A 61,951-nucleotide genomic window follows, 5' to 3' on the forward strand; every position below is an offset into this window, starting at 1 on the left:
ATGGCGCACCACACCTAGGTGCGCCACTGCTATGTAGCATAGCAGTGGCGCACCTAGGTGTGGTGCGCCATTGCTATGTCTGGTGGGGGGAGGATGGACCAAAAAATAGCAATGGCGCACTGCTCATGTGGTGCGCCATTAGTAAAGACATAGCAATGGCGCACCTGATTCTGGTGTGCCACTGCTATATAGCAGTGGCGCACCATCATCATGATGCGCCACTAGTAGAGATATTGGGGATAAGCCTTTTTCTAGTAGTGATCTCCTTCGAGCGGCGCGGGGAGCTCTTCTTGCAGCATGGGCGCACGGCAGCTACCTCGGGGCTCTCGGAGGCAGGCGGATCTGGAATGGCAAGCGTGGTAGGTGGCCTGGTGGCCAATGGGTGGAGGCTCCAGCAGGCGAAGCTCTGGTGGGGCTCCTGGGACATGGGACGACGGGCCTTGAGGGTCTCCCTTAGCCGGATCCGGAGTTGCTAACTCTGGCCCATGGAGTCCTGCTCACTACTAGGGAAAACCTACAGTAGAACCTTAGTAGCAGCGAGGGGTAGAGAGCCGGTGCTACTGGTATTTAGCAGCAATGCTGGTCAGAAACCGATGCTACAGGTAAACGGATAGCAGTAGTGCGGGATTTCTATCAAGCGCTGCTGCTAGTTGGGCCCCACCATGTCCCCAGGCCAGGCTACAGTAGCAGCGCGAGCCTACTAATGCGCACTACTACTATGGTCGTAGAGTAGCGGTGTCTTCTATACACGCGCTACTACTGTTTATACATGGGCCCGACTCCCAGGCACCGCCTAGCAGTAGCGCCAGATCTCGGCATGCGCTATAGATAGCGTGCGTAGTAGCAGCTCTGTTTCCTTACCCGCGCTACTACTATGGGACCTTATCCACCCCGTCGTTTCCTCTCCCTCACTCCCCCCCTCACACTCTTGCTCACTCTCTCTCTACCACCACCGCCCGCCGTTGCCCGCCATAGTCGTCGCCACCGAGGTATCTGCCTCCCTCCCTCCTCCTCCGGCCACCTTCCTCCCTCCTCCCTCGTCCTCCAACCACCCTCTCCTCCCTCCTCGCACTGCCCTCCTCACTCCTCCCTCCTCATCCGGCTTTCCTCCTCCCTCCTCCCACTGCCCTCCTCCATCCTCATCCGACCTCCTTCCTCCTCTCTCCTCTCTCCTCCCTCCTCCCATTGCCCTCCTCACTCCTCCCTCCTCCCACCTCTTTTGTGTAGAATTTTTTAGTAAAAAAATAGGTATAGAAATTTTTAGTAATAAAAATTAGTTTAATTTGATTGTAGAATGTAGGTTTTTGAATTAAATAGAACATCTAGCTTATATGAATATAATGTGGGTATTTTGAATAGAATAAAAAACAAAATATAGGTAGAATGGAGGTTTTTTTAATAGAATAGGTAGGTAGAATTTTGTTTTAGAATATAGATAGAAAATTTTAGTAATAGAAAATTTTATTAAAAAAATTAGTAATAGAAAATTTTACGTGTAGAAAACTTCAATTCTAGAAATGTATTAGAATGCTATATGGCAAATTTTGAGGTATCAAACTTAGTAATAGGAATTTTTAGTAAAAAATTTAGGTATAGATTTTTTTAGTAATTTTCTTTTTCAATATAGAAATGTATTGAAAATTTAGGTATTTGAAATATTTGTGAGGGAGAGTCCACCATATAGTGTCAAAATATGAGAGAGGAAGAATCCCGACTATTGTTGTGGGAGTCGCTTCTTCTTCATTCGAATGTGCTAGACATTTTGATGTAATGCACTTTCCAATGAACGGAGGAGCGACCATCACCGACAGTCGCAAATGTCAGAGAGGAAGAATCTCGATTGTCGTCGCCGGGGTTGCTTCTCCTTCGTTTCCATGTACTAGACATCTTTGTGTAAGCACTCGAGTACGAAGGGAGGAGCAACCATCACTGACGGTCGAATATATCAGAGAGGGAGTGCCCACCATATACACCACGTGAGATGAGAGTTTTCAAGGAAAGACTCGACATAACGACAGTCAACCCGTGATGAATAATAATGATTTGTGTGTTGAGTTCCTATTATTTGTCATCGTTTTGTAATCTTTGACTTATAAACACAGGAAATGTCTGACGACAATAGGATCTCTGAGTACAACTATTGCAAAGACGACCGGGGTATGTGAGACAGGATGCACCATCTGCAAAATGGTACATAATTCACTATCGTGCTGAAGGAGACTTTCGACGTTTTTACGGTACGTAATGATAACAAGTATTTTTTCCATAATTAAGCATGATTTGTGATCATTGGCTTCAACATGTAATTTCCATTTTTTTAATTGGAATAGTTCATCCCCTGTCATGCAAGACCGTATGTCTTGGAAAAGCTCGGTTTTGAAGATAGGGAGGGAACAAAGACGAAGAGAGCTAAACTTAGGACGAAGCATGGTTTCACTTTATACACCAAATAGCTCACATTTTAGTTGCTCAACTTGGCGAGGACTTTTTCAGGCCTATGAATTTAAGGAAGATATGAAAATAAACTTCAATCTTGGGCCTGAATGTGAAATTGATGATGATTGGAATAAGTATTGACAAATCAATCTTGCCCTCGGAAAAATTATACAACAATTGGAATAAGTCTTGACAAATCAAATTCCAAAAATCTTGGAAGAACTCAGTGGGCATGCCTTCATGACAGTAGCCCTTTTATGTTTCATAGGAAAAAACAGCAAGCTGAATAGCATAGTCTGGTCTTCTACACTTCTCTCGCCTTCTCGCCCCGTACCTTTTCATCACCAACAATGGATACAGTAAGGTCGCCGATGCCCACCCATTGTAAATTACTAAATTTTGATTGCATTGACGCATAATGGAGGAGGATAGCAATGGATTCGTTCAGTCCCTACAAATCTCTCTGTAATTTGGAATGGTTCATATATAAGTCACAGGTTCATCCCGTTTTTTTATCTGATCCATCCAGGTTGTTCTCATCATTTCATGTTCTGGCTCTTAACTACTTCCTGATCCTTCCGTAATTACACATAGGTTTGACCACTTAATAAGAGAACAAAAGGGGTTTGGTATCAGAATAAGAGAACAAAAGGGGTTTGGTATCAGAATGGATAGACCGCGTGAAGCAACGAGGACAGAACCATGAGGGGATTGCCCGCGGGCCCTGATTGTTGGATCCTTCAGGTGATTTTCTTTCAAATTTATGCTTTAGTTTTGTTACTTCTTCTGCTCTATATCTCATTTACAAAGTATTTGTCTAGGAGTAAAAAATGGAATAGAAGGAAACTAGCAAATGAGATTACAGACATAGCTTAAGTGACCAGTGCATTGTTTCTACTGTGTCTCTCCTTTTGTCCTTGCTAAGCTGCTACGTGAAGGCCAAGGTGCAGCAATGACTCAAGGGTATCTTCCCTATTCTCCATCCAAATATGTAAATTTAGTGCCAACAATCAAAGAGTTATTTGGGTATCCCCATTTTCGTTTACCTCCTTTAGAATTGGGACGGCATCATAGCAGCTACTAGCCCTTGCTTGCCGTTTTACACGGCTTAGAGCCATCGTCTCTCTCTCCTCCTTATTCCCAAGGTCTCCTATTCTCATCTCTCTCTCTCTCTCTCTCTCTCTCTCTCTCTCTCTCTCTCTCTCTCTCTCTCCTGTCCCTGTGCGTTCATTACCATTAGTAGAGCCAGTTCTACTTGAGACAACGTTGAGCAGCATATATAGATGGTTTTTTACTATTTCACAACTACTTGATGCAAAGCATTACGACTGGTTTCGTCAAGAAAGTGACATGGGCATCCATCATCACTGTTCTAAGCTTGTTAATATAAAAATCTTGGCCCGGTTGCACTATGGGAATAACAATCTGATCTCGTAATAACTAGACAAAAGATTCCATGTACTTCATTTCACTCCTATACCGACCAACAGCGTACAAACAGATAAAAATTAAGTGGCAAGGCCAATCTAGTAGTACCTAGTAGCATGCCATACATGAGTTGATGAGAGTACGTATATTGCTATTGTTTTGACATGTTTGCCATAGTACTGTAAAACAATGTGGGGTTGGTGGAGACTAGTTTGGGTATATCTTGTACCAAAGATTTCAATGCATGTTTGTTGCATCGGATGAACTTCCCAAGGTACATTACTTTCCTGCAGAGCTCAAGATGGCATGTCTTGTACATTAACAACAATTCAATTAATTTCACACCAAAAATACAAACCACCACATGACACTAGGTGTTCTACGAAAAGGTCCTGGCAGCCGGGACGACTTTGAAATGGAGCTTCAGTGTACCATTGGGATCAATTACAAAGACAAAACTAATATTCATAATCATAAAAGAGTTTCAATATTCATTTTACAACTGGATATGATTGAGATTGTTGAAATTGCTTCATTGACCAATGCACTTGTCTGTACCACGTACCACTAGTAGAAAAAGGGCCATTTGTCCCGGTTCATAAGGCCCATCTGTCCCGGTTGGGGAACAGGGACTAAAAGGTCGTTACTAATGTCCTAGGCCTTTAGTCCCGGTTCTTATACGAACCGGGACAGATGGGCCTCCACGTGGCCTGTGCTGCGAGCCCAGGCAGGAGGCCCTTTAGTCCCGGTTGGTGGCACCAACCGGGACCAATAGGCATCCACACGTCAGCTGTTCAGGGGCTAGGGTTTTTTTTCTGAGGGGGGAGGCATTTGGGGGTTTTGTATGATTAATTAAGGTGTTTCATATATTGTGTTAGGTAGCTAATTAATTAATAGAGAGAAGTGTCCTCTCTTATCTCCGTGCTTGGTCGATGCTACGTACTATACGTATAGAGAGGCCCTCGACACGCTAGCTAGTAAGAAAATGAAGGAAATCATTAAGTACAGAAGTTCTTCATGCATACCGAGAGAAGTGATCGACCTCCTTCTCCGAGAGATTGGTTGAACAACAAGTTTTTGTATATCTATCCGACGCTACTGGCTACATATATACAATATAAGATCTCTTACAATATAATCCCCTAATTATATATGAACTCAGGTTCCACATGGTATTCTCCGACTTTATTGATGACGTAGTCAAGAAAGAATCCCGCTAATTTCTCTTGAATTGCTTTCATGCGATCATCTGGTAGGAGTTCATTCCGCTTCTCCCACGTCTAATTTGAAGAAGGGGGTTAATACATATATGTGAATGAAACTCAACAGAAATGATGGTGTAATAAAATGAAATTATGAATATTATTGCTTATGCACATCAAATTGTCTTTTAGAGTAGCTCCGCCTATCTTTGCAAGTCGCGTTGTAGATGAACTCGCACACGTAGTATCCACAGTAATTATTCCCTTGTTCCTGCCACAAGCACTTTACGAGAAATAGAGGTCAATCAAACTGATAATGAAGCATTATAAATGGCATTGATGAAAGTAGCTAGAATCAACGAGAGATGCGCGGAACTAGCTAGCTAGTAGTACTTACTTTCGGGTATGTATATCGCAGCTCCTTTGGCAGTCCTGGAGCTTCTTCGGTGAACTTTTTCCAAACCCTGCAAGACAAAGAAAATAATTATTACTTGAGATATCAGGAAGTGAACAAGAAGTTGCCGATATGGTGCGATAATGATCGATTGAACTTACTTGTTGAGAATTTTAGTCATGTCCGCATAGGTCTCGGGATCTTTTCGTCTCGAGTCTAAGACAGTTACTAGTCCCTGCTCAAGCTTAATCTCCAGGAGAATATAGTGGAAGCTGCGCAGCATGCATAACTCATCAATTACATTACTATAACCTCGCTCGAGTAATAAGGGAAACCGAATATGCACAAGACAGTAACACTCGCTCGAAGTTGTAAGGAAAGAGTATTTTATCTTTGTTTTGATTTATTATCAACAATTTGAGCAAGTTGGCCTCAGCATCATCGGCGTTCTTTTTAACCTGAAATGCATCTAGGAGATTTGTGTTAATGAACCCGATACCATACATTTCTGCTTTTCTGCACTCGACGATATTCAATCTGCATAATATAGTGAGGATAATCATATATACATGCAATGAAAGAGCTGAACTATATATAGAGACTTAATGACAGAAGTAGTACTTACAGACAGTAGCAAGTGACTGTTAATTTATCGAGGGCCTTTTGATTGAACCACTAGAAGAACTCCTCAAATGGAACAGTCAACAAATCAATTCCAACGAGGTCGTGCTCCTCTTTAACTCTTAGATACAAAGTATCCGTCCCCCCAGACTCTCTGCAGGTTTTTATGTACCAATCATGGAATCTTCGCATCATCGTTGTTAGAGATTTTTCATCTTTGACAAGAGGCTTCCCGTAATGGTATTGGTGTTCTTCCACCTCCAAGAAATCATAATGTACATCGTCGGGCAGGTAATCTTCAAGATTGCTATAACCGAGCACCATCCTCGCATCATTAGCGACGATATCGCTAGACACCTTGAGCGGGGGGCATGATTGGTCCGCTTGTTCGCCGAGCTGGGCAATTTTTTCCCAACTTGTCATTCTGCTAACCTTCGATCACTGATAGTATTTCCCAACCGCTCTGCTTCGATATATACCTTTGTAGTAATGCGCTCATAGTTGTTTTTCAGCGGAGACTTTGGTGGTTTCCTCAGGGCATCGATAGTGTACTTTGCTTTCACCCGGTCTACCTTCTCCTCCGGAGGTGGATGTCTCTTTGCTTTCACCCCTTCAAAGAAGTCCTTCACTTCTTCTTCCACGATCTCCGCGTTTTCTTCCATGGTCCTCTCGTATGGTAACTTCTCTAGAGGCTTGAGAGGTGGACCGAATTTGTATTGCCTCCCGCCTCTGACTGTACTCCTAGACGCCGGAGCAGATGGAGCGGTTGCGGCTGTCTTCTTTCGTGCTTGCTTACGAGGCGGAGGAGAAGGACTACGACACGTCGGAGCAGCCGGGGCGGCGGCGGGTCTCTTCCGCCCTTGCTGGCGAGGCGGAGAAGGAGGAAGCTGGTGGCTGCTCGGGCGCGTCGGCGCAGGCGGAGAAGGAGGCGGAGTGCCGCCACGCGCCGGAGAAGGAGGATGAGTGCCCTGATCACTCGCTGGAGGAGGAGCAGAGTGCCCTGACTCGACGGAGGAGGAGGAGGAGGAGGCGTCCAGTTCAGAAGTTTGATGAGCTCCTTCCGCCATAGGCATGGAGTCTTCAGACAAGAACCCAGCCGAGTCTCCCCGTCACCCGTAGGGTGGTGAAGCTGGATGTCCTCAAATCGTTCTGTGATTTCATCCACCATCACCCTAGCATATCCTTCTGGAATCGGCCGGCAGTGAAAAGTTGCGCCAGGTTCAGGAGGTGCAACAGAGCCAACAGCCGCATTGACTTTAAATTCCATCCACTACGTCATAACGTGGCAATTCTGAGACTGCGTGATAGCATCCACGGGGTAGCTAGCAGGAGCCGTGAAGACAGGCTCCTGAAGCAGCTCTGTGGAAGCCACGCTGCTTCTCCGCTGAGATGGCGGGGTAGCTTCGGGTGTAGCAGCTTCGGCAGGTCGCGTACTGCGGGCCTCGTCTCGTTCATCTAGCGCTTGTACCCTTGCATGCAGCGCCTGTAGTTGGGTCAACTCCTTTTTCTTCTTCCTCTCTCGGCGTTTGTAACCGCCTGCGTCGGGAAATCCAGCCTTCCACGAAAGGGAGCATGGCGTGCCTCGGGTCTGTCCGGGGTGCTCAGGATTCCCGAGGGCCTCTATGAGCTCGTCGTTCTCTCTGTCTGAAACGAACGTCCCTTGCTGCGCCTTTTCGATATACTCCTGAAGCTTCTCGATGGGTGTGTTCAGCTACTCGTTGGTCCAAACGCACTTCCCTGTTATAGGGTCCAATTTTGCCCCAACCCCGAAAAACCAAGTCCTGCAACGGTCTGGCCAGCGTCGCGTCTCTGGTTCGATCCCTTTATCAATGAGGTCATTCTCAGCCTTGTCCCACAACGGCCGGGCTTTCAGGTAGCCACCTGACCCCTTGCGATGGTGATGCTTCTTCTTTGCAGCATTTTTCTTGTTTGTCGCTGACATCTTCGCTGCTCTCTCATATTTCTTTTTGGTGACAAATGTGGGCCACTGATCTTTGATCTTCTCAAATCGGCCGATGAATTCTGGAGTCTTGTCTTGGTCGACAAACAATGATTTCAGCTCAGTCTTCCACCTCCTGAATAGCTCAGCCATCTTCTTAAGAGCATAAGCCTTGATCATTGGCTTTTTAACTGGATTCTCCGGATCCTCCTCTGGCGGGAAGGAGAAATTTTCTTGCAACGCGGTCCAAAGATCAGCTTTCTGCCTATCGCTGACATAAGACACCTGAGAGTCTTTGTCCTTAGGCTTCAACCATTGCTCGATGCTGATTGGGATCATGTCCCTAACTAGAACCCTGCACTGAGCTTTAAATTTTTGCTTGGTCCGGAGGGGTTCAATCGGTTGGCCGGCGCGATCAATTTCGATGATCGTGTACCTTTCATCCACACGCAACTTTCTCTTTGGGCCTCGTCCGGTTACCGAAGTGTTGCTCGATCCGGAGGGCTAGAAAAGAAGTGTTCAAAATGCACCATTCATTGCCACATCATCAATTTTGAACCCTTTCTGACTTCATTTGTTATTTTTCATGCATTTACTGATTTTTTTAGCTGAATGACCTTGAAATTGAAAAGCACTACAAATGAACTCTAAAAAGGTTGAAAGTTGGCATGGTATCATGATTTCACCCACATAGCATGTGCTAAAAAGTTGAGAGGGTTATAGCAAAAACTGGATGCACTTCGTGTACAAAATGGACAATCCCTTTCGAAGTATCAGGGTTTTGGATGAAAACTCATCTGTTATAAAGGGATTTCATTTTTTAAACTTATTTCAACTCCAGACTTTTTGTGTGTTCAAAATGCACCATTCAAAGCCACATCATCAATTTTCAACCCTTTCTGACTTTATTTGTTATTTTTTATGCATTTACTGATTTTTTTCAGCTATAAGACCCTGAAATTGAAAAGCATTTCAAATGAACTCTGAAAAGGTTAAAGGTTGGCATGGTATCATAATTTCACCCACATAGCATGTGCAAGAAAGTAGAGAGGCTTACGACAAAAACTGTATGCACTTCGTGTACAAAAAGGACAATCTCTTTCGAAGTATCAGGGTTTCATACAAAAACTCGTCTGTTACAAAAGGGATTTCATATTTTTGAACTTATTTGAACTCCATACTTTTTCTGTGTTCAAAATGCACCATTCAAAGCCACATCATCAATTTTCAACCCTTTCTGACTTCATTTGTTATTTTTTATGCATTTACTGATTTGTTTTTGAGCTGAATGACCTTGAAATTAAAAAGAGCTACAAATGAACTCTAAAAAGGTTGAAAGTTGGCATGGTATCATCATTTCACCCACATAGCATGTGCTAAAAATTTGAGAGGGTTACGACAAAACCTGATGCACTTCGTGTACAAAATGGACAATCTCCTTCGAAGTATCAGGGTTTCGGACGAAAACTCATCTGTTACAAAGGGATTTCATTTTTTTGAACTTATTTCAACTCCAGACTTTTTGTGTGTTCAAAATGCACCATTCAAAGCCACATGGATAGATAAGTGACCAAAATAATAGAAGTTCATCATCACATATTGTGTGTCAAAAACCATTACAGATTCACATGGATAGATAAGTGACCAAATTAATAGAAGTTCATCATCACATTAAAAACAAAGTACATACATAGTTCTCATTGAACAACATATAGCTCTCCAGAGCATCTAGTTAAACCACACATTGAAACTATGTGAAACCTCTCAATGCAACAATAAATGTGATCATAATCAGAACCAAGGTAAAAATTGATCCAACGGCATAATGATATCAAGCCTCGGTATGAATGGCATATTTTCTAATATTTCTCATCTTCAGCCGCATTGCATCCATCTTGGTCTTGTGATCATCGACGACATCCGCAACATGCAACTCCAATATCATCTTCTCCTCCTCAATTTTTTTTATTTTTTCCTTCAAGTAATTGTTTTCTTCTTCAACTAAATTTAACCTCTCAACAATAGGATCGGTTGGAATTTCCGGTTCAACTACCTCCTACATAAATAAAATCTATGTCAACTTGATGGGCATAATTGTCATTAACAATAAATAAACCAAATAGTTATAAAAGATAATATATACCACATCCGAATCATAGCCAGGACGAGGGCCGACGGGGGCGGATACCAAAACCATCGCACTATATAATAACAAGCAATAATAAAAGTAAGAAAATTAGACAAGTATATATCTATCTAAAGTAATAATTTTTTTCCTTCAGAAGAAGATAAGAGGCTCACCACAGTGGTGCAGGCGACGAGATCGGCGCGGGCGATCGACGGCGGTGAAGACGGGGACGGGACGTGACGGACCGCTAAACCAAGAAAAATCTCGGCGAAAATGGAGCTTGGAGGTTGAGCTTCGAGAGGAGAAAGCTTAACTAGCGTGGCTCGGGCATTTCATCGAACACCTCATATGCATAGGAGGTGAGCTAGAGCACCCAAATGCCCTCTCCTCGCCAGCCAGAAAAAACAGAGCACTGTGGAGTGCTCTGCTCATGGGCGAGGGGTATATATAGGCACTCATTTGTCCCGGTTCGTGCCTGGAACCGGGACTAAAGCCCAGCCTTCTGTCCCGGTTCGAGCCAAGAACCGGGACCAATGATTGTGGGCCAGGAGCGAGGCTCATTGGTCCCAGTTCGTGCCTAGAACCGGGACAAATGGGTCCATGCGAACCGGGACCAATGCCCAGAAGGCCCTGGCCGGCCCCCTGGGCTCACGAACCGGGACAAATGCATTCATTGGTCCCGGTTCGTGGAAGAACCGAGACTAATGGGCTGGCCAGGCCCGAACGAAAGCCCCTTTTTTACTAGTGTACAAGGGCTCCACTCTACTATCTTACACCATGTTCCAGCCTCTCTAAAAGGGCTAACTCCTCAAAATATTTCATTTTGAGGAGTTAAGCCGCATCTAGTCAAAATCTCAAATGGCTAACTCCTAAAAAAATTTAGGTGTTAAGAGAAAAATTGGAGGCTCTCCTTGGTCGCCGTCTCTTCTCTCTCCTCCCACTTCTTCCCCTGGTTTCGAATAACCATCTTGGATGGAGCAATCCCATATTGTGTTGGAACGGTTGGATCACCACCTTCGTCTTCATTGACAAACGTAGTCTTTGCAGAATTAGCAATCAAGGCATTCCACTTAGTTTGTACATTTAACTTTAACAAACAATACATATAGATGAAGTGGCCTTGAGGGCGGCCATCACCATCAGGTCCTTGGGCGAAGGCGGACGGATAGGAATACCTAATGTGCGGGCTCTATGCAGGCTTTTGGCGTGGGTCATGCATGTTGTAGTCCAACGTGGCGGAGGTATGTACACCCGCAAAACTCCTTTATATTTGCTTCCAGTTTCTTGGATTTCGGACATCTGGACCGGTCAGAGCAAAAAAAAATATCACTGTGGGATGAAAAAAAATGTCTAGAATGTCCGTATATTTTGTGATCCGCGGTGGAGTTTTTTTTTTTTTTTTATGTTTTGGAAAATATAGTCTCAGGAAGTTTGCACAGTTTAATCATATGGAGAAGATTTAATGGGGGGCCGTTGGAGAGCATTTTTATCGGGATAGTGCATGGACGGTCTGATCCGACATATGAGCGTGGTTTGATGATGTTCCTCTAAGATGTCCCTATAAACCATGGTCGGAAAAAAGTACCAGAATATGCATCATTTTGGTCACCGGCCTGTGGTGTGCTTTCTGTTGGAATTTTGCTAGTAGGCCTTTGGCCCAAAGCCCAACTAAAATTCTAAAAAAAAATTGGCCCATTCATGCGCACATGTGAATGGAGTGAGTGAGGCTAAAGTTTAGTCCCATCCCGAAAGTTGAGAGAGAGTTGCACCTCTTTATAAGGTGAGCTCTACTACCACTTGTATGAGCATGAGAAGAGGAGATCTACACGTGCGCTCCTCCTCCTCGCTCGCCTCGCCACGCCTCGTCACGACGCGGGTTGCGGGATTGAGCTGAGAACAGAGCTATGCACATTGTCTATATTTTTGCTGCTCGGGAAAAATTAACGAGACATTAATTAATAATTAACGGACGCGTTAATTACTGAACCGTTTCCGGTTCTTTTGGATCGTGACGACTCAGACGTGGGGTTTACTCCCACGACCCACCCGGCCCGTACTATATAGTCGGGCAGACGTCTACCCTAGCCGCCGCCGCTTCGTATGGTTTCTCACCACCGTTCCAGATCATTGCGCCGCCGAGCAAGTCTTCTCCATCCCTCCTTTCGGCGTGCACCGAGAGAAGGGACAGCAGGCCTCCAGAACCCCGCCTCTCGTGATCATGTACGAGAGAGGGGCGATCAGGTTTTTGGGGCAGCGACGACTTCTTCCCCGACCTCGGCAACCTCATCCTGGACGACATGGGCGACAACGTCAACGCCGGCGGTGCTGCACCCGCTGCACGGTATGTTATTCTATCCTTCTTGTTCGAGATCGTGGTAAAATTCATGTTTCTAGTATGTGCCCTAGATGTGATCTGTTCATCTACTATGCTAGTTCGCATGATTAGTTTCATCTCTGCTATTGCTGTCATGATCTATTTCCTATTTATTCGGATTAAATCTCATAGTAATTTGCTCATTTTTCCAACAATCCAAAAACCTGATTATAGGCAATTTACTCCGAGTGGTTTTGCTGCGCATCTGAAGCCGCCCGCCTTTAAGGGGGCGCAATATAAGAGGTGGCGCACGAGAGCAGTCTACTGGTTTTAGACCATGGGCTGACGCCACCAAGGGCAAGCCTGAGGGCGATCTTAATCCAGCACAACTGGAAGCTTTTGAGAAGATCGATACTCTCTTTAAAGGCGCTCTTCTGAGTGTTCTGGATGATTCCATTTTGGATTCGTATGTGTCGTTTGAAAACGGCAAGGACACGTGGGCTGCGCTCAAGGCCAAGTTTGGTGCCTCAGACACCGGCAGCGAGTTGTACGTCATGAAGCAATTCTATGACTACAAGATGACTGATGAGCGCTCTGTTGTACAGCAGGCTCATGAGATACAGTCGCTCGCAAAAGAACTTGAGTACTTCAGGTGTGTGTTGCCGGACAAATTTGTTGCCGGAGGCATCATTGCCAAACTTCCACCTTCGTGGAACAATTTTGCTACTTCCCTGAAACACAAGAGACAGGAGTTTTCTGTTGCGGATCTCATTGGTACTCTTGATGTTGAAGAGAAGGCGAGAGCAAAGGACACACGTGCTCGAGTTGCTGAGGGGGCTTCTAGTGCCCACATGGTACAGAAGAAGAACTCCCAGCCCAATAAGTTCAAAAACAATAAGAACAAAACTCAGGGCAAAGGAAAGTTTGATACAAAGAACAAGCCATCACATTCTACCAACTTCAAGAAGAATTCTCATAAGAAGGGGAAGGGACTTTGCCATGTCTGCGGTGATCCTAATCACTGGGCTCTGAAGTGTCCTAACCGCTTTGAGGAGCGCGAACATGAGAAGAGCGGAAAGTCCGCTAATGTTGTCATTGGTGATATTGATATGAAGGAATCAGGGTACAGTATTTTACCTACCATCCTTTCAGTATTTCAATCCCCTGATTGGTTAATTGACACTGATGCCAATGTACATGTTTGTGCTGATGCCTCCATGTTTTCTTCTACCAGGCAACTAGGACTTCTCCCGTGCTGATGGGGAACGGGTCACATGCCATCGTTCGAGGTGTTGGTACGGTCGATCTAAAGTTTACTTCGAGACCGTGCGTCTGAAGAACGTTCATTATGTGCCGTCCATCAATAAAAATCTCGTTAGCGGTTCCCGTTTATGTCGAGATGGTTTTAAGTTGGTTTTCGAATCCAATAAAGTTGTAATTTCTAAGTATGGACAATTTGTTGGAAAAGGCTATGAGAGCGGAGGCTTGTTCCGCCTGTCTTTATCAGATATTTGCACTAAAGTTATTAATAATGTTTGCCACAAAAATGAGTCTGATATTTGGCATTCACGACTTTGCCACATTAACTTTGGTTGCATGACGCGGCTAGCCAATATGAATTTAATTCCGAAAATCTCTACTGTCAAAGGCTCTAAGTGCCAAGTATGTGTGCAAGCTAAGCAACCTCGCAAGTCCCATAAGACTGCAGAGGCAAGAGACTTGGCGCCACTTGAGCTTATACATTCTAATCTTTGTGAGATGAATGGCGTGTTGACAAAAGGTGGAAAGAGATACTTCATGACGTTGATTGATAACTCCACTAGATATTGTTATGTGTATCTTCTGAAATCAAAAGATGAGGTTTTGACTTTCTTCAAAAACTATAAAGCTGAGGCAGAGAACCAACTTGATCGAAAAATTAAATGGCTTAGGTCCGATCGTGGTGGAGAGTATTTTTCCAATGAATTTGATCTGTTTTGTGCGGAACATGGTATAATTCATGAGAGGACGCCTCCCTACTCACCCCAATCAAATGGGGTAGCCGAAAGAAAGAACCGAACTCTAACTGATATGGTTAACACCATGTTAGACACTTCGGGTCTATCCAAGGAATGGTGAGGGGAGGCGCTAATGACTGCTTGTCATGTCCTAAACCGAGTTCCCACAAAGCATAAGACCATGACTCCTTTTGAGGAATGGGAAAGGAAAAGGTTGAAACTCTCTTACCTACGTACTTGGGGTTGTTTGGCAAAAGTCAATACACCAATTCCCAAGAAGCGCAAGCTTGGACCAAAAACCGTGGATTGTGTTCTTCTGGCTATGCTTTTCATAGCATCGGCTATAGATTTTTGATAATAAAATCTGAGGTATTCGACATGCATGTTGGTACGATTATGCAGTCGAATGATGCAACTTTCTTTGAGGACATATATCCTATGAAGGATATGTTGAGTTCATCAAATCAGGAGATACCTACTCCATATAGTGAGGAATTCACTGTAATTCCTGAACCCACCATTGCGATGGAACACTTTGAGAATCCTGTTGAGGATGACAATGGAACTCCTGTGAGGAGTAAGAGACAGAGGACTGCAAAGTCCTTTGGTGATGATTTCATTGTGTACCTCGTGGATGACACACCCAGGACTATTTCAGAAGCCTATGCATCTCCTGATGCTGACTACTGGAAGGAAGCTGTACGTAGCGAGATGGATTCCATCTTAGCTAACGGTACCTGGGAGATCACTGACCGTCCTTATGGGTGCAAACCTGTAGGATGTAAGTGGGTGTTCAAGAAGAAGCTTAGACCTGATGGTACGATTGAAAAGTACAAGGCACGGCTTGTGGCCAAGCGTTATACCCAGAAAGAAGGTGAAGACTTCTTTGATACTTACTCACCCGTGGCTAGACTAACCACAATTCGGGTGCTACTATCACTGGCTGCCTCACATGGTCTTCTCGTTCATCAAATGGACGTTAAGACAGCTTTCCTCAATGGAGAGTTGAAGGAGGAAATTTACATGGATCAGACAGATGGTTTTGTAGTACCTGGTCAGGAAGGAAAGGTGTGCAAGTTATTAAAGTCTTTATATGGCCTTAAACAAGCTCCTAAGGAGTGGCATGAGAAGTTCGAAAGAACCTTAACTGCTGCCGGCTTTGTAGTAAACGATGGTGACAAGTGCGTGTACTATCGCTATGGTGGGGGCGAAGGAGTTATTCTTTGTCTCTATGTCGACGACATACTGATCTTTGAAACCAAACTTGATATAATCAAGGAGGTTAAGGATTTCTTATCTCGTTGTTTTGAGATGAAGGATCTAGGAGTAGCTGATGTTATTTTAAATATCAAGCTGTTGAGAGATGAGAATGGTGGGATCACACTGCTTCAGTCTCACTATGTGGAAAAGGTCTTGAGTCGTTTTGGGTATAGCGACTGCACACCTTGTCCAACTCCATATGATGCTAGTGTGTTGCTTCGAAAGAATCGACGGATTGCTAGAGATCAACTGAGGTATTCTCAGATTATTGGCTCGCTTATGTATTTGGCGAGTGCCACGAGGCCTGACATCTCGTTTGCTGTTAGCAAGCTGAGTCGGGTTGTGTCAAAACCAGGAGATGATCATTGGCATGCTCTTGAGAGAGTTATGCGCTATTTGAAAGGCATCGCGAGCTATGGGATTCACTACACTGGGTATTCAAGGGTACTGGAGGGTTATAGTGACTCAAACTGAATATCTGATGCTGACTGAGATTAAGGCCACAAGTGGTTATATTTTTACACTTGGTGGTGGCGCTGTTTCCTGTAAGTCTTGCAAGCAGACCATCTTAACGAGGTCAACTATGAAAGCAGAACTCACAGCTTTAGACACTGCCATGTTGAAGCAGAGTGGCTTCGTGAACTCTTGATGGACTTACCTATGGTTGAAAAACCAATACCCCCTATCCTGGATGAACTGTGATAATCAAACTGTGATCAACAAGATAAACAGTTCAAAGGACAATATGAAGTCCTCAAGACATGTGAAGAGGAGACTAAAATCTATCAGAAAATTGAGGAACTCCGGAGTTATTACGTTGGATTATATCCAAACGTCGAAAAACTTGGCAGATCCCTTCACAAAGGGTCTATCACGTAACGTGATAGATAATGCATCGATGGAGATGGGCTTGAGACCCACCGCATGAGTTGTCCATAGTGGTAACCCACTCTGTGTGATCGGAGATCCCGTGAAGTAAAAGTGGGAGACAAGCTGTTGGTCAGCTGAGAGGAGAGTATCCCTATATTAACTATCCCACTCCGTGAAGATGTAATACTCTCCTGATCTGCATGGCAGGTTAATACTTATCTTAATGTGTTTCAAGTGGCTTATTCGGGTAAGCAGAGATGTTATCCTGCAGAACATCTTCTGAGGAACACACCTATATGAATTTGACTGTTAACGTCGCAGTCTGTGAGAATTGGGTGTTCTCTAATAAATTCATGAAAAGGCCCTGGAGTATGACGTATACGCTCCACCCGCGGGGAAGCCTTGCGGCAGCCCAGTATCAGTCAAGAATTTGTGTTAAACTAGTCTCGCAGAAAACTTGTAGTTCAAGGCATAGTCCACTATTCAAGTTGTGATCTAGTGTAGCATAAAATCTCTAAGTGGAAGTTCAACTTCACAGTCTCCACTAAGCATCGGTATATAAACAATGTTTTGGAACTAAATGATGAGATGTGCCAACGAGACTTTGTGGGGGATTGTTGGAATTTTGCTAGTAGGCCTTTGGCCCAAAGCCCAACTAAAATTCTGAAATTCTCTTGGCCCATTCATGCACACATGTGAGTAGAGTGAGTGAGGCTAAATTTTAGTCCCACCCCGGAAATTGAGAGAGAGTTGCACCTCTTTATAAGATGAGCTCTTCTACCACTTGTATGAGCATGAGAAGAGGAGACCTACTCGCTCGCCGCGCCGCGCCGCGTGATTGAGCCGAGCCGAGGACAGAGCTATGCACGTTGTCTATATTTTTGCTGCTCGGGACCCTAGCCGCCGCCGCTTCGTATGGTTTCTCACCACCGTTCCAGATCATTGCGCCGCCGAGCAAGTCTTCTCCATCCCTCCTTTCGGCGTGCACCGAGAGAAGGTACAACAGGCCTCCGGAACCCCGCCTCTCGTGATCCTGTACGGGAGAGGGGCGATCAGGTTTTTGGGGAGCGCACTCGCGCGACTGCTGGCAGCGACGACTTCGCAAACGACGACTTCTTCCCCGACCTCGGCAACCTCATCCTCGACGACATGGATGACAACGTCAACGCCGGCGGTGCCGCTTCGTATGGTTTCTCACCATCGTTCCAGATCATTGCGCCGCCGAGCAAGTCTTCTCCATCCCTCCTTTCGGCATGCACCGAGAGAAGGGACAGCAAGCCTCCGGAACCCCGCCTTTCGTGATCCTGTACGGGAGAGGGGCGATCAGGTTTTTGGGGAGCGCACTCGCGCGACTGCTGGCAGCGACGACTTCGCAAACGACGACTTCTTCCCCGACCTCAGCAACCTCATCCTTGACGACATGGGCAACAACGTCAACACCGGCGGTGCTGCACCCGCTGCACCGTATGTTATTCTATCCTTCTTGTTCGAGATCGTGATAGAATTCATGTTTCTAGTATGTGCCCTAGATGTGATCTATTCATCTACTATGCTAGTTCGCATGATTAGTTTAATCTCTGCTATTGCTGTCATGATCTATTTCCTATTTATTCGGATTAAATCTCGTAGTAATTTGCTCATTTTTCCAACACTTTGCCCTTCCCCTCATCAAGGCCGCCATCTATGTGGTCGTCGTGGCTGTCAGGCGGCACACCGACCCTCATGTGGTCGCTCATGGTGTGACCCTTGAGGAATCAAGATCCTTGGGTGCTCCCTGATCTGGTGGTGTTGTGGTCAGTGATGTGGTCGTTTGTGACTGTATAGTCGTGCTCCTTTAGTGCTTCCAGATGTGAGTGGTTGTGGGTGGCAGGTGTGGTGCCATCGTCCCTGATGTGGCAGTTCAAGGCCGTGCTTCGTGGGGAATCCGACTCCTGTAATTGCAATCACGGGCGTAGGTTTTCTTCAGGTCGTTCCTAATGTGTTTGATGTGGTCATTCATGGTAGTGCTCCTTTGGGGCGCCCGTTCTAGGTTTTTCATGCCGCCCCCATTCTATCCACGATCCAGCTTGGTCGTCCTCGGCCAGATCTAGTGGTTGTTCACTCGTTTTACCAGATCTCTCGCGCATTCTCCTCCCGTCGGATCGTCTACGTCCAGTGGGAAACGTTGGTCGAAGTTTGCGTTCTGGTTGTTCGTCTCTTGGTCGTTGGTCGGTCATGATGGACTTCGTCCCTAATGCTTGCATGCACCCTCTTGCTGCCATCTCATTGATGCCCGTTCCCATATGGCCCCGCCCCTATGGCCTGGACGACGGCAGGTATGGTGGTGTTGGGTTGATGGTTTTGGTGTTTAGCGTTGTTGGTCCTAGGCTCATGCAAGTGGTGAGGTCTCAAGGATGGTGGCGGTCTCTTCCCTGCAGTATCGTGCTTTAGTCGTTGTCATAGTAGTTGTTTGTTGGGTCGTGTTGTACTGTTGTAGCTGGCTGTGTTTGGCTCTTGCAAAGGATTTTTCTAGCTTTCATGCCGTGTGTTGCTCTTGTCCTAGTCTATGTTGTTTGGTCATCTTCGAGTCGTCGATTGTTTCACTATCGGTTGATAATCCTTAGCTTGTTTAGGTCTAGTTTTGGTCAGTGTCATTTGTATGGTTTGTGCCTATCTTTGATGTTTTATCTTACTCTATCATAATGAATTCACATGCATCTCTTCACGATGGTTCCAAAAAAAGAGGAAACTACCAGAACCAGACGTCCCTTTTACTTGCTTTCATTTACCCCTTGCATATATGGTTATGAGAACAAATAAGTAGCCAGAGATACACTTGGGGATGACCTCCTACTCACGACCAGCATGATTTGTTCTCTGAGGCGTACATTTCCTGTTTTTGACGCTACGCAACAAGTTTTGCATAGTGAACATCTAGACGATGGAACACCGCTACGCCCAGGGAGCAGTTTTCATTGCTTTCATGACGCATCCTATTCCGCAAGTTAAGCTTCTAAGGCATTTTTCCTTCTTCGCTAATTAGGACCCTTCAAGCCAGTGAGTGGTAGCAGCAGAAGAATATGCATGTGGTTGGGCGTTCTCCTACTTTGTGTGGGAATGGATGGGGCGATACATATATAGGAAGGAAGACTTCGTAGATCCCCTACTCTGTCTATAAATGTCAGGCTGGCCACACGATGTATCGACCTCATGTGTACTTCTTCTGTCCATCTGAACTCCAAACTAACGTTTGCCCATTCAAATCTATATTAATCAGATGCTAGCACAATTAATGAACAAGACCACACTGAACAGCAAGCAGCAGCTGGATTATGTTTCACGCTTATACTGCATCATAATGCCTTTTTTCCCTTGTGCTGCATCGTACTGTTGAGCAAATCCACAAGTGTCACTCCCATGGGATGGCCCAAACCATACATGAAGGGAGCGTTCTTGTCGGTTAGCTGTTTTCTTCCGGGTTGTGGGCCGATTATCTTTCTGTACAAGATTTTTTTTTTCTTGCTTGGCGGTTATCTTCTGTTTTTTTTAATGTTTTTTCCTGGTTGATTCATTCCATTTTTCGTTTTTTTTATGTTTGCCTTTTTCATTGATTTACACGGATTTTTTATGTTCGCCTCATTCATCAGTTTCTTCAAGTTCTAGTTTTCCTTCTTTTTCTATTTTTCATTTTTCTTTCCTATTTCTTACTTTTTCCTACTCTAATTATATTTTCTAAAATAAATGAATAGTTTTTACAGTCGTGAACACATTTTTAAATTTGAGAAAAACATTAATAGGAGAAGATTTTTGAAATACAGGAACATATTGAACTTCGAGAACACTTTCCAACTTTAGATTTTTTTGTGAAATCACAGAAATTTTATAAATTCATGAATGATTTATAAATTTGAGAAGTTTTGTCAAATTTTGAAATTTCTACAATAATTTGTGAAATAAACAAATAGTTTTCAAATCTAGAACATTATATGAAAACATGAACATTTCCTTAAATTCGAAAAATTCATTAATATATTATATACTCGAAAATATTTTTAAATCCAGAATTTTTCTAAAATTTGCAAAAGAATATATATTCAGGAATATTTTTTGAAATTCAAAAAACTATGTTTCAAAATATTTGTGGAACTTTTTTGTTTCTAACTTTGACATCATAAAAAAATGCAGAAGAGAAAATTGCTTGGCAGGATCCAGCATCCAATGTGCCAGCCGAGGGGAGCACCCAATGAAATTGCTTGACTACTTGACGCGACGAGTGTCGACTACACTTCGCCAAGAGACATTCAAGTTGTCGCTCATTGTAACATATTGATGGTCAATCACATAGGGCGTCCTGACTAGGACTGTGCATGTAAGCGGTATATATTGTAGTGGTATTTTTATATACTATAGCGAGGCAAAGTTTGTGTTATCTTGGTTACCAGTTTTCTCAAAAAGAAAAGCATACATAGTAGAAAATGATAGAACATCATAAATTATGAAATGTGTATTTAAATAAATTGTGAACGTTGTTATGAAAAATAAACAACATGAATTGTGTGTGAACATTTTTATAAAAAATTGAAATTTGAGTTCTTTTAGATGCGATATTTTCTAAAATGCCTGTGACCATTTCAAAAAAATCAGTTAAGAAAATTAGATATTTTTAGAATTAACATTTTCCAATATTTGAACATGTTAAAAAAATTGAATTCCTTTTGATGTTTTGATTTTTTAAGGGAAGATATTTCACAAGATCTGCCTTTTTGAGATTACGAACGTGGTTTGAAAAGAAAATAATAATCTTAAAATAGAAAAGGAAGAAAGGAAATCAAAAACTGAAAATAAAACCGGTAAAGGAAAGAATAGATTTTTTTGGACCGGATCCTTCTAGAATGTTACTAAAACCTGGAAACCTAGATTTGGAACCATTGTGAAGCCGCCTTTCCTATACAACTATTGCAAGCTAATTGGGCTGACCCACCCGAGCGCTCAATTTGTGCGAAAGGTGGACATTACATCGCAGTGAAGGACAAATAGGATCTCAAGATCCACCAATCATGACGATACGTTCATAGTAGGCAAGTGCTCGCCCAGGGGCGAGTAAGGTGAGGCGGCACAGCTTCATCGATGTATATTGGACAATTTTTTGTGGTTTCTTAGCTTTCTTTCTTTACGTCTTTCCCCAATGTTTTCGATTTTATTTTCCCCATTCCTTTTGGGTTTCCCATTTTATTATTTTCAATTTCTTGAATGCATTTGAAACTATTTTTTAGGACACAACGAAAATTTCTCAAGAATTTGAGCATTTTTGTAAAATTAAAAATCCACATAGAGCGTTTTTTTAAATACACATTGAAAAATTTTCAAATACACAATGGGCATTTTCAAATACAAGTTGAATATATCTTAAATGCACGTCAAATAATTTTCAATCGCACGGGTAACATTTTGTAAATATGGTCAATATCTTCTTGCAAATAAAAGAGATACACATTTCAAAAAATATTATAAGGTAAATATTTTTGAAATACATGCTGATCATTTTTCAAATACAGAAATACACATCAAAGTTTCTCAAATACACATTGAATATTTGGTGAGTGCATGTCAAGGATTTTCCAAATATACGATAAATATCATTTAAATTTTTATAATATGTTTTCAAATACATGTTGGTTTGTTTAAATGTAGATTAGATTTTTTATATTTTTAAATACGCAATAAAAATTATATTCACACCAGTTGTATTTTAAAATATTGATTGGACTTTTCTTAAATACAAAATAGACGATTAAGTTTTTTAAAGAGACATTGAATATTTTTTAGATACATGATAAACCTTTTAAAATACTAAAAAGATAAATAGTTGACTCAGAGTGAGATTTTTTTAATGCAGATCAAACTTTATTTATAAATTATTGAAATAAAATGTTGTTTGCTAACTGGTACAAGATGTTCCAATAATGTATGTTTGGTACCTGGTACAAGACCAATTCAAACAGACTCATTCAACACCCACAAAATATGTGTTTCCCAAGACCTTGTGAATATCAGTTAAGAGCATGAAGTAATTTCTAAACCATTAAATTAAAAATCCAACCACATTAATTAATTATATGTGTACATCCAGACCATGTGCATTTCAAATATCAAAACTACATATGAAAATAGACAAATCGAATGTTACCAAACCATCCAAACCGTATTGGATATCAGATTTCGTCAATTCAATTTTGATCCATCAATTAAGATGGACAGATTGTCACAAATCAACTAAGCGTCACCCGCAAAAAAAAAACAGACCAACTAAGCGTTTGAAATTTGATTAGGAAAAAAATCACATTTTCTTGGGAGAAGTATGAATAATAAATCCATGCAGAAAAATATGCAGCATGCCGCTTTATTTGTAAATTCTTATCCTTTAGAAACAAAGATTTTGTCAACAAATACAAATAGACAAGTTGTTGCTATGTGTCTCCAGAAAAATAAATACATAAAAGATTGAACTATCAAATGATTCATAAAAACCAGATCAATTTCTGTCCCTACCTGCAGAGCATAGAGCTACTTTATTTTATATAAGGCACGCATGCATTTCAAGATTGAACTTTGGTCATAAGTTAGACAAACCAAATGTAAGTTATAGGTGACGAAAATTATACGATTGAATTTGTATTCGAAAGAAGTTTTTAATGGTATAGTCATGAAGTCATAAAACATATGGTATTGATGTAATTTATGGTTGAAATTAAATTTTAGAATGCGTGTGAGCCTTATTTTCGGGAATGGCAGGAGTCAAAGTCTTACCATAGTTGTTTACTCCATCCATCCTAAAATTGGTAGATGTCTGTCAATAGCACTGCAGTTAACGTTTTACAAGTTCTACTATGAGTGAGGATCTGGTAGCCATCGTGTGTGGTGCCTCATTGTTTCTGACTGGCGAATGCACATCGCCTGGCGCATGGTTAAGCACCCGATCTAGATGCAAGGATGTGCACATTAGTGTAATCAGCTGTCGCACACTCAAAATATACAGGTAACCGTATAGGGACGGATGGGCGATAGATAGCAGGAAGGTGTCAGAAGCCATGGCAGATATCATCATAGAGCACATAGCATTAATTTGCGTAGTACGGTTGCATGTTCTACAACCTTTCCCTTCCCTCCCTCCACCTGTTTGTAAGATGCAAGAGAAGATGCATTTTGCAAGAAAAAATGCAAGGGAATCTGCATTTTGCAGGAAAGTGGACCTGGTTTATTTTTACCCTTTTTTCCTCGCCCACATTTCCATGTTAAGATCCCTGTAAATTTCTTCAGAAAATCGTATAAAAATGAAGCAAGAAAACGGATGCGCTAACGCACAACGGCTTTCGCACTAGTTGCTCAATAAATCATATAAATTTTTGTGAGAAAAAAATTGCAAGAAAAAAACATATTATCGCGCCAACCATACCATATTATTGCATGAAAAAACTAATAATGTGATTTAGTACATGTCCCCTACTGTGTGTAGCTACCTTACTCCTAGCAAAAACATTGATGCTTCAGCTGCCGGTACATGACTAAGTGAGTTTAGCAGGAAGCAGTCTGATGGCGCAGTGTGCGATGGACGGTGGATGCCCGTGTGGCGCAGTATCACGGGAGCTACCCGATGTTTTGTGCAATCTTTTGTTAGGCAAAGTTCTACTATCAATCTGTAAAATTCGTACGTTTTATCACATACATAAATGTCAACAGATTTCTGTCACAAGTAGTCGACTTTACATCATCAATTAAATTTGGAATAATAGTATTAACTAGTAAGAGAGACTAGTTCAAAGATGCTAATTTCGAGGCCACCATGTGCATTTCGCAAGTCAAGAACTACAATGCTATCGAAGTGAATTGGAAGGAGAGCTACCATTAGATACAATATTTTTGATACTAAACCATTAAAGATCGGATCACGTCAACTAAGATGGCTTGCTAGTTAGATCTGGCAATTAATCTAAGTCAACACTCTCCTTCCTCCTTTAACCGAAGATTAACTCTACTCGCCTGGTAGCTAGATAGCTAGAACTAGAAGCATTTCTCAAACTGCATGCATCGAAGACCAAAACGAGTCAGAGTTCCATTTTCCGCATGCCAGGCTAGCTCATGTGCTTATAGGAACTACTACGTAGGAACACCAGTATTTAGTGTAAGAGGAGTGCTACACAGCCGACGATTTTTCGGCCAATGCATGCACGACACTAGCTAATCACTGTTAGATTAAATTCCTTCGTAAATAAGGAACTTAAGATCCTACCATCGTGCAGATGCCGTCCAGAAATGGAGCTATTCCGTTAATGTAATGCATCATGCACCTTACGGTTAGGCGAGTCACTGTCCATGTGTCGAAATCCTTATCTTTGTCATTAGTTAAGCAAGATCATACAGGATTTTCTTTTGGTAATTAGCAGTAACACATGTCTTACATACGGTATACTTACTGTTCTTTGTGTATCTTGTTTTCCCCTTTTTTGCTGTCCGGTGTTCTTCGTTATAATGGCTAAGTGACATTAAGTGCACAATGTCAAAGGATTCCCTGTGATCGCCTAGATCGATCAAATCACGTGAGGAAGTCGTAAGTCGTCGCCCGGCAGGCTCGAACTAAGCAAGATCCAAATTTTCGATGCGCTCGATTATAGAAGCTCCAGTTGCTGCATGAAAGTCCATGGATACGATCACATCTACTGTCCTAGTTGCAGCATCAAAGTCCACGGATCCGCAGATCTCCTCCGAGTACTAGTAGTAACGTGGAAGCCAATGCCATTAAGATAAAGGTATAGCTGCATGTGGCAGCTGCTTCGAGCCAGCCCTATAAATGCCCACGCGATGTCTTGTTTAGCACCATCCCACACACTCAGTACTGCACACACTGATTCATAATGTCTTGGACTAAGCTTATATCGCTTAGCCTGGTTGTCCTGTTTAGCGTTGGATTAGCCAGCGCTGGTAGGGTATCTAGATACTCTAGTTCCCAGGGAACAGGCACTGGAGGCGGAGAGGGTGGAGGAGCGGTGAACGGCGGCGGCGGAGGAAGCGGGAATGGCCAGGGAGCTGCTCAGAGTGGAAGCGGAGGAACCCATGCAAGTGCTGGAGGCGGCGGAAGCGGGGGTGGTTGGTCAGGGTATAATGGTACTGGGTATGGCGCTGGGTCCGGCAGCGGCTCAAGCTCTGGCCAGATGAGCCAAGGATCATCAAATTATGGTGGTGATGGTGGGAGTACAAGCGCAGGTGGTTCCGGTGGCGGCGGCGGTGGTGGAGAGGCCGCCGACGACGACGACGACTGCCCGGCTGACTCCGCTGGCTTTGGGACAGGTGGCGGCACCGGATCTGGATCCAGCGAGGCGAATAATGACGGTGATGCCTCCTATACAAATGCAAATGCTTCCGGTAATGGTGGCGGCGAGGGCGGTGGTAAAAATGGTGGAACCGGCGGTGGCACAGGCGGTGGAAGCGGTTACGGTGACGCAAACCCATGAAGCCTCTCCGTCCAATCAAAGCAGACCGAGAGCCCAAGCTATCGTCGTTCTCTTTTCTTTTATTTGCATTTGTTTTGTTCTTACGTTTCCATGTACTATTAGGGACAACTAATAAAGGGCTTCATTACACAAGTGTCTGTGAGTGACGCGGAGACTAGCTATTTCACTGTGAGATACCTTTGTGTATCACTCACAGCCGTGTGTCGCGCTTATTATGTCTCTTCCTTGTTCTGTGTACGACTGATCTTCCCAACATGAGTTTACTGTTCCTTGATCAGGCCAACGATTTCTGCAACTTGGTGCATGTTTCTAGACCGATCTACTGCCCCATCATTGATGAGAGCGACGATCTCCGCGCATTCAGTCTCTACCACCAATGGCGTTTGGGACCAGTGCAAGGCTAGTCAACCCTAAAGTATGAAAGATTGACTCATACTCATTTGTTGTAGGGTTTAGAAAGTTCCTTCAAGAATGAACGGGGAATAAATATTCTGAGAAATAATGCATGCACTGTTCCACTGCTAGGTTCACATATGTTTGACATAGTTAGTGGAGTTTTTAAATTTTTTGAGACCACATTGCTATCAAAGTTGAATTCCCTAATTTGCCACAAAAACAAAAAAACTTCCCAAGTTTCCCGCAACAAAAAAGGTAATCCCCCCAAGATAGAGTTACACTAAGAAAATTCACACATAGCACCAAAATTGAAAATGGAAAAACGAAATGCACTCAACATATTCATCCAATCTGAAACTACATGTTTAATCAGCGTGACTTTTAAGTCCCCGTTACACCAGATGTGTGTGCTTAGCTGTGGAATTTACATGAAAAAGGATCGTCACAATGACAAGAAGTGCCCAAACACATGTGAGCAATACCATATTACCGTGCATTCTGCTATTGATATCTACACTATTCTATACTGAATGGGAACAATGCAAAACCATCTCTCTTTCCCATACTTGTATAAGTACAGTTAAAAATAATTCAAAAGACAAACAGCAGGAACAAATACTGCACAATTTTGTTACATCCTTTCTGATTTCTTATTTTCTTTTTCCTTTATTTTTTTTATTTTTCCTTTTTCTTTGTTTTTTCTTTTTCCTTGGTTTTTCCTTTTTATTTTTCGAAAATACATGAACTTTTTTATCAAAATAAATGATTTTTTAAATCTGGTTAACATTTTTCGAATTTGTGAACTTTGTTTTTGAAAAAATCACTGAAACCTTTTTCAAATCCATGAACTATTTTAAAAAATATGGGGAACTTTTTTCAAATTCTTGAAAAAAAATTAAAAAAATTGATGAACTTTTTTCCTACCTTGTGAACTTTTTCGAAAATCTGTGAACTTTTCTCAAAATCCATGAACTTTTTTAAAAAATCATGAATTATTTTTTTGAAATTTACGTTTTCTTTTCTCAAGTAATACTGAACTCAAATAAGGGTCAAATAGCATTGTTTTCGTATAAAACAGATCAAAGTGACCGCGGTGAGATCCAAGGGACATATGTCCCCATAGACCATTGGGTGAAGATTTTTTTTCTTCGAGTTTGTTTTTTTAGCATATTGCTGGATGCAAGCGATGTTGGGCCGACCCAGTACCACTCACATTCGAACGCCAACTAGCCTACTGCTGCCTTGAAGCGCTTTCTGGCATCCTTATGTAAGCAGATGCTAAGAAATTTTGTTAACTCGGGAGATGTATTGTCTGATGGTGGCTGAGGCAGAACAGTATAACAGATACGCTCTGCGGTAGCTATCACTCCATGCCCTTCTAGTTGCTTCTTCTCGCCATAGGGATATATGCCCAAGTACAACTCTAAGACAGTTAATCCGAATGACCAAATACCCGATGCGTACACGTCCCATTCATGCCTTGTGGGTCGATCTTGCCCGAGCTAAGGTAGAAGAATGTTTGCTCTGAAGTATTGCAGGCCGTCGAGGTAAGCATGCAATCTTTACACTGTTAGCAACATCAACCAGAGTGTTGTGTGGTTTAATATCTTAATGAATAATTTTTTAGCTATGTAGATAGGCAATAACTGATAGCATCTGTTTAGCCACACAGACAAGCAAGACCTCGTCAATGATGTGTCGTCCTTTAAGAGATCCCGAGTCCATAAATTCAAGCGGAATCCTAATCTTCCATTCAGACTGATACGCATCATAATACCTCATTAGGTTTGGGTGCTTCATAGTCTGCAATATGGATATCTATTTTTATGTGATTTACCCAATGGTCTATGGGGACATATGTCCCCTGGATCTCACCATTCATTTTCGGCTTGATCTATTTCCTGCTATATGTGATATGCCTTTTCTGTTTTGTATAATTATATGTTCCTTCGTATAAGTTGCTTTCTACCCTATGTCGTAGGCGTGACCCCACAATCACGTTTAATGGTCGCTATTCCTAATGGAAGAGTTGGTAGTCTCGTCTTTCTCCGGTTAATCCTTTCCCACCATTTTTATCGCGCCAACACATTTAAACCAGATTTTACCCATGATCTATTTAAACCGATTTTATCTGTCAATAAGATCAATCAATTTTTGGTAGTATTTGGTAACTTTTATATGGAAAGGAATAAATAATGATCAATCTTTAATTAGGACTTGGTAGCCTCCTCTTCACGGTTTTGTTGGTCAAGGTTTTTTGTCTTCCGACCACCCCTCCTGCTGCAAAACCAAAAAAGACTTCCCTCGATCCACCCCCTCCGGATGGAACCCCCACACACCACGATCGCCAAACCCTACCCACCCCCTCCGGAGTGAGTTTCAAACAAGAATAACGCGCGTGTGTGTGTGAGTAACGGGGAGACTACCTATTTCACTGTGAGATGCCCTTCCGTGTATATCTCAATGTTGCTCTCACCTTTCATTCGATCCTTATTGTGTTGCTGAGATAACGCTCAACTATCTATATTTTTGTTTCCTCCATTGGACTAAATTCATTAGCAAATTCAACATTAATATATGAAGATTGACTCTGGCCAACTCATTTTTGGAGGATTTAGAAAGTTTCTTCAAATGAATAGGAAATTAGTATTGCGACAGAATGGTGATTGCACTGGTCCATTACTAGCTTCACACATGTCCTTGACACGGTTGGCGAAGTTGACTTACGAAATTCCCCACAAGAAAAGGTAACCTCCCAAGATGACGTACACAAAGAAAAATCATAGATAGCACCAAAAATGAAAAATTAAGTTATGATCACACCATCTCCAAGTATGCTAGATTGTCATAAACTAGTACCTCGACTATATAAAACAACTAATAGATTGGTCCCTGCTTAAGGATGTGGATGCCATCCACAACATCCACTCATACTACAATATTTGATCATATGACTGTCGGTTGTGTGTCTGGCCTGAAATAGGAAGTATGTTTCTGCATTACCAAATAATTCATGAGTAACCTATAAGAAAAGAGGTGGATATTTTAAATGCTTGGTCGTCTTTATGAAAATGTTGTTCCTCGGGGAAGCCTTAGGTTTTCATCACAGTGGTTAAAAAATATAAACAATTTCAGGAACCTTTTGGAACATTTATATTCTATTTTTATCGGTTTTAGAAACCCTTCACTTCCTTTCGTTGGGAGCTGGTTGTTCTCGAGGACAATGTTTTTAAGGTTGATTTCCCCACTGTGGATGATTTGCAGAGATTGCTGAGCTTTGGCTTGTGTAGAGTTCTTGGAACTAAGTGCATTCTGGAGTTTCACGAGTGGAAGAAGGTGGAGCCTAAGGGAAAGCCGCTTACGCAGGTCTGGTTGCGGTTTTCAGGGGCTCCATCTAAGCCTTTGCAGGATGTTCGAGTTGTGGCCAGTATGGGTATTATGGTTGGGAAGACGGAGAGAGTGGATATGGCTTTTACCCGTGCTCATGGGGTGGCCCGGATTTTGGTGAGTGTTCTGGATATTGAGTTCGTGCCTGATGTGGTCAACTGGACTTATAGGGGAGAGGTATTCCCGCTCGAGATCGAGTTTGAGGACACTGATCTGTTTGCTGATGCGGTTAATGGGAATGATGTTGATATGCACGAGGGTGGCGGCAGTGCGAGAGCCAAGGGGGCACCGACTGATGAGTTGACACGAGAGGGGTCTAACGGCTCTCGCCCAAATGCTCAGTTGCTCGGGGATGGGACCGGGGTTGAGCCGGCAGCCTCACCATCGGTGCCTATGACTTCGTTGTGTTTTAGGTCCCTTGAGCCAGCCTTAGCGCCTCCCAGACTTTGGAGTGGCCGGGTTTATTCTGAGGATATGTTTGAGCGCGCGCTCCCTTTGTTGGAGTTTGAGGGGGCTGGCGGATCATTGGCTGGACGCTTGGTGAGGGCCTCGTCGGCGAGGACTTTGGTTGGAGTTGGGGAGGGGTAGCCGGAGGTTGCCTCTATTTCCCTTGCTTCTCCTGTGGTCGAGGCTCCGGTGATGACGACTGCGTGTGAGCTGGGGCTTGGGGGAGGGGGTTCGGGGCAGGTGGCCTCGCCTTCTCCCCTCCCTATCCCGACGCCGGTGACGCTTGTCCTGAGGGGGTCGGCCAACGCTGGGAGAGGGAGCCCGAGGCAGGCGGCCTCGACTCTTTCTTCTCCGGTCGTGGCGACGGCGCCCGCGCCTCCAGTAGCGCTGGAGGGAGGGGGTCTGGGGCAGGTGGCCCTGGCTCCTCCTTCCTCTTCGGCGGTCAGGAGGACCGCATCTCCTACGACGACGGCGCTCCACTTTGCGACGGCGGGTGGGGCGGGAGGAGGGCTCGGGCAGGCGGCCCCCGCCATCCTCTCTCCTGACGTGCCCGTGGCCTTGGGCCTTGGTGTGGGGCACTTGTCTGAGGGGCATGGGAGCCCGCAGCCGCCGCCTCCGGTAACGTTGGTTGATCCTTTGAGGGATTTAGCGCGAGGCTTTACTAGGGAGGAGGTCGTTGCTTTTGGCGGGATACCTGACCCGGTCTCGACGGGGAGACGGATGAGTGCTCGCATTCAGGAGCTTCCGGAGGTTGATGACATGCAGCAGCGGTGCGCAATGAGGGCGGCCAAGCTTCATGATGCTGAGGTCTCTTCTGGTATGTCTGTCAACATTTCTAATTCTTTATTGCATTTTTCTAATGAGGAGATTATAAATAATGCAAACCAATTAGGAGTTTCACTAGGGGCTACTGATAGTGAGATTTCCAATTCGGTGAATGATCTGTTAGATTTGGAGGCGGAACGTGCCTTAGAGATTATTCATAATCTCGCAGTGGTTAAACCAATGAATGATGATGAGATTGATGCATTAGGGGTTAGAGTGCTCGATAATCTGTGTGCGGATCTAGCACCCTCCAATAATGAGTCTGAGGACGATGATATGCTCCTAGATAATGCCGTCGTTAGTACCGCTGAGCCCGGTTATGAGGACCGGGCGACAGAGCCTAGTAAACCAAAGCGCAAGTGAAAACGAAAGATTTATCCCGTTTCTGCAGTTCGTAGGAGTGCTAGGATTCGGACTACTAAAAAATTGCATGACGAATTATGAAAGGAATCTTTTGGAATAGCAGAGGTCTGAAAGACTTGGCTAAAAGAAGGTTTCTTGCTGAGGCATCTCTGGAGCATCGTTTAGATTTTATTGCTCTATCGGAAACTGGTAGAGATAACTTTGCGCCCCAGTTTCTTTCCTCTCTTGCGGGTGGTGTTGATTTCGATTGGCATTGCCTCCCTCCGCGAGGAAGATCGGGTGGTATCTTGCTGGGTGTGGGATGCGATTCGCTTGAAGTCCGAAGTGTAGTGATGGGCGACTTCGCAGTAAAGTTTCGAGTCAGGTCTAAAGTTGATGGTTTCAACTGGGCTTTGGTATAGGTTTATGGTGCCGCACAACCCGAGCTTAAATCGGAGTTTTTGGCGGACCTTGTTCGAATCTGTGGGTCAGAGCAGCTTCCAATTTTAGTTGGGGGTGATTTCAACATCATTAGGAGGAGAGAGGAGAAGAATAATGATAACTTTGACGGCAGGTGGTCGTTTATGTTCAATACCATTATCGAAAGCTTGGATCTGAGGGAGATTGAGCTTTCTGGTAGAAAGTTTACCTGGGCTAATGCTATGACAAACCCGACATACGAAAAACTCGATCGAGTCCTCGCGAGCGTGGAGTGGGAACAGAAGTTTCCTCTTGTTACGGTGCAAGCTCTTTCGCGGGGAATATCCGATCACACACCCTTGTTCGTGGACTCAGGGGAGCCAAACCAGTGGGAAATAAAAACACCTTTTCATTCGAGATGGCCTGGTTCGAACGCGAGGGGTTCTTGGACTTGATTGCCAGGGAATGGGCTAGGGGTGCAGGAGGTAGGACTGCGGTCGAGCGTTGGCAGAATAAGATTAGGAATTTGAGAAGTTTCTTACGGGGTTGGGATAAGCACCTCAGTGGGATGTATAAGATTGAAAAGGATAGGCTCCTTTCTCTTATACAGGCCCTGGACATAAAGGTCGAATCCACGATTTTGCTGCCAGCTGAGCTTCAGGTTAAAACTGAGGCGGAGAAGAGGTTGAAAGAACTTCTCCGCGAAGAAGAATTGAAGTGGGCTTTGCGGGCTAAGGTCCGCAAAGTGGTCCAAGGGGACGCGAATACTCAATTCTTTCATTTGATTGCTAATGGTAAGCACAGAAAGAAGCGAACCTTTCAACTTGAACAAAATGAGGGCACTATTTTAGGACAAGATAACCTAAAAACCTATATTACCGAGTATTATAGGCAGTTATTTGGACCTCCGCAGGATAATTGTGTGTCCCTCGATGAGTCCAGGACTGAGGATGTACCTCAACTATCGGCTGCCGATAATGATATTCTGGTCGCCCCGTTCTCGAGGTGTTTGATGCTATTGCACAGATGAAAAACAATAAGGCTCCCGGACCAGATGGATTCCCGGTCGAGTTCTATAAAAAGTGTTGGCACATTATTAAGGGGGATTTGTTACCTATGTTTCATGATCTGTTCTCTGGACAGCTTCACTTATTTCAGTTGAATTTTGGAACTATCACATTGCTTCCAAAGAAAACGGATGCTATGAGAATTGAGCAGTTCAGGCCGATCTGCCTCCTCAATGTTAGTTTCAAAATTTTCACCAAGGTCGGGACTAATAGGCTCACACAGATTGCGCATTCTGTGGTGCAACAATCCCAAACTGCTTTCATGCCGGACAGAAACATCCTTGAAGGGGTGGTCGTCCTTCATAAAACGCTCCATGAAATCCATTCCAAAAAATTAGATGGAGTAACTTTTAAGGTGGATTTCGAGAAAGCGTACGATAAGGTCAAATGGCCATTCCTCCAACAGGCATTGCGTATGAAAGGTTTTGATGAAGCCTGGCGCCGACGGGTTGAATCATTTACTCAAAAGGGAGTGTGGGAATTAAAGTGAATGACGATATAGGTCATTACTTCCAGACACATAAAGGCCTTAGACAAGGAGATTCGATGTCCCCTATCCTGTTTAACATTGTGGTGGATATGTTAGCAATTTTGATAGAAAGGGCTAAGGAGAATGGTCAAGTAGGTGGCTTGGTACCTCATCTCGTTGATGGAGGTGTATCCATCCTTCAGTACGCTGATGATACAATCATCTTTATGGAGTATGACTTGGCCAAGGCGAGAAATATGAAGCTGGTGTTATGCCTTTTTGAACAATTGACCGGGTTAAAGATTAACTTTCATAAGAGCGAGTTGTTCTGCTTTGGTAGAGCCAAAGAAGAACAGGAGGCTTATAGGCAATTGTTTGGGTGCGAGTTGGGGGATTTACCTTTCTCTAACCTAGGTATTCCAATCCACCATGGTAGGATGACAAACAGAGAATGGAAGTGCATCGAGGACCGATTTGAGAAGAAACTGAGTTGCTGGAAGGGTAAGCTCATGTCATACGGAGGCCGATTAATTCTGATAAATTCGGTGCTCACGAGTATGCCTATGTTTCTCTTATCGTTCTTTGAGGTCCCAGTTGGTGTTAGGAAAAGACTGGACTTCTATCGATCACGTTTCTTTTGGCAGGGTGATGAACTTAAAAGAAAATATCGGCTTGCTAAATGGGATATCATCTGTAGACCGAAAGACCAAGGGGGTCTTGGTATTGAGAATCTTGAGGTTAAGAACAGATGCCTTCTTAGTAAGTGGCTGTGGAAGCTCTCATCTGAGACTGATGCCACGTGGGTGCAAATCCTTCGCAGCAAGTACCTCCAGACAAAAACTTTGTCCCGGGTCACAGTCAGGCTGACTGACTCGCCTTTTTGGAAAGGACTGATGAAAGTCAAACAATCCTTGTTTAATAGAACAAAGTTTGTTATTGGAAACGGCGCTAGTACGCGCTTATGGGAGGATACTTGGCTCGGCGAGACACCCTTGGCCATTCAATATTCGTCTTTGTATCGTATTGTTCAACGACGTGAGGTGTTCGTTGCAACGGTATTTCAATCTATCCTCCTTAATATTCAGTTTAGACGGTCGCTAGCGGGTAATTGTTGGGAAGAATGGCTCCGTCTAGTTAGGAGACTGATGGAGGTTCAGCTTTCTCAACAACGCGATGAATTACGCTGGAAACTGACTAGGTTGAGAGTATTCACAGTTAAATCAATGTACATTGATGTTATTAATTCGAACTCCATTCCTACCTCCCAGAATGTTGGGGATGTCAAAGTTCCTTTGAAAATAAAAGTGTTTATGTGGTTTGTTCATAAACAAGTTATTTTAACCAAGGACAACTTGATAAAGCGTAATTAGACAGGACCTACTAGGTATAGTTTCTGTGATCGGGATGAGACGATCAAACACCTCTTTCTTGATTGCCCGTTGGCCAAAGTCCTTTGGCGGACGGTCCACATTGCTTTTAATATTACTCCACCGAATTCTGTCAACGCGTTATTTGGGACATGGCTTAATGGGATTGAGTCTGACTTAGCGAGACACATTCGGGTTGGAGTTTGCGCTTTGATGTGGACTATCTGGAATTGCAGAAATGATTTGGTTTTTAACAGAACATCACGTATTCATTTTTTGCAGGTTATTTTTCGAGCCACGGCACTGATCCGTTCGTGGTCGCTACTCACTCCGATGGGGGCCAGGGAGCATTTGGTTACAGGATCTATCCGCTGGGAGATGATAGCTCGGGATATCTTCAACCGGTTTGAATGGCGGTCATGTAATAGGATAGGCTATTAGTTCACATATCTATCTTTAGCCAGCCAGTTGTGGCGTCTTTTCTTGGCTAGTTTGTGTTTCTAGCCCTATTTGGCTCTGTGTGAGCTTGCTGTCCTTTTTTTTCTACAGTTCGAGGCTTCGAAACCTTGTTGGAACCTTTTTATTTGGTTAATAAAATGGCCGTATGCATCACTCTGATGCAGAGGCCGGGGAGCTCTCCCTTTTCGAAAAAAATACGAGCTCCCATTTCCAAGACGGAATCAAGACTAATGAAATCACAAATCCCTTGTAACGACGTGTTTGACACAATGGTCACGCAATCGTGGGAATTTGTGGCGACAATTCTATATAGCGCTCGCCCGGGGTAGTGACCCTCATGTTCCATATGCTACCATGTGATAGTATATATACTATTTTATCATTTTAAATATGTTCATATATCATTCTAAGTATATATACTATTTCATATACCATGGGATGGTAAAAGCGCTAAATAGGAGCTTCCGGTCTTATTTCAGCCGAAACACGTACAGAAAAATAAAGTAGGAATAAAATCCTGAAGGAGTGCCCAAAAATGACCAGAGGCTCCGGGAAGGGATACTCCTGAGTTAGTTGTTCTCTTCGGCCTTTAACATTCAGTGCAGTATAGACACTCTGCCAGTTGATCATGGGCTTGCACAGTAGCTCACCTGGTTCGTGTCCAGGCTCTACGACATTGTGCTTGTGGGAAGTTAAAGCACGTCGAATTAGTAATCACGCTCAACAACATTCAGCATAATAATCGATGATTCCCTACACTATGGCCAGCCTAAAAAAAATCGAGGAAGGACGACCAATCCATTTGGGTCAAAAGTCAAAACACGCCACTACATGCCGCACCTCCTCGTTTGCCAGTTCAAGCCTCTTTTGGTTCATATGATAGAAATGTTATAGGAATAGGAAAATTATAAAAAGTGAGATGACATGCATCTTAATTTTTATAGAGAAAGAGATGTCATTTAATGCATAGGATAGAAATTTTTCCATTGAGTCTTAGCTAATATTTTTTTTCCTCCAAAATGTGAAGGATTGATTCCTATCCTATATAGGAATAGAAATCCATTTCTACAAACAAAAAGGCTTTAAAAGAAATTTTTCTATGCAAATCTTATCCTATAGAAATCCTATGACATTCTTACAAACCAAAAGAGACCGGAGTGGTTGTGGGCTTGTGGTTGTGGCGATGGGGGTGCGCGCGCATCTCCTCGTCGTCCTTTGCATCCTCGTCGCCGGCACAAGCACGGCTCAGCTTTTGCCGCCGCGCGGCCCGGCACCGCAGATGAAGCCACCGCCGTTCGGGCGCGCCATGACGATGATCATCACGGTGGTCGCCGTGGCCATCGGCGTTCTCTTCCTCCTGCTCTTCTTTTGCGCGTACGTCACCCAGTGCCGCCTCGTCGAGGACCACGGCGCGCCGCAGGAGGGTAGCGTCGCGCCGGGCGGGGTGTCCAGGCGGGGAAAGCGCGGGCTGGACCCGGCGGTGGTGGCGACGTTCCCGATCGTGCCGTACAGGGAGATCAAGGAGCACAAGATCGGCAGTGGCGCGCTGGAGTGCGCCGTGTGCCTGACGGAGTTCGAGGACGCCGACGACCTCCGGCTGCTGCCGCACTGCTCGCACGCGTTCCACCCGGATTGCATCGACCCGTGGCTCCAGACGCGGACCACGTGCCCGCTGTGCCGCGCCAACCTCGAGAAGCCACCGCCACCGGCTGCCGCCCCAGCGCCCTCCTCGCCGCCGCATGCCGTCGTGGCGATGCCGGTGCAGCAGGGTGAGCAGAAGGAGGACAGTGACAAGGACGACCGGAAGGAGGAGGCCGCAGAGCTGGAGAAGCTGCGCAGGGAGCGCCGGGCGGCGAGGCTGCTGAGGTCGCACTCGACGGGGCACTCGGCGGAGCAGTGCGACTGCGAGGACCACGAGAGGTTCACGCTGCGGCTGCCGCAGCACGTGAGGGAGGAGGTGCTCAGCAGGTGCTGCGCGAGGCCGTCTGTGGAGAGCCTGAGCGGAGGAGGGTGCGGTGTGGGAGAAAGAGGAGGCAGCTTCCGCGACGCCGGAGGAGCCAGCAGCGGCGAGCGGCGGTGGCAGACGCTCCTGGCCAGGACGATGCCATGGGCCCGAGCCGGGTCGACGCGGAAGGTGCGGGATGACGTCGCGGCCTCCACGACGGCCGCGCGGCCATGACCCAGACGACGTCGACGCCGGAACATTTCGTGTGCTCTTTCCGTTGACTCTGATGGTGTACATTGATTCTTTTGTAATTCCGTTGGGTGTGGTGTGGGAGGCAATTCGATCACAGAGGAGCAGCGTATGCGTGGTGGTGATGCTTTGTTTGTGCTCCTTGGTGTTGATGGGTTAATGGTTGGTTGGGTGTCCGTCCGTTGCTCTCGGTCAACCCTTCGTTTGAATGAAATATTCATGTACGTAAAAACACGAGTGTAAACAACGGATATGGAAAAGTTTCTCGTGCTGAAAAATTCTGTGGAGAAGAACGTGCATGTGGCATGAATATGGCCGTTTGAGTAGGTATCATTTTGGCATTCGGCGTTTGGCTAGCGGATATCCGGAGGTAGGAGTACTTGTTTTCTCAACCTGATCGTGATTTGTCTTTTTTTTTCTCGAGCTGTGAATCAAAAATGAGTTTGAAATTTCAAATAAAATACTTGGGAGCAAGATGTTTGAGTGGATGAAAATTATCCACCAAAATGGAATATACTAGAATGTATCCTTAGGAAAAAGAACAAGAATTTTCTCAGAAGAAAATTTCTAAAGATGAAGAAAAGAAAGGTGTTGAAGTTCCTAAAGTATGTCGAGGATAAACAGTTTTCCTGTTTCTCATCTAGCTGAGAAATAGTTGTGTCTCAATCACCTTAACCACCGTTGGTCGGATCATGTGTGCTGCAATATGTGCGTGAGCTGACCATGAGCGCATTATGTTTCTAATCGGCGACAGTTTCTTTTTCTTTTTTTGAATAACAATCGGCGACAGTTTCTTGTTTCATGTGGGTGCTGCGATTTGTGCACGGGGCGGTGCGGCTATGTATCGCTTACAGCGATCCCGAGTGCAGTGTCACCTGCATCGCTCCGCGGCGCTCCCTAACTGGGCTAACTATGTGCGACACTGCTCTGTTTGCTCGTTTGTTTTTCTTCTTTTCTTTATTTTATACTTATATTTCTGTTTTGAAATATCGGAAAAAATAAACATTTATATTTAACTGTTTTATGAAGTGTTTTAAAAAAATATTTATACAGTGCTAAAAAAATGTTTGCCCAACTTTCAACCAGTTTTAATGGCAATAAAAAATATATACATCAAAAAATATTAACGTGTTTTGAAATAAGTTGTGACATTTACAAAAAAGAGTTATGTAATGTTAAATAAAAATTCACACAACTTCTTCAAAACGTATATAAAATAATTCAGTTTTTAGGAAAAAAATGTTTTATTAAATGTTATGCAATGTAAAAAAATTGTTCCCATAATTCAAATATATATTTCACACCATTTAAGAAAGATATGTGAAAATTCAAAAATGTTCATGTGTTTCCAAAATATGTTTTTCATTTTCTACAAATAATTTTTAAAAAAATATTAAACTATATAAAAACAATGTTTTGTAGCATTCAAAGAGGTTAATGTTCAACAATTATTTTAAAAATATTTAACACATATTAAAAATATGTATTTGAAAAAAGGTTCATCATGTATTTAGAAAATGTTCAATGTGTATAAAAAATATTACATGTTTCTACAAAAATGTACAATATTTATATCAGATGTAGCCACGTGTTAAAAAAGCAAAAAGAAAAGAAAATTGATGAAGCAATACATAAGACCGGAGAAAAACAGTGAAGGAAACACATAATAAAACAAGAAAAAAAACCACCGAAAAAACTTGTCAAAACTACTACATAAACAAACAGGACAGGAATCTGGGTGAGGAGGATATGGAGTGACACAAAGTAGTAAGAGGTGGGCAAGTATCGAACAAAGAAATGGAAGATCGACAAAAGAAGAGAAGGGGATCTAGGATGGAGTTTGATTGATAGATAGATGTAGACGGGGAGAAAAAAGGGGATCCGGGAGAAGAACATGAGGGAAGGAGTTCGAATATGGCATAACGCCAGTCGCCGAACTAACACCGGAAATCGCCATGGAGGCAAGTCGTGCCGCTTCCGAGCGGTCCAGTCTACCACAACAACAGGTGAAACCTACTTAGGATTTGCAACAAAAGAAATATAGCTACCGGTAATGGGGTGCCCCCATACAGTTTTCTCTATGGGATTTTTACACTTTTTTGTTCTGCCATATGTGGCCTTTCCTGTTTGACCCCTGAAGATCCCAAGTACTTGCTCGTGGAGTGTTGTTTGTAGGGACTCCACGGGCAAGTACTTGGGATCTGCAATGATCAAATGTTTAGGTATAACTGACCTTTCTTCCCTGGAGGCGATGGCATGCCGGGAAGTGTTGGTACTCGCCCTTGAACTATCGCTAATGGATGTGGTGATTGCTTCAGACTGCCAAGGAGTGGTCAATGATATTCATATCGATACAGGTGGACTATATGCAAGCATCATCAAGAAGATCAATCATACATCCAAGTAGATAGCTCGTTGTTCCTTCAACTTCGAAGGAAGAGAGACTAATATCGACGCGCATAGCCTCGCTAAACACGCTCTAGGCTTTTCTCTAGAACGCCATGTGTGACCCTGAATGTTCCAGACCTAAGTTGTATCCCCATGAACTTATTACTTGATCAATATAATGGAGTGTGTTTGGAGTAAAAAATGGTGGGGCCTTTTTCACCTCTCTTTTATCGTTAGAAGACTTTGAGAGCAGATCCGTGTTGCTGGGTTGTCTCTCATATGTGTTATTTTCTTATCTCACCTTTTACTTTTCAGTTCTAATTTTTTTTATGTTTCTTTTATTTTTATAATATTTTTTCCATGTTCATACGACGAATACAAGGGTGCAATTTCAGTGTGTTTATATTTTTATTACGCAAACACCCACAAGTGTCCGAGTTGCATATTTATCACATTGTAACCCAAGTGTAACTGCATGGGCATAAAACGACTTCAAACGGGGTCGGGAGGGTATTGACGGGCTACTAGACATGCAACTGCAAGCGTTGTAACTCAACTGCAACTGCGCGCACAAAAGTGACTGCAACTAGGGCCGGAAGGGGAGTTGCCGACGCCAGTTGCATGTCGACCACTACATGCAACTGCAAATGTTGTAATCCAACTATAAGTCCAAGGGCACAAACCGGTTGCAACTAGGTCGGGAGGAAAGTTTTTCGTGGCCAATTGCATGTCCATCAATAGACATGGAACCGCAAACATTGTAACCAAACTACAACTCCATGGGCACGAATCAATTACAACTAAGGTCGGAAGTGGAGTTTGTGGGGACCAGTTGCTTGTCCACCACCAAACATGCAATTGCACGGGCGCAGAGCGACAACAATTAGGGCTGAGCTGATTTTTCTTCTACTTGTCGCATGCACACAAGTTGCATGAGTCGCACCCATGAGTTGCAACTGTGACAAGACATATGCAACCAGTGCCGACCTGGTCTTTTCCCTACTAGTCACACATGCGCGACTTGGATGTGACGCACCAATGCACAATTGCAACCATCGCAACACGTAGGCAACTAGCGTCAACCTGATTTTCCTACTAGTCCATGTGCATGAGATGCATACGACACACCGGTGCACAATTGCAAATGCCTAACTAGACAAAGATAAAGTACCAAACTGACAAGCAGAACAAGACAATAGCTCAGTAGGGAAGTGAATGAGAGGTAGTTATATCTCGATGAGTTCTAGGCACTACCAAGAATAAATAGAAAATATATGTTTTCACTTACAAAATAAAGATTTTTTCCTTTTATTTTCCTTGTCTAATGGAAGGTATACACATTAGATGGACCAAACACACAATAGTAGATCTTTCACAATGGTTAATCTAATGGTTCATCCTCGATTTTGGAAATCACTTGTACGAATAACCAAGACCATATTCACAATACAAACATTTGCTTCCCATCTAAGAAACAAAAGGTAGGAGTCTTCTTGTCGATAACATCTTAGATGTCGGTACCATTGTCTTCAATTATAGCACAAAATCGGAGCCGTTATGATCAAATGTGTCGTAAAAGTAGCCTCTCTTGCAATATGGGGCATCTTAGACCATGTGGTTAGATCATAATGGCCAAGCATATGGATGTTGGTACAAACATAGTCTAATAGAACAAAGAGCGGACAAGATGACCCCGGGACTCATTGATGGTGATAGACCCTATAAATGATCCTTTTTTACAAAAAGACTGGTTTAGCAAAATAGATCAAACAGATTATATATTATCAAAAGGAAGTGAGCTGTTTCAAAGACCATTCAACAAGTACCTCGCTAAATAGTGTCTCATCTACGCTTCATTTTATACATTTTTTTATCAAGAAAAAAGACCACAATAAACTCTTCGATTTCTGTCATCGGGAACCTAGGAAATGAACAAGTCCAAGAACCCACAACCCACTGTCAAATAGTACGAGTAGAACAAGCTACTTTGTCGAACCTACACACTACCCCACCTATCAGATAGAATGTTAGGGGGCACAGGGTAGGCTACTCTAACACAATACGAAGCATTTCTACCTTGTGCCATCCAAGATCATGCTATCGGAAGGAGATCGCGTACGTATCACTCGACACGTGCATACTGGTAGAGGGAGTAGACTCGACGAAGCTCGTCGCCGTACTTGTATTCATACGTCTCCACTTCTCACCAGATTCGTCTAAGCATGACACGAGCCACACCTCCAAAGTGTATCCACAAATACGTGTCTAAGGACTAAGGCTGGTCATAGTGGGGAGTAACTTAGACTAGTGTCATGCATATGACATTAGTCTAAGTTACTACCTTCGTAATGCAAAGTAATATACTAGTAATATCATAGATGACTTCATTTATTAGCTCGTAGACTCATCTTGTCTTGAAAAACGTTATGTTACAGTAACATATTATGTTGCCATCTTTCATTAGTTACTTGCCACATAAGCAGAATTTTCTTGAAGTGCGCTATGTTACTAGCTAAGTTACTCCCACTATGACTAGCCTAATGGTGGACTTCTTGGTTCCTTGCCATAGGCCATTGGAAAGGAGACAATGGCACTGGGTTGGTTTCTCTAAAGCCTAGAGTGGGTCCAGGCATTACTAGCTAGAACCCGAGGTGAAGATATTGATACCCATCTACTTTAAAAACGGATCGTTTGGCAGGCATGCGGACATTAGATCTCACTTGAGTATCTGGGAACGACAACTAGCCATGCCAAACATGTTTGTAATTGGGCAAGTTTTCATACGGTAATTGTCCACATATCTTTACCTAATAATAAAGCAAATTGGATTTCTTTCGTCCGTCATGGCATTTTTCAGAAAAGTCCCTCTATTTCAGAGAATTCAACCCGCAGTCCAGTTTTAAGTTAAAACGAATCATTATTTTCGTATTTTACATAAAAGTCCATGTCTTTTCTTGAAATCAACCCGCCGTCTGGATTTAAGTCACACCCGAACCGTTATTTTACATTTTTCAAAAACCCCATAATGTTTTAGGTAATTCATCCGCCGATCATATTTAAGTCAAACAAATGCTTTTTAAAATCATCCATATCTTTTAAACCGTAACTCCGATTTGAACATGTTATATATGAAATTTGATTAGAAAAATATGTAGAATATGAATATGAGATTATTTTTACCTATTAAGTATTTTTAAATATTATTTTGGAATATATTTAAGTCAAACCAGATGATTTTTTAAATTATCTGTATCTTTTAAACCGTAACTTCGATTTTAACATATTATATATGAAATTTTATTAGAATAATGTGTGGAATCTAAATATGATGTTAATTTTACCTATTAAATATTTTTATGGAAACAAACTTATAATTTATAGCGCAATATCTTTTTTAATACCGGCGGCGATCCAGATTGCAAATAAACACCCCACTATAACCATATAGGGAAAAGAAAACATTGATAACTACACATGCATACCTCTAAAAAATGTCGCAAGGGAAAACAACAGATTTCTCATCACGAAAGAGAGAGAGAGAGACGCCTTAGGATTAACCATATTCAACACATATTTTTTGTTGTTTTGTGTGAACACCGAGGCCATCACCGGCGAGGGTGAGAAGGAGGATAAGCGGCAACACAAATATGATGCCTTGCAAAAATAAAGGAGATGGACCTATTGTGGTCTTAAGTGATGGTTGTTGAGTTAAGAGCGTGCGTTATGTTTTCTCTCCCGTTGCAACGCACGGGCTCTTTTGCTAGTATGTTACAAAATTACATATCATAGAGAACCTTGTACTCTGCAGACGAGACAAACTTGGTAAGTTTTGAACATGAATTTTTTGTGGTGGCAATTGGAGGCTGAGTGTATGAACCTCTTAGCAGACCATCAGCAATGGCCTTGTATGACGTTTCTGTGGGATGCAAGCCATCCCAAGATGCATACTTTTGTGGGTTATCACACATCTTGTATTCTCCATGTCCACACTTTGTGGTTATTGACACACCATAAGGCCCTTCTACACCGCAGCAAGCCACCAAAGGATCCTCGATACCTAAAGAGCAGTTACAGCAAATGAGAGTCGGGACTAGCATATGCATCTTTTAGTAGAGAATGTTTTTCTTGCTGCCTTCTAAGTGATTTCATGTATAAACCATAAAGTTTTGGACCCACCAAACTGATAAGGGGAAACGAAGATTTCCGTAGCAGCTCCATAGTAATCAGCATAGATGATTGACACACTTGGATGAAGCTTTCTTAACTTTTCCAACTCATCCACAAAGAAGTTTGTTGTGGTAGCGTGAGAACTCATTCATCCAACGAATACAACATGTCTCTGACTCATAATCCTCCATGTTATCACTTTGGTGCATCGTGAGGTACACCGGCAAGCACCCGATGGGGAGGTTGCCGGGAACTAATAGAGTTTTGGCTCCTAGTGCAATCAGATCCTGGAAATTGCACCTCGTTACATTGCATTATTATGTAGTTATGCACTATTTATGTAATTGAGATTTGACATAATAACAATGGCGATGATAGCATAAGGAGCAAAAACAGAAAATGACTCACGATGATTGTAGATGATATTTTGGAAATAACACTCGGAGTGAACAAGCGGATCTTCTCAACAGGCACCAAAGAGGTAAGAGGAATGTTGTAGTCATTTCCCCCAATTTCTCCAACCAAAAAAAGAGAATTGTTCATCATGTCCGCACAGTCTGTTGCATAAACACGTTACTTTATCAATGCGGAAAGGTAACATCTTAATAAATTTAGAAAATATATCGAAATAGAAAATACAACATTTTATGGTAGCAAAATAGTGAAAAGGTGTACAACAATTTAGATCCATTTTTTTCTGATTCCGCTGTAGAGGAAATTTGGAAGTCTATATCTTTGACTTTGAACGCCAAAGTTGTCTCCTCTGGATAATAGTAATGTTGTTGTCATTTGGTAAAACAAACCAATTGTAGGTTATTTACCGTTCCTGTTGAAATTTCTAAAATCAAGCTACAACCTCAATATATTAGCATAATTTGGGCATCAATATGGACCTTGGAAATTATTGGGCTAGGCCCATTAATTATCACAAAAAATTCCCAATAAATCTTGAAGGCCCACTCATGCATGCCGACTCCTATTTGACGCCCTCGGCACCTGTTATAGGCAAATCCTATTTAGCGCTGCAGGCGCTGGTTTCTTCTATTTCTGCAAACCGGCGCCTGCAGGCTCCTTAGCTGGGCTCGGCCCATTTAGCATTTCCTTTTGTCTGTTTTAAAGTGCAAAAATGTTGCCAGCGAAAGAATCGACCCTCAGCACCTGTTATAGGCAAATCCTATTTAGCGCTGTAGGCGCCGGTTTCTTCTATTTCTGCAAACCGGCGCCTGTAGGCTCCTTAGCTGGGCTCGGCCCATTTAGCGTTTCCTTTTGTCTGTTTTAAAGTGCAAAAATGTTGCCAGCGAAAGAATCGACCCTCAGCACCTGTTATAGGCAAATCCTATTTAGTATAACCATCGTTAACTTATCGATTGAAACTGCTTCCATCCTTTTTGTTCTTTCCTAGTTCGCATCTCTTCTTCTTTTTCTATTTTTCTGTCCTTTTCTTCCTTTTCTATTTATTTATTTTTCTGAAATGCGCAATTTAAATCCATGAACTTTTTCTTCATAATCAACGAACTTTTCTCCAAATTTATGAACCATTTTCAAAACTTGTGAACATTTATTAACATTTGATGAACTCTTCTCAGAAATCCATGAACTTATTTTTCAAATTCGATGAACTTTTCTCAAATTTAACGAACATTTAAAATTCGTTGAACTTTTTATGAAAATCAATGAACTTTTTTCAAATTTTGATGACCTTTTTTCTAGTTTGATGATTTATGTTTTCAAATTTCATGAACTTTATCTTAAATTCGATGAACTTTTCTCAAATTTGATGAACTTTTTTTTTAAAATTGGTGAACTTTTTTCAAAATCAATGAGCTCTTTTCAAAATCGATGAACTTTTATCAAAATCGATGAACTCTTTCTCAAATTTGGTGAACTCTTTCTCAAATTTGGTGAACTTTTTTAAAAAAGTTCAATGAACTTTTTTAAAATTCACGAACTTTTTCCTTTTTTTGAAGTTTTCTTTTCATTTCATTGTTTATGTGAATGTTTTTTAATATTTATGTTTTCTTTAGTCAAATAATCCATGGTTCATGTAAATACCCAGTTTTCCTTAAGTAATCAAAGAACTAAACATGGTCTAGCGGTTAACTCGTGTAGGGCACTACCGCTGCGTCCTTGGTTCGAGTCCCACTTCTCCCCGAAAGTAACGTCACATTTTGCACTCTCCTTTTGCTTTGCAGCACGTTGCTGGGCCGGCCCACTTCGCGTCCGTGCGAGCGCCAGCGACACGAAGCGGCGCCTACAGCGCTCAATAGGAACTCTCCCTGTTATAGGCCATTCCGTAAACCGGCGCACACTCCACTACAAACTGGGCTGACCCATTCATTTTTATTTTCTTTTCTTTTAGCCTTCAAAAAATGGGTGTCCAACGTGAGAATCCAACTCCAAACCTCTTGCGAACCAACCTGTGATTGAGATGGGAATGTAACGTCACATTTTGCATTCTCCTTTTGCTTTGTAGCACGTTGCTGAGCCGGCCCACTTCGCGTCCGTGCGAGCGCCAGCGACACGAAGCGGCGCCTACAGCGCTCAATAGGAGCTCCCCCTGTTATAGGCCATTCCGTAAACCGGCGCACACTCCACTACAAACTGGGCTGACCCATTCATTTTTATTTTCCTTTCTTTTAGCCTTCAAAAAATGGGTGTCCAACGTGAGAATCCAACTCCAAACCTCTTGCGAACCAACCTGTGGTTGAAATGGGAATGTAACGTCACATTTTGCATTCTCCTTTTGCTTTGTAGCACGTTGCTGAGCCGGCCCACTTCGCGTCCGTGCGAGCGCCAGCGACACGAAGCGGCGCCTACAGCGCTCAATAGGAGCTCGCCCTGTTATAGGCCATTCCGTAAACCGGCGCACACTCCACTACAAACTGGGCTGACCCATTCATTTTTATTTTCCTTTCTTTTAGCCTTCAAAAAATGGGTGTCCAACGTGAGAATCCAACTCCAAACCTCTTGCGAACCAACCTGTGGTTGAGATGGGAATGTAACGTCACATTTTGCATTCTCCTTTTGCTTTGTAGCACGTTGCTGGGCCGGCCCACTTCGCGTCCGTGCGAGCGCCAGCGACACGAAGCGGCGCCTACAGCGCTCAATAGGAGCTCCCCCTGTTATAGGCCATTCCGTAAACCGGCGCACACTCCACTACAAACTGGGCTGACCCATTTATTTTTATTTTCCTTTCTTTTAGCCTTCAAAAAATGGGTGTCCAACGTGAGAATCCAACTCCAAACCTCTTGCGAACCAACCTGTTGTTTAAATGGGAATGTAACGTCACATTTTGCATTCTCCTTTTGCTTTGTAGCACGTTGCTGGGCCGGCCCACTTCGTGTCCGTGCGAGCGCCAGCGACACGAAGCGGCGCCTACAGCGCTCAATAGGAGCTCCCCCTGTTATAGGTCATTCCGTAAACCGGCGCACACTCCACTACAAACTGGGCTGACCCATTTATTTTTATTTTCCTTTCTTTTTGCCTTTAAAAAATGGGTGTCCAACGTGAGAATCCAACTCCAAACCTCTTGCGAACCAACCTGTGGTTGAGATGGTTAGGTGGACAGTGGTATTCCCAACCCACCAGGGTTCAAATTCTGGTGCTCGCATTATTTCTGGATTTATTTCAGGATTTCCGGCGATGCGCTTTCAGTGAGAGGAGACGTTCCCGTCGACGACGAGGTGCCTACGGTGACTTCGTAAATCTCAAGATGATATGCCGGCTCAGTCTCTCGGAGGTGCTCATAGGGATAGGGTGTGCGTGTGTGCGTTCATAGGGATGAGTATATGCGCGTGTATATGAGCGCTTGTGTCTGTATTGATGCTCAAAAAAAAAAAACTCCAAACCTCTTGGTTTGGTTCAAACCGCAGTAACCAACTGAGACAGCTTACTAGCTGTACCTATTTACTTCTTTTTCTTCTAGTTGTGCGTCAAATTAAATGCAGCAGTTTCCCTGTATGGTTTTCTTTCTTTTTTCTGGTTTTGTTTGGCTGTTTCTTCTTTTCTTTATTTAGTTTTTTCTCTTTCTCTATCCCTTTTTATTGTCTTTTCTTTTTTTAGATTCGTGAACTTTCTTATAATAATGAATTTTTTCTTAAATTCATTAACATTTTTCTAAATTCGTCAACATTTTCTTACATTCGTGAACTTTTTTCAAATCAGCAAACTTTTGCCGAATCCATGACTTTTCTTCGAATGCATGACAGTTTTTCAAATCCACAAACTCCTTTTATCCAAGGGTGTTTAGCTTTTGTCCAAAAGACTAGCACAACAGTGTTGCCAATTAATCGCGATGTGCCTGAACCGATCAGGCTCCAATTTATTGTTACTTTTGTACTCACTCTGTAAACTAATCTAAGAGTGTTTAGATCACTAAAGTAGTGTTCTAAACACTTATATTAATTTACGGAGGGAGTAATAAATAATGCCCAAGACTTGCTGTGTACATGTTGCGGCTTTGTCCAAGTCTAAGGCTAGTTTATCTTGCAGTTAGCTAGACTAGAATCAATGCGAGGACTTTGGCCACGATCGCGTCCGTGGGATGGCACGGGAGTGATGGATCGTGGGCAAGATCTTCGGTTCCCATGAATAAAAGGAGAAACCCGAAAAGGACGTAGGTGTTGAGCGCATCGCAAAAACCTGTTTCTCTGTGTGTTGCTATTCGTCAGTTTTCTGTCAGAGAGAGTTTTAGAGCTTGGCTCACAAATCCACGTGATTGTGTTGTGTTTCAGGGCCTGAGATCCAACACAAAACTTAGCGATAGCTTGCTCAAGAAAAAAATGACCAAAGATGGATGACTAAAGGAGGACCAAAGGAGTAAATAAAAGATCAAATCAGGGACAGATGTGCTAATAAGGATCAAATCAGATAAGTACCTGCAGGCAGGATTCATCCCACGTACAAACTGGCAAAATTGTAGGGCATGTTAGTAGAAAACTTCAAGACATATATCGCAAAAGAATATATGATGAGCTGATCTAGCTCAGAAACCAAGTGAGCCTGCACCCGCATATGAAGTTTACCTAAACTGAACAAGACAAGATATCCTGGTCATATTAGATATGCACGGCCAGTTTCCATGGAATGGAAGGCGTCCTATTACAGAGTTCTTATTATACTTAGTGGATCCTGAGGCATAATGATACATACCAAAAAATTAAACTTTGTTTCGAGCTTTAAATACAGTCCAGAGAACAACAGCAACACCGACTGGTACTATCTATCAATAAAGAAACAAGCATATTACAGAGACTGAAAGCACACTTCACTATGCGCCGCACAAACCTTGCTACCGGCCAGCTAAAACCATGCAATTAATTTGAAAAGTACAAGAAATATAGCACCAAGGAGAAATCATAGAGGTTACCTTGGCATCTTAACAAGATACGGAGCTCACATCAATCTCGACAAAAAAGTTGTGAAGCAAGGAAAGAGAGGAGCTTCAGAGTTAGTGGTGGGTGCTGCATGAAGTGCAGTGGGAAGCAGAGCTTCAGACTCTGCTTTTGCATGAAGTGCAGTGGGATGCAGAGTGAATGGTAGTATGGAAGTGAGTAGTGCACTTCATGTAGAATAGTGCACTTAGTCACTTCCATACTACCATTCCTGAACTCTGCTTCAGAGTTAGCGGTTGGGATGCTGTAATACAAAATTGACAAACAGTATGTAGTCATGCCAAACATCATACTTGAGGCGGCTTCCACGTGATTGTATATACCACCTCATCGCATCACGTCACCTTGGAAGCTGTGTTGAAGGAAATTACTCCATCCATCCCTTAATATAAGAACATTTTCAAACTAACATAGCTTGAAAAACATTCTTACTTATATTATGGGACGGAGGGAGTACTTCCCTCATTGGAAAAATAATATCCGGCAAGTAAATTAAGAGGTTGAAATATCTGAATGCAGAGGAGTTAGTGTAAAGTAAATAAAGAGGCTACAAGACCTTTCAGATGGAGATGGTGCATACTTCAAACACTACTTCAAGCAACATTCTCTCAAGCAACACTAGGATAAGAAGCATTCTTCAATCGACACTTGTATTTCCTCCACCTCGGCTCCCACATCATCATTTGAGTGGTTCACGCAGGAAGTAAGTGTTGGGGAACGTAGTAATTTCGAAAAATTTCCTACGCACACGCAAGATCATGGTGATGCATAGCAACGAGAGGGGAGAGTGTGATCTACGTACCCTTGTAGATCGACAACGGAAGCGTTAGCACAACGTGGTTGATGTAGTCATACGTCTTCACGGCCCGACCGATCAAGCACCGAAACTACGGCACCTCCGAGTTCTAGCACACGTTCAGCTCGATGACGATCCCCGGACTCCGATCCAGCAAAGTGTCGGGGAAGAGTTCCGTCAGCATGACGGCGTGGTGACGATCTTGATGTACCACTGTCGCAGGGCTTCGCCTAAGCACTGCTACAATATTATCGAGGACTATGGTGGAAGGGGGCACCGCACACGGCTAAGAATATGATCACGTGGATCAACTTGTGTGTCTAGGGGTGCTCCCTGCCTCCGTATATAAAGGTTCAAAGGGGGGGGGTGCGGCCGGCCAGGAGAGGGCGCGCCAGGAGGAGTCCTACTCCCTCCGGGAGTAGGATCCCCCCTTTCCTAGTTGGAATAGGATTCGGGAAGGGGGAAAGAGGAGAGAGAGAAGGAAGGGGGGCGCCGACCCCCTCTCCTTGTCCTATTCGGACTAGGGGGGAGGGGCGCGCGGCCCAGCCCTGGCCACCTCTCCTCTCTTCCACTAAAGCCCACTAAGGCCCATATACCTCCCGGGGGTTTCCGGTAACCTCCCGGTACTCCGGTAAAATCCCGATTTCACTCGGAACACTTCCGATATCCAAATATAGGCTTCCAATATATCAATCTTTATGTCTAGACCATTTTGAGACTCCTCGTCATGTCCATGATCACATCCGGGACTCCGAACAAACTTCGGTACATCAAAATGCATAAACTCATAATATAACTGTCATGGAAACCTTAAGCGTGCGGACCCTACGGGTTCGAGAACAATGTAGACATGACCGAGACACGTCTCCGGTCAATAACCAATAGTGGAACCTAGATGCTCATATTGGCTCCTACATATTCTACGAAGATCTTTTATCGGTCAGACCGCATAACAACATACATTGTTCCCTTTGTCATCGGTATGTTACTTGCCCGAGATTCGATCGTCGGTATCTCAATACCTAGTTCAATCTCGTTACCGGCAAGTCTCTTTACTCGTTCCGTGATACATCATCTCACAACTAACTCATTAGTTGCAATCCTTGCAAGGCTTATGTGATGTGCATTACCGAGAGGGCCCAGAGATACCTCTCCGACAATCGGAGTGACAAATCCTAATCTCGAAATACGCCAACCCAACATGTACCTTTGGAGACACCTGTAGAGCACCTTTATAATCACCCATTTACGTTGTGACGTTTGGTAGCACACAAAGTGTTCCTCCGGCAAACAGGAGTTGCATAATCTCATAGTCATAGGAACATGTATAAGTCATGAAGAAAGCAATAGCAACATACTAAACGATCGGGTGCTAAGCTAATGGAATGGGTCATGTCAATCAGATCATTCACCTAATGATGTGATCCCGTTAATCAAATAACAACTCTTTGTCCATGGTTAGGAAACATAACCATCTTTGATTAACGAGCTAGTCTAGTAGAGGCATACTAGTGACACTCTGTTTGTCTATGTATTCACACATGTATTATGTTTCCGGTTAATATAATTCTAGCATGAATAATAAACATTTATCATGATATAAGGAAATAAATAATAACTTTATTATTGCCTCTAGGGCATATTTCCTTCAGTCTCCCACTTGCACTAGAGTCAATAATCTAGATTACACGGTAATGATTCTAACACCCATGGAGCCTTGGTGCTGATCATGTTTTGCTCGTGGAAGAGGCTTAGTCAACGGGTTTGCTACATTCAGATCCGTATGTATCTTGCAAATCTCTATGTCTCCCACCTGGACTAGATCCCGGATGGAATTGAAGCATCTCTTGATGTGCTTGGTTCTCTTGTGAAATCTGGATTCCTTTGCCAAGGCAATTGCACCAGTATTGTCACAAGAGATTTTCATTGGACCCGATGCACTAGATATGACACCTAGATCGGATATGAACTCCTTCATCCAGACTCCTTCATTTGCTGCTTCCGAAGCAGCTATGTATTCCGCTTCACACGTAGATCCCGCCACGACGCTTTGTTTAGAACTGCACCAACTGACAGCTTCACCGTTTAATGTAAATACGTATCCGGTTTGCGATTTAGAATCGTCCGGATCAGTGTCAAAGCTCGCATCGACGTAACCACTTACGATTAGCTCTTTGTCACCTCCATAAACGAGAAACATATCATTGGTCCTTTTCAGGTATTTCAGGATGTTCTTGACCGCTGTCCAGTGATCCACTCCTAGATTATTTTGGTACCTCCCTGCTAGACTTATAGCAAGGTACACATCAGGTCTGATACACAGCATTGCATACATGATAGAGCCTATGACTAAAGCATAGGGAACATCTTTCATTTTCTCTCTATCTTCTGCAGTGGTCGGGCATTGAGTCTGACTCAACTTCACACCTTGTAACACAGGCAAGAATCCTTTCTTTGCTTGATCCATTTTGAACTTCTTCAAAACTTTGTCAAGGTATGTGCTTTGTGAAAGTCCAATTAAGCGTCTTGATCTATCTCTATAGATCTTTATGCCTAATATGTAAGCAGCTTCACCGAGGTCTTTCATTGAAAAACTCTTATTCAAGTATCCCTTTATACTATCCAGAAATTCTATATCATTTCCAATTAGTAATATGTCATCCACATATAATATCAGAAATGCTACAGAGCTCCCACTCACTTTCTTGTAAATACAGACTTCTCCAAAAGTCTGTATAAAACCAAATGCTTTGATCACACTATCAAAGAGTTTATTCCAACTCCGAGAGGCTTGCACCAGTCCATAAATAGATCGCTGGAGCTTGCACGCTTTGTTAGCTCCCTTTGGATCGACAAAACCTTATGGTTGCATCATATACAACTCTTCTTTCAGAAATCCATTCAGGAATGCAGTTTTGACATCCATTTGCCAAATTTCATAATCATAAAATGCGGCAATTGCTAACATGATTCGGACAGACTTAAGCATCGCTACGGGTGAGAAGGTCTCATCGTAGTCAATCCCTTGAACTTGTCGGAAACCTTTTGCGACAAGTCGAACTTTGTAGACAGTAATATTACCGTCAGCGTCAGTCTTCTTCTTGAAGATCCATTTATTCTCAATTGCTTGCCGATCATTGGGAAAGTCAACCAAAGTCCATACTTTGTTCTCATACATGGATCCCATCTCAGATTTCATGGCTTCAAGCCATTTTGCGGAATCTGGGCTCACCATCGCTTCTTCATAGTTCGTAGGTTCATCATGATCTAGTAGCATGACTTCCAGAACAGGATTACCGTACCACTCTGGCGCGGATCTCACTCTGGTTGATCTACGAGGTTCAGTAGTATCTTGTTCTGAAGTTTCATGATCATTATTATTAGCTTCTTCACTAATTGGTGTAGGTGTCACAGAAACAGGTTTCTGTGATGTACTACTTTCCAATAAGGGAGTAGGTACAGTTACCTCGTCAAGTTCTACTTTCCTCCCACTCACTTCTTTCGAGAGAAACTTCTTCTCTAGAAAGTTTCCGAATTTAGCAACAAAAGTCTTGCCTTCGGATCTGTGATAGAAGGTGTATCCAATAGTTTCCTTTGGATATCCTATGAAGACACATTTCTCCGATTTGGGTTCGAGCTTATCAGGTTGAAGCTTTTTCACATAAGCATCGCAGCCCCAAACTTTCAGAAATGACAACTTTGGTTTCTTGCAAACCACAGTTCATAAGGCGTCGTCTCAACGGATTTTGATGGTGCCCTATTTAACGTGAATGCAGCCGTCTCTAAAACGTATCCCTAAAACGATAGCGGTAAATCAGTAAGAGACATCATAGATCGTACCATATCTAGTAAAGTACGATTACGACGTTCGGACACACCATTACGCTGTGGTGTTCCGGGTGGCGTGAGTTGCGAAACTATTCCACATTGTTTCAAATGTACACCAAACTTGTAACTCAAATATTCTCCACCACGATCAGATCGTAGGAATTTTATTTTCTTGTTATGATGATTTTCAACTTCACTCTGAAATTCTTTGAACTTTTCAAACGTTTCAGACTTTTGTTTCATTAAGTAGATATACTCATATCTGCTTAAGTCATCTGTGAAGGTGAGAAAATAACGATATCCGCCACTAGCCTCAACATTCATCGGACCACATACATCTGTATGTATAATTTCTAATAAATCTATTGCTCTCTCCATAGTACCGGAGAACGGTGTTTTTGTCATCTTACCCATAAGGCACGGTTCGCAAGTACCAAGTGATTCATAATCAAGTGGTTCCAGAAGCCCATCAGTATGGAGTTTCTTCATGCGCTTTATACCGATATGACCTAAACGGCAGTGCCACAAATAAGTTGCACTATCATTATCAACCCTGCATCTTTTGGTTTCAACACTATGAATATGTGTGTCACTACTATCGAGATTTAATATGAATAGACCATTCTTTAAGGGTGCATGACCATAAAAGATATTACTCATGTAAATAGAACAACCATTATTATTCTCTGATTTAAATGAATAACCGTCTCGCATCAAACAAGATCCAGATATAATGTTCATGCTTAACGCTGGCACCAAATAACAATTATTTAGGTCTAATATTAATCCCGAAGGTAGATGTAGAGGTAGCGTGCCGACTGCGATCACATCGACTTTGGAACCGTTTCCCACGCGCATCGTCACCTCGTCCTTAGCCAATCTTCGCTTAATCCGTAGTCTCTGTTTCGAGTTGCAAATATTAGCAACAGAACCAGTATCAAATACCCAGGTGCTACTGCGAGCATTAGTAAGGTACACATCAATAACATGTATATCACATATACCTTTGTTCACCTTGCCATCCTTCTTATCTGCCAAATACTTGAGGCAGTTCCGCTTCCAGTGACCAGTCTGCTTGCAGTAGAAGCACTCAGTTCCAGGCTTAGGTCCAGGTTTGGGTTTCTTTTCTTGAGCAGCAACTTGCTTGCTGTTCTTTTTGTAGTTCCCCTTCTTCTTCCCTTTGCCCTTTTTCTTAAAACTAGTGGTCTTGTTGACCATCAACACTTGATGCTCCTTCTTGATTTCTACCTCCGCGGCTTTCAGCATTGCGAAGAGCTCGGGAATAGTCTTATTCATCCCTTGCATATTATAGTTCATCACAAAGCTCTTGTAGCTTGGTGGCAGTGATTGGAGAATTCTGTCAATGACGCAATCATCTGGAAGATTAACTCCCAATTGAATCAAGTGATTATTATACCCAGACATTTTGAGTATATGCTCACTGACAGAACTGTTCTCCTCCATCTTGCAGCTATAGAACTTATTAGAGACTTCATATCTCTCAATCCGGGCATTTGCTTGAAATATTAACTTCAACTCCTGGAACATCTCACATGCTCCATGACGTTCAAAACGTCGTTGAAGTCCCGATTCTAAGCCGTAAAGCATGGCACACTGAACTATCGAGTAGTCATCAGCTTTGCTCTGCCAGACGTTCATAACATCTGGTGTTGCTCCAGCAGCAGGCCTGGCATCCAGCGGTGCTTCCAGGACGTAATTCTTCTGTGCAGCAATGAGGATAATCCTCAAGTTACGGACCCAGTCCGTGTAATTGCTACCATCATCTTTCAACTTTGCTTTCTCAAGGAACGCATTAAAATTCAACAGAACAATAGCACGGGCCATCTATCTACAATCATAAATAAGCAAGATACTATCAGGTACTAAGTTCATGATAAATTTAGGTTCAATTAATCATATTACTTAAGAACTCCCACTTAGATAGACATCCCTCTAATCCTCTAAGTGATTACGTGATCCAAATCAACTAAACCATGTCCGATCATCACGTGAGATGGAGTAGTTTCATTGGTGAACATCGCTATGTTGATCATATCTGCTATATGATTCACGCTCGACCTTTCGGTCTCCGTGTTCCGAGGCCATATCTGTATATGCTTGGCTCGTCAAGTATAACCTGAGTATTCCGCGTGTGCAACTGTTTTGCACCCGTTGTATTTGAACGTAGAGCCTATCACACCCGATCATCACGTGGTGTCTCAGCACGAAGAACTTTCGCAACGGTGCATACTCAGGGAGAACACTTCTTGATAATTAGTGAGAGATCATCTTATAATGCTACCGTCAATCAAAGCAAGATAAGATGCATAAAAGATAAACATCACATGCAATCAATATAAGTGATATGATATGGCCATCATCTTCTTGTACTTGTGATCTCCATCTCCGAAGTACCATGATCATCATCGTCACCGGCGCGACACCTTGATCATCATCGTAGCATCGTTGTCGTCTCGCCAATCTTATGCTTCCACGACTATCGCTACCGTTTAGTAATAAAGTAAAGCATTACAGCGCAGTTGCATTGCATACAATAAAGTGACAACCATATGGCTCCTGCCAGTTGCCGATAACTCAGTTACAAAACATGATCATCTCATACAATAAAATTTAGCATCATGTCTTGACCATATCACATCACAACATGCCCTGCAAAAACAAGTTAGACGTCCTCTACTTTGTTGTTGCAAGTTTTACGTGGCTGCTACGGGCTTAAGCAAGAACCAATCTTACCTACGCATCAAAACCACAATGATAGTTTGTCAAGTTGATGTTGTTTTAACCTTCGCAAGGACCGGGCGTAGCCACACTCGGTTCAACTAAAGTTGGAGAAACTGACACCCGCTAGCCACCTTTGTGCAAAGCACGTAGGGAGAACCGGTCTCGCGTAAGCGTACGCGTAATGTCGGTCCGGGCCGCTTCGTCCAACAATACCGCCGAACCAAAGTATGACATGCTGGTAAGAAGTATGACTTATATCACCCACAACTCACTTGTGTTCTACTCGTGCATATAACATCAACATATAAAACCTAGGCTCGGATGCCACTGTTGGGGAACATAGTAATTTCAAAAAAATTCCTACGCACACGCAAGATCATGGTGATGCATAGCAACGAGAGGGCAGAGTGTGATCTACGTACCCTTGTAGATCGACAACGGAAGCGTTAGCACAACATGGTTGATGTAATCATACGTCTTCACGGCCCGACCGATCAAGCACCGAAACTACGGCACCTCCAAGTTCTAGCACACGTTCAGCTCGATGACGATCCCCGGACTTCGATCCAGCAAAGTGTCGGGGAAGAGTTCCGTCAGCACGACGGCGTGGTGACGATCTTGATGTACCACTGTCGCAGGGCTTCGCCTAAGCACCGCTACAATATTATCGAGGACTATGGTGGAAGGGGGCACCGCACACGGCTAAGAATATGATCACGTGGATCAACTTATGTGTCTAGGGGTGTTCCCTGCCTCCGTATATAAAGGTTCAAAGGGAGGGTGCGGCCGGCCAGGAGAGGGCGCGCCAGGAGGAGTACTACTCCCTCCGGGAGTAGGATCCCCCCCCCCTTTTCTAGTTGGAATAGGATTCAGGAAGGGGGAAAGAGGAGAAAGAGAAGGAAGGGGGGCGCCGGCCCCCTCTCCTTGTCCTATTCGGACTAGGGGGGGAGGGGCGCGCGGCCCAGCCCTGGCCACCTCTCCTCTCTTCCACTAAAGCCCACTAAGGCCCATATACCTCCCGGGGGGTTCCGGTAACCTCCCGGTACTCCGGTAAAATCCCGATTTCACCCGGAACACTTCCGATATCCAAATATAGGCTTCCAATATATCAATCTTTATGTCTCGACCATTTCGAGACTCCTCGTCATGTCCGTGATCACACCCGGGACTCCGAACAAACTTCGGTACATCAAAATGCATAAACCCATAATATAACTGTCATCGAAACCTTAAGCGTGCGGACCCTACGGGTTCGAGAACAATGTAGACATGACTGAGACACGTCTCCGGTCAATAACCAATAGCGGAACCTGGATGCTCATATTGGCTCCTACATATTCTACGAAGATCTTTTATCGGTCAGACCGCATAACAACATACGTTGTTCCCTTTGTCATCGGTATGTTACTTGCCCGAGATTCGATCATCGGTATCTCAATACCTAGTTCAATCTCGTTACCGGCAAGTCTCTTTACTCGTTCCGTAATACATCATCTCACAACTAACTCATTAGTTGCAATGCTTGCAAGGCTTATGTGATGTGCATTACCGAGAGGGCCCAGAGATACCTCTCCAACAATCGGAGTGACAAACCCTAATCTCGAAATACGCCAACCCAACATGTACCTTTGGAGACACCTGTAGAGCACCTTTATAATTACCCATTTATGTTGTGACGTTTGGTAGCACACAAAGTGTTCCTCCGGCAAACGGGAGTTGCATAATCTCATAATCATAGGAACATGTATAAGTCATGAAGAAAGCAATAGCAACATACTAAATGATCGGGTGCTAAGCTAATGGAATGGGTCATGTCAATCAGATCATTCACCTAATGATGTGATCCCGTTAATCAAATAACAACTCTTTGTCCATGGTTAGGAAACATAACCATCTTTGATTAACGAGCTAGTCTAGTAGAGACATACTAGTGACACTCTATTTGTCTATGTATTCACACATGTATTATGTTTCCGGTTAATACAATTCTAGCATGAATAATAAACATTTATCATGATATAAGGAAATAAATAATAACTTTATTATTGCCTCTAGGGCATATTTCCTTCAGTAAGTACATCGGATATCCTTATAGCTGGTAAAAAAAAAGAGGTGTTTAAAATATCAAAAACAGAAGATATTTCTCGGCAGCAAAGGAAAAATGATTTTAACAGTAATATGCAGTTCCAATGCTAAATAATCTAATCGATACATAAACAAAGATGGGGATTAGTATGGCTGCGTTTCTGCAATGCACTATCTGTGGCAATACTCACAAAATTATATGTACCTCTGACCACTCTTCTATTAGAGAGGATTCACAGGTATAGTGTCCTTACATAATTCCTTCCATAAAAAAGTGAGATACAAAGTAATGCTACTGAAAGGACAAGTTGTACAGCCACTTATTCTTGTTTTCTAGTACTTCTCAGTCCTGAGTCCTGACATATACTAACTCGTGAATCTTCAAGCTAGCTACTCAAATTCTTTCATTGTGCAAGGTTGTGCCATGTGTTGGGCACTACTAGATTTTCAAGCTGTGGAGGTACGTAAGAAGAACTCCTTGGACTTGGAGGTACCACTGGACAAATGACCAATCTGCTGTAGCTTACTAAGTCCTGTCATTGTCCACTTAATATTTTTGAGCCATACTAGCTAATTTCCAAGAGAGGGGAGACGTTCCCAACTTAATTAAGCAGTAACTCAACTAAAGTGACACCAGGCTTTTTATACAGAGGTCCTCAATCAGAAATGGAAGGTTGACGCCGGTGTAACCTGAAATTTCCAATTTCCTAACAATACAATGTGGCTCAAGGTGGTCAAGAACTAACTCATCAATATTGTCTGGATCAGCAGAAGAAGACCAACTGAGAGACAAAGAATTGAGAGATATAATTTCATTCAATTTGACATCCTTAGCTACTTCGGGATTCTTCTCAAGCCTGCTTACTTATAGCGTGCGGAGAATTTTTAAGCTCTTGACTGCACTTAATTTGCTACCTATGCTTTCTTCTACCCGGTAGTTATTTAACTCCTCAAGAAGAGTGAGTATCACAGCAGAGAATTCACCAAGTCCTCGTTGGTTTTGAGGAAGAGACATATTAGAATATCCATACGATACATATCGCAAGCGATCAAGGATCCCGAAATATAGCATTCTGCCGAAGAATGTCCCCTTCCCAAGAACCAATAGTGTTGCGGTAAAATAGCATCAAAGTGATATAGTTTAGTAACCGCGCACATCCCCTCTGGTGATATTTTTTGCAGCTTAAGATAGCGAAGGTGTTTCAATTTGCCACATTTGACAGTGTGTTCTACTATATGACACAGTCTTGAACAGAAGAGACGCAAAAACTTCGAGGTTTCAACAACTCTTTCAAGTGCACAAACTACATTGTGAGTCTCATACATACTTTCATCAATGATAATAGTATGCAGATACTTATATTTAGATATTTTCCTGATAGTAGCTCTCAATATTAGCATACTTATATCAATGATAATAGTACGCTCTCGGTCGCCACCACGTGACGCACTTTGGGCGCTCCCTTCGGATTTTATTTTTATTTTTTCACACACGTTTCCGGCTTTTTAGATGGTTTTTCCTGGGTTTTTTTTTTTCTGTTTTTCGGTTTTTCACTGGTCTTTCTTAGCTTTTTAACGAAAAATATGCGTGAAAAAACACGTTTTCTTTTTCTGCTTCCGCAAGACGCACGGCCATGCCTCTAGAAAACAGATAAAAAATGTGTTTTCTTTTTTTTTCTTTCGTGAGAGACACGGTTTTGCTACCGCAGGAGATACGGCCGTGCCTCTCGAAAACGGGGAAACAAATATGTGTTCTCTTTTTTTCCTTCCGTGGAAGGCACGATTTTGCTTCAGCAAGAGGCACGATTTTGCTTTGGCGAGAGGCACGGCTGTGCCACTCGGAAATGAAAAAAATAACGTGTTTTATCTTCTTTTTTTCTTTCACGAGAGGCATGGTTTTGCTTTCGCGAGAGGCATGGCCATGCCTCCCGAAAACGAAAAAAACACGATTTTCTCTTTTTTCTTTTTCTTCTGTGGGAGGCACAGTTTTGCTTTCGCGAGAGGCACGCTCAGAAACGGCTTTCGGAAAGGAAAAAATGTGCCCCCCGTTCCGTTTTTTCGTCTAGTTTTCTTGTAAGGTTTTTTTCTAAAGAAAATAGTTCATCAAAACCTTCAACATGGGGCCTAGTTTTAAAGATCTCGACGCAAGAAATCCAATGATGAAAATAGTTCAAGATTTGGTCGCACGGTTTAAGAGGTAAAATATTTTAAATAGACGGATCTACGCAAAAAAAAGGAAAAAAAATTGATCGCACAAAAGTCCTGTCATTGTCAACTTAATATTTTTTTGAGCCATACTAGCTAATTTCCAAGTGAGAGGAGACGTTCCCAACTTAATTCAGCAGTACCTCAACTCAAGTGGCACCAGGTTTTTTATACAGAGGTCCTCAATCCAAAATGGAAGTTTGACGCCGGTGTAACCTGAAATTTCCAATTTCCTGACATTACAATGTGGCTCAAGGTGGTCAAGAACTAACTCATCAATATTGTCTGGATCAGCAGAAGAAGATCAACTGAGAGACAAAGAAGTGAGAGAAATAATTCCATTCAATTTGACATCCTTAGCTACTTCGGGATTCTTCTCAAGCCTGCTTACTTGTAGCATGCGGGGAATTTTTAAGAGAATCTCTAGCAGCCCCATATAATGCCGACCCGCAAAATGCGTTTATAGTTTACTGCAGATGAAATTTGCGAGTCGAATTCATGCGCTGCAGATCAAACCCGTACATGAAACTGTAAAATTTAAAAAAGCATCCACGGGACAAACTTGCAACGACATTGATCATACATTACTTCATCTACATATTACATTGGTCATACATAGTTCATCTACATTGATCATACTAGTGAGGGAATCTGCAGGCCCGAGCCTAGGTACCAAAAACGACGAGCTCGTGTCGGAGGAGTCGAGGTCGATGAAGAACTTGGCCTGCTCCGCCTTCGTGACACGCAGGTCTGCCTCCTTAGACGTGCGCGCCTGCAACGCCGCGACGCCCGTCTTGAGGAACATCTGCTCATACTCGAGCTCACGGCAACGGTGCGCTTCGGCCTCCTCCTGCTCCCTCGCTGACCTCTCCATGACGATGCGCTCTAGGTGCTCCTCCT

General features: G+C 43.1%; 2 protein-coding genes and 1 pseudogene across 2 annotated transcripts; 2 read left to right on the forward strand and 1 right to left on the reverse strand.

Moving 5' to 3' along the window:
- Positions 1-25,447: 25,447 nt before the first annotated feature.
- On the forward strand, positions 25,448-26,206 carry LOC123057706 (putative glycine-rich cell wall structural protein 1). Its single transcript, XM_044480622.1, has one exon. It carries the CDS (start codon positions 25,478-25,480, stop codon positions 26,072-26,074), a length of 597 nt encoding a protein of 198 aa, XP_044336557.1. The 5' UTR covers positions 25,448-25,477; the 3' UTR covers positions 26,075-26,206.
- Positions 26,207-36,381: 10,175 nt separating this feature from the next.
- On the forward strand, positions 36,382-37,549 carry LOC123057707 (E3 ubiquitin-protein ligase ATL6-like). Its single transcript, XM_044480623.1, has one exon. The coding sequence runs from the start codon at positions 36,437-36,439 to the stop codon at positions 37,430-37,432; it is 996 nt and encodes a 331-aa protein (XP_044336558.1). The 5' UTR covers positions 36,382-36,436; the 3' UTR covers positions 37,433-37,549.
- A 6,062-nt stretch (positions 37,550-43,611) lies between these two features.
- On the reverse strand, positions 43,612-44,575 carry LOC123056674 (GDSL esterase/lipase At1g28600-like; annotated as a pseudogene).
- Positions 44,576-61,951: the final 17,376 nt, after the last annotated feature.

This window comes from Triticum aestivum, chromosome 3A, assembly GCF_018294505.1.
Source record: "Triticum aestivum cultivar Chinese Spring chromosome 3A, IWGSC CS RefSeq v2.1, whole genome shotgun sequence".
Taxonomy (NCBI): domain Eukaryota; kingdom Viridiplantae; phylum Streptophyta; class Magnoliopsida; order Poales; family Poaceae; genus Triticum; species Triticum aestivum.

What these genes read in the sequence shown, in the direction of transcription:
- LOC123057706 (XM_044480622.1), top strand. Translation starts at nt 25,478, where the DNA reads ATGTCTTGGACTAAGCTTATATCGCTTAGCCTGGTTGTCCTGTTTAGC.
- LOC123057707 (XM_044480623.1), top strand. Translation starts at nt 36,437, where the DNA reads ATGGGGGTGCGCGCGCATCTCCTCGTCGTCCTTTGCATCCTCGTCGCC.